Source organism: Pelodiscus sinensis, chromosome 6 (genome assembly GCF_049634645.1).
Source record: "Pelodiscus sinensis isolate JC-2024 chromosome 6, ASM4963464v1, whole genome shotgun sequence".
In the NCBI taxonomy this organism is placed as follows: domain Eukaryota; kingdom Metazoa; phylum Chordata; order Testudines; family Trionychidae; genus Pelodiscus; species Pelodiscus sinensis.
The window spans coordinates 119,056,702-119,128,790 of NC_134716.1; positions in this window are offsets into that span (position 1 = coordinate 119,056,702).

Below are 72,089 nucleotides of genomic sequence, written 5' to 3' on the forward strand. Positions count from 1 at the left end.
ACTAAACCCTTAATAAAGCTAATTCACGTGGAATTTGAACAGTTAACAAATGGACTAAGTGTAAACAATTTGTGGTGTAAACAATTACCAGATCAAAGTGGGGGCTTTTGGGAGACTTTGCAGAGAACAGCAGGCTATTTGGGGAGCCAATGAAAACTGTTTTCCACGTGAAAGTGTTAATAAGCACTGAAAGAAATGAAGTGCGTCCAGTTAAAAATAAACAACGAGGCGCTAAGAAAGAATACAAGGGGAAACAAATGATTTTTCTTTGCAACAAACAATATTGCCAATGTCAGCTTTCAAATACCATGAATCAAGACCCCCCCCCCCCAATCAAGACATTTTACAAAATAATAAAAGCTGTGTTCTTTTTGTTCCCCTTCAGAGGATTTGAGCCTTTACAGATTATGTTTTCAAGCTTTTCCCATAAGGGATAGAGCACTTTACTTATAGCTGGTCATCTGAAGAAGTGGGCTATGCCCACAAAAGCTAATGATACCATCTTCATGTTTTGTTAGTCTTTAAAGTGCTACCAGACTATTTGTTGTTTTTCTAGTTATATTTATGATGAGATTCCGGTGTAATCACCTGACTCCAGGAGATCAGGCTTCAAATATATAATTCATGATAAAATCAAAGGAGTTGGCAACATCAAAAATATGGAGGAGATCACACCAAGACACAAAAGCACAAAGTCTAAGGGAGAGGGTGAATGAAAGTATTTTGTAAAAGTGTGTGACTTTCAGCACAAGTTACAAAGGAATACAAAAACAAACTAAGTTCATGAGTGCACAGCTGGAGGGAAAGGTTCCGGTACAGCAACAGCGTGCTTGGCTGAGTCATAATGAATCTACCAAGCAGGGCTCTACAACAGATTGGTTTGTGACATTGGAAATAAATGAACAAAAAACAACTTTCAAAATAGCTACTGGAGCTGTGTGCAATGCAATTACAGCAAGAGGGTACAAAATGATTAGTGACAGCTCTTAATCTTAAAAAAAAAAAAAAAAAAACAATCCCTAAGCTTGTTTCCTACAAGAGGCATTAAATAAACCCACAGAGCAAAGCTACACTGGCATGTCAGTATGAGGATAAATGCCACCCGTCAGAGTTTGGAATCAGGCCATTTTTAACTTGGGTGGCTAAATATGACTCTCAGGGAAAGTTTGGATGGAAAAGAAGGTTTCTGTTTTGAAAAAAAAATAAGGCAAGGCTTCGACATTTGTTTTGTGTGCACCATTGGCAGAAACTCGAGACCTTTCCAAATGTTTTGGGCAAAAAATAAGAGATGCCCACAAGAGCAAATACCTTGGGGGTAAAGCCCCTAAGCTGTGATGTAGGAGACCAAGGATAGTATCTCTGCTCTGATTCAAGTCCCTGCTCTTCTGGAAAATCAGAGCAAAACCTTGGACTTGGGTTTCCCACAGACCAACAAGTGCCCTGATCACTGGGCCACAGAGGGTACATCTACACTTCAATCGAAGACCAGGGGCTGGCTGGGGTTGACTGATTGATGCTTGCAGGGCTTGGACTGCGGGGCTGTACAACTAGCCATGGCCACACTGCAGGTGTTTTGCTCCAGCTTTGGCATAGACTTTCTGGCCAATGACTATTTAGTTATTTTTGCACTTTGGGGTAGCCACAACAGAACAGCCATGTCCTTAGGGCAATGATCTGCTTGGGAGTAGGAACCCGAGTGTCAGTCTCCTACAGCTGGTGAATGCTCCAACCATCAGTCTTGAATATTCAGGCCAGGGCTAGTAAGTCTGGCCCTTTTTATCCTTTTCTGCACCTGAATTTTCCCAACAAAAGCCTTTCTTAGAGCCTGATTTGCTTCTGCTAAAAGATTTGGTTTTAACACACCCGTTTTCTCGGGTGTGTTGAGAAATCTCTGACTAGCTACGCTTAGGAGCCCACCTTGAGACACTCAGGTTTGAAAATTCTGCCCACAAGTCTTTCTGTGTTCTCATTTCATAAAGACCTACCCCACAGGAACTGTCTTTCTACCTCCCTATTTATCTATGCTGTGGCCCTGCTATTGGAGTGTCATGCACACTCACAGCTGTACATATGAACGGCCATACTGGGGGTCAGACCTAAAGTCCATCTAGCTCAGCATCCTGTCTTCTGACAGAGGCTAATACCAGGTGCCCCAGAGGGAATGAACAGAACAGGGAACTATCAAGTGATCCACTCCCTGTTGCCCATTCCCAGCTTCTAACAAACAAAGTCTAGGGACACCATTTCTACCCATCCTGGGTAATAGCCATTGATGGACCTAACCTCCATGAATTTATCTAGCTCTTTTTTGAACCCTGTTAAACACCAGGGCTGTGTCTAGACTGCATCCCTTTTCCGTAAAAGGGATGCAAATTAGACACATCGCAATTGCAAATGAAGCGGGGATTTAAATCCCCCCCGCTTCATTTGCATAAATATGGCTGCCGCTTTTTTCTGGCTCGGAGCTTTGCCGGAAAAAAGCGCCAGTCTAGATGCGGATCTTTCGGAAAATAAAGCCTTTTTTGAAAGATCCCTTATTCCTTATTTTAAAAGGGATAAGGGATCTTTCAGGAAAGGCTTTATTTTCCGAAAGATCCCTGTCTAGACTGATGCTTTTTTCCAGCAAAGCTCCGAGCCGGAAAAATGCGGCCACCATTTTTATGCAAATGAAGCGGGGGGGATTTAAATCCCTGCTTCATTTGCAATTGTGATGTGTCTAATTTGCATCCCTTTTACGGAAAAGGGATGCAGTCTAGACACAGCCCTGGCCTTCACAACAACCTCTGGCAAAGCGTTCCACTGTGTGCTGTGTGAAGACATATTTCCTTTTGTTTGTTTTAAACATGCTTCTCGTTCATTTCATTTGGTGACCCCAGTTCTTGTGTTATGGAGCAAGTAAATAACTCTTCTTTTTTACTCTCTCCACACTAGCCACAATTTTATAGACCTCTATCATAGCCTCCCCCCCATGTCTCCTCTTTTCTGAGCTGAAAAGTTCCAATCTTATTCATTTCTCCTTATATGGTATCCATTCTGTACCCCTAATAATTGTTGTTGCCCTTTTCTGAACATTCTACAATGTCAAGATTTCTTTTTTGAGATGAGATGACCACATGTATGTGCAGTATTCAAGATGTGGGCGTACCATGGTTTTATATAAGGCAATAAGATATTCTCTATCCCTGAAAAACTGTATCTTCACAGTCTGTAATATTTTTATTCTAGCTTGAGCCCTAGGAGGTGAAGAAGTGTGATTATCCTCATTTACAGATGGGCAACTAAGGCACAGAGAAATGAAGTGTATAGCCTAAAGTATGGACAGGAAGCAGGGAACAGCAGTCTCAAAAGTTATGTCTACACAGAAGCATTATTTCAGAATAACTGATGTTATTCTGAAATAACAAAGAGCGTGTCTACACTGCAAGCCGTTATTTCGATGTAATATCGAGCTGGAGGACTTCTTACTCTGACTCCTGTAACCCTCATTTTATGAGGAGTAAGGGAAGTCAAAGGAAGAGTGTAGACAGCACCAAAAAAGCAAATTAAGCTATTTCGACTTAAGCTATGCAATTGGTGTAGCTCAAGTTGCGTAGCTTAATTTGACTTTTGCCCTGCTGTGTAGATGTGCCCAAACCGAGCTGTGGAGGTACGAAGTGTCTTCTAGCTGCTAGATATTCTTTATTAATAAAGTAGCAGGGCCGAGTGGATATTTGAAGGCACAAAGATTCTGTTTTCTGCATATGGTTTCAGTTATAAAACCAAAGGGAAAACAAATAGAGAAAATATGAAATATAAACAGCATCACTGCTCAATAGAGTGTTTTTCAGCCTTTTCCATGAGGCGTTGACTGCTCTTCAAGGCAGATTGTAAAACAACTTTACAAGCCACATTTATACTAAGAGCTACACTTATTGAAGTCCATTTCAAACACTTGTTCTGCCAGCCAAATTCCATAAATTAAGCACTTGTCCAATATTACATACCTCTCCACTTGGATTCTCTATTTCGTTTTTGGCTTTATAGGCCTCTCCCTCTTTTTTTTATATCCGTTGAGAATACTAACAAGAAAGGCCTGCTTGTCTGAGACATGAACCTCAAGGAACACACCAGCAAAACTAAAATGGAAATAAAAAGAAACAGAGAGGACACAGCACAACCTTTCAGTTGTTCATGCCAACTTACTAAAATAAGACATTTGTTCCATTATTTTACATGGCGATGCCACTGGTAGATGCCATATAATTGAAACAAAGAAGCTTCTTTTAAGGTCCATTTCTGTAGGACAACACGCTGGAACAGCACTACCAATATTAAACAAAATCAATGCCTTTCATAATCAAAGAAGAGATGGTGAAATGACAAGAGGGGAATTAGGTCTGTTAGATCAGTGGGTTCAGATCATAAATAGGTTCTCTCTCCAACTCACAAAGGAAGATTGGGTAAGTTACTTAGCAGTCATACCTCTCTGCCTCAGTTTACCCATCTATCAAATGGGGATAGTACTTTTTACCTGCCCCAGATGAGACTTTTGAGATTTAATCCAGGACCTAAATATGACTTGACCTAAGTGCCTGTGAAAGAGAATGAGAAACTCTTTTAGATTGCTACACTCTGCACTCTTAGTGTAGGGATGCAGAAGTAATTGGGGTCATAAGGTTTTCCGGCTCACCATAGCAAATGAATGGGGAGACCTGGTTTCACTCCTCCACTTGCCAGACAGTGTAGTTGGGCTAATATGAGAGATGTTGCAATTTTATTCTGGTAAAGACCAGCAGTAAATTACTACTCCCTGATGCAAAGAGAAACCAGAAGTAGGTTTGTGTCCAAAGGAGTAACTCTGAGTCCATTTCTGAAGTAGAAGGGGTTTGCTGATATAGCTGTCTTGGCAAACCCACTGAAAGTAGACACATTGGGTTACAGAAATGCAATAGAAAACTGCAAAAGGGCAAATGTAAAGCAAACTCACTGAATCTTTCTGTTTTAAATTCTGGCAGAGACATAATTTCCCACAACTTCATAAACATTTACAAAAAGGAGTTTACATGTAGGAAAGCAGTTGTTTTTATCCCCCAGAATCAAACCATTTATCTTGATGTATTGGGTGCAGGCTCAGCATGCTTTTGAGAACCCAGGTGACAATATTTAAGGAGCGACAGAAGCTTATATTAGAAGCTTTGACGTCTGCAGTATGGCTGCCCTTATAACACAGGCATTGCTTTCCTATGTAACTGAGATTTAAACTTCGAAGATTGCACAAAATGGGTCATTTTCCCCAGCAAAGCCAATTTTTGTAAATGGAGAAAATTACTGTAATGTATACAAGCATTCTGATAGGGTAGTCATGTGTGGGGTTTATAAACTATAAGAATATAAGAATGACCATACAGGGTCAAACCAAAGGTCCATCTAGCCCGTGATACTGTCTTCCCACAGCAGCCAATGCCAGATGCCCCAGAGAGAATGAACAGAACAGTGACCATAAAGTGATAGATCCCCATCCCCATAGAACCAGATAGGTAATTTTGCCATTCACTGGAGGAACAAATGGAATGGAATTTATATACTCACCGTCTGTTCTAAATCCCACCAAATTCAGTGGTGAGATCCCCATTTATTTCAATGGGCTTTACATCAGACTCTAAAAGGAGAAAGGGGGGTCTGAGCAAGAAGAGTCACAAACAGGTGGATGTAAGAAAGAGTAAGCTCTATTTAGCTGACTGCACAGATGCCAATTCCCTGACCAAATCGGCATGATTCTACTGGACCATAACTCAGTTATTCTACCCCTGTAAATCCAGAGGACTCTAATTTTCACCTCTTTTACACCAGGCATTATTCCCTGGCAGTGAATGAGGTTATATTAGTGTGACTGATATTATCCACCAACCTCAACAGAGGTACTCTGGATTTGCACTGATGTACAGGCAGTCCCCGAGTTACGCGGATCCGACTTCCGTCGGATCCGCAGTTACGAACAGGGCTTTTCTCGCCCAGGAGGACGGGAGCGGCGGGACGCCCAGATGCGCCGCGGTCCGCCGCCCCCGTCCTCCAGGGAGAGAAAAGCTGCTCCCCGTCTCCCTGGTCTGCAGGGAGACGGGGAGCAAAGCCTTGGAGCACGCCCGCAGCGGGACAGCCCATGCGCGCTTGGGCTGTCCTGCTGCAGGCGTGCTCCAAGGCTTTGCTCCCCGTCTCCCAGGTCAGTAGACCAGGGAGACGGAGCAAAGCTGTGGAGGACTTGGGTGGTCCCGCCACTCCCGTCTCCCTGGTCTGCTGTGGGGGCGGGGGGGGTGCAGCTAGTGCTCCCCCCCAGCAGACCAGGCTTTTCTTGCCTACCTCTGGGGTAGAGCAGCTGGGGGCTGCCGGGTTGGTCCTGCAGCACTGCTCCGGACCAACCCGCAGCACCCGAGCTGCTCTGCCCCAGGCGTCCTGATTCAGCCGCTGCTGGTCAGTTTCAGCAGCGGCTGAATCAGGACGCCTGGGGCAGAGCAGCTGGGGTGCTGCTGGGTTGCTCCAGTAGCGCCGAGGAGCTGCGCTACTGGAGCAACCAAGAAGCACCCCAGCTGCTCTGCCCCAGGCGTCCCCAAGTCAGCCGCTGCTGAAACTGACCAGCGGCTGACTACAGGAAGCCCGAGGCAGAGTTGCTCTGCCCCAGGCTTCCTGGAATGAGCCGCTGATCAGTTTCAGCAGCAGCTGACTTGGGGACGCCTGGGTTTCTTATGTTGAATCCGTATGTAAGTCAGAACTGGCGTCCAGATTCAGCCACGGTTGAAACTGATCAGTTTCAGCAGCGGCTGACACCAGTTCCGACTTACGTACAGATTCAACTTAAGAACAAACCTACAGTCCCTATCTTGTACGTAACCCGGGGACTGCCTGTACTTGCAAGCTGCATTGGGCCCCTTTGATGGGAAGTTGACCTACTTCCACCAGGTGTGAATTTGGTCTATGCAGAATACCAAATCAGTGCAAGTAACAGTGCATGGCTAGACCACTGACTGGCACTGTAGCGGACAACTAATTACCTGCCCCCACCTTTTGCACCCTCATGGCATTTGACCCATGTAGTGAGGCAGAGCAAAACCCCATCATGTCTAACCCATTGACTTTTCCATTGTCAAGCCTGTTTACACTTTGCTTTCAGAGAACTGCGTGCAGGAGGGATGCGCCATTCCATGAGGGATCCCAAAATACAGCTTGGTTCCGAATTGGAGCAAACCCAGAAAATGCTGAAATTTTCATCAAAGAAAAATGCATTTGTGTGTGTGTGTGTGTGTGTGTGTGTGTGTGCGTGTGTAGGGGGATCATGTCTCTTCACCTGAAAGATTTTGATTTCACTCCAAAAACATTTTGTTTTTATTTAACTTTTTTATTCACATTATAACATATAAACTAACACAAATAGAATTGGAATTAGTGTAGACATAGCCTAAGGGTGCATCTATACAGCGCCATAAACTCAAAATATACAAGAACATATTTTTAAATAAAGTGCTATTTCAAGCCATCACTTACTCCTCGTACAATGAGGTTTACAGGGATGGTGAAATAGCGCCTCTGGAATATTTCAGAATAACTGATGTGTTCAAAAGCCTGGGGTGGCGATTTCAGGACACTTCTGGTATCCTGCAATAACTTTGATGTGTAGACATACCCTAGGGCTGTGTCTACACTGGCATGAATTTCTAGAAATGCTTAAAAGGGAATACTATTCCGTTTTCAGTTTTTCCGGAAAAGGAGCATCTACATTGGCAGGCTGCTTTACCAGAAAAGCCCTTTTTCCGGAAAAGCGTCTGTGGCCAATGTAGATGCGCTTTTCCAGAAAAGAGCCCTGATCGCCATTTTCGCGATCGGGGCTTTTTTTCCGGAAAAGACTACTGGGCTGTCTACACTGGCCCTTTTCCGGAACAGTGTTCTGGAATAAGGACTTATGCTCGAGTGGGAGCAGAATAGTTTTTCCGGAATAGCGGCTGATTTTGTACAGTAGAGCATCGTTGCTTTTCCGGAAATTCAAGGGCCAGTGTAGACAGCTCGCAGCTTATTCCAGAAAAGCGGCTGATTTTCCGGAATAAGTGGCCCAGTGTAGACACAGCCTAGGTGTATGGGTTACACTAACTCTATGGGCTATAGCACAGAACAAGTCAATGCGACTGGGGACAGGTTGCTTAGGTTGGTTCTGTTCCCTCCTCTACCAGTGTTTCACTCTATGACTTGGGGCAAATTTGAGAGCCTCAGTTTGCCCATGTGACCTCAACAAGGAAGGCAATACATCACCTGCTCCAAAGGGTTGTTGTGAGAAATAATTTATGATTGTAAAGCACTTTGAGATCTTTGGATGAAACATGCCATGAGAGTGCGAAGCATCTTTCCCATCTTGTGCAATAGGCATTAGAAAAAAGGTTATGGGATGGTCAGTGATCTTCTTTTGGTCTGTCCCAATGCTCACTGAAGTCAATGGACACACTGGTGTCCATCAGAAAAAACCAGGAAATTATGAGGCAAATAAGAAAAAATGATTTGGGGGAACATTTGAGTAATAAACATCTTGAGGAACATATGTGAGGGCGATGTGTCCTGCATGGCTTGTTCTCATTTAATCCCTTTCGGAGGATGCTCACTGAGGGCCAACACAATTAATGCTCAAGAGGAAAGTCATTTAGAATGTTGTTTGGGCAGCAGACGCTGATTTGGAAGCTGTCAAGTGATTTGTTTCCATTTCCCTAAATCAAATTGCAAAGTCAGGTCAGCTTTACAGCCCCACAATAAACCCAATCAGAGTTTATGTGAGTTCAGGATGGAGTAATCTGTTTGTTTTGGATGAACGAGGGAAAGAAGAAATGTTTGCAGCCAACTTACTAGCATGTTTCTCATTTGACATATCAACAAGTGGATTGAGGTAATGGGACAGATAAGTGTTTTGGCTTAAGCTTATTTAAGAAGCTGAGAATCTGGAAGTGGGAGTTAGTTTTGAAGTTACTGGAAAGGACAGTAACTTACGGCCTGAGCCACACCCAACTGAAGTCAATGGAAAGATTCATTAACATTAATATCCAGCCAGCACAGTACTAAGGAAACTAACATTTATCCAGCTAGATGAAACACCTGGCTTTTTGTTAGTTTTCAAAATCACGTGGAACTATAATTAAAAAGAATAATTACTATTATTAATATTACTGATTGATTGAGTTGTATATATTACCTTCAGCAAGTTTCAAAGCACTTAATAGAATTACAGTTTATTGACACCTACTATATGCAGATGAAGTGGTCTAGCCCAGAAATTGCTATACTTTTCAATCTCCTGTTAGTCATTACAGGTCGTAACCAAAGCTCAGTGAACTCAGTAGGAGTGTATATTAGACTAATTTTACTTCGTTCTCTAAGTATTTCAATTATACTTTCCTCGGTGTACAGTTTCTTTCATCCTAGGATTTTGAATGATAATTTGTGCTCCCGCTGTCCACTGAAGATCTCAAAGTGTTTTACAAATAATAAAATAATAATAATAATAATAATAATAATAATAATAATAATAATAATACATTAATCCTGAAACACCCATCTGAGACTGGTACTGTAAACCAAGAAGGAAATATAGTGTTCATCCACAAAAAGGGAAATAAGGACAATCTGGGGAATGAAAGACAAGTGAGTTTAACTTCTATACCAGGAAAGATAATAGAGCAAATAATTAAGCAATCAATCCGCAAATATCTAGAAGATAAGGTTATAAATAACAGTCATCATGGATTTTTCAAGAACAAATCATGCCAAACCAACCTGATAACTTTCTTTGATGGGGTAACAAGCCTTATGGGTGGGGAGAAGTGGTAGATGTGGTATATCTTGGCTTTAGTAAAGCTTTTAATACTGTCTCACATAACCTTCTCATAATCAAACTAGTGTAGTGAAAAGCAACCTAGATGGAGCTACTATAAGATGGGTGTAAGATAGGAGATGTTTCTTCCAGGGTGGGGGGCAGAGGCTGAGAAACTCTTCAGGGCCTTTGAGTGACAGCGCATTACTGCCATCCAGCTGGCCCATCAGGGGGCTGTGCACATCCGGGAGGCCCTGAGGGAGAGTTTCTGACAAGACCAGCTTTGACACTCTCCCCTGGACCTCCCCACAAGGGGCCTCTGCATTGCCCCTCTGTGCCTTTCTTCCCACACCTCTCCCTTTAATAAAGAGAAATGCAAAGTGCTCCACTTAGGAAGGAACAATTAGTTCCATACATACAAGATGGGAAGCGACTGTCTAGGAAGGAGCATGGCGGAAAGGGATCTAGGGGTCATAGTGGACCACAAGTTGAATATGAGTCAACAGTGTGATGCTGTTGCAAAAAAAGCAAATATGATTCTAGGTTGTATCAACAAGTGTGTTGTAAGCAAAACTCGTGAAGTCATTCTGCCGCTCTACTCTGCACTAGTTAGGCCTCAGCTGGAGTACTGTGTCCAGTTCTGGGTGCCACATTTCAAGAAAGATGTGGAGAAATTGGAATGGGTACAGAGAAGAGCGACAAGAATGATTAAAGGTTTAGAGAACATGACCTATGAAGCCAGGCTTCATGAACTGGGCTTGTTTAGTTTGGAAAAAAGAAGATTAAGGGGGGACATGATAGCGGTTTTCAAATATCTAAAAGGGTGTCACAAAGAGGAAGGAGAAAATTTGTTCCTCTTGGTTTCTGAGGACAGGACAAGGAGTAATGGGCTTAAAGTGCAGCAGGGGAGGTTTAGATTGGACATTAGGAAAAAATTCCTAACTGTCAGGGTGGTCAAATATTGGAATAAATTGCCAAGGGAGGTGGTGGAATCTCCCTCTCTGGAGATATTTAAGAACAGGTTAGATAGACATCTGTCAGGGATGGTGTAGACGGAGCTTGGTCCTGCCTTGAGGGCGGGGGGCTGGACTCGATGACCTCTCGAGGTCCCTTCCAGTCCTATGATTCTATGATTCCCTGCCGTCCCTTCTCCCCTCCCCTCCCCTGCAGACCAAATAAACCAGACTTTTTGTTTTGGGACAATCAACTATCTTTTTTTATTTGGGGTAAATATAACTGGGGAGGGACTGGGGAAAAAACCTGGGAGCGGGGAGGAGGGAGAAAGAAGGAGGGGTTCAGGGATGGGGGTGGGGCTGGCACCTGCCTCAAGTGATCCCACTACCTTGTGTGTGGGGCCCTCAGTGACCACGGGGGAGGGGCTAGGCGAGAAGCAGGAGGGGAAGGAGAGGGGACAGTGGCAGGAGCAGGAGCGGGGGAGACTTGGGAAGGAGTGGGTACAGAGGAGCGGCTGCTGGACCACTCAATCACAGTGAGCAGATGGTTGACAGCAGCGGAATATGCCATGCACATGGTGCGGTTCTGCTGGGACAGCTCCTGCCAGGTGATGCGGCGTAGCTTCCAGTCAGCACAGTGCTTAGCCAAGTCAGCATCCCACCTCTGCTCCTGCCACTCAAGACCCTGCTGCAGGGCACGTGGGCAGGTGAGGTGTTCCTGTACCATGTCTTTGTGGGGTCTGCGGTGGTGGCTCTTGTGGGGTCAGAAGGATAGTGCAGGAGGTGGTGGATGAACTTCACTAACAGCTGGCCCAGCTGTGAAGAAAAACGAGAAGGGCAGTCATCCCAAGAGACACTGTGCATGAAGCTTAGCCCTCATCTCTGAGCAGACACTGAAAGGTCTTGGTTCAGATGATGGTGATCTGCTTCGAGCAAGGCCATCTATGGCCTAGACTGCCTGCACTGTCCTGCAAGGGCACAGATGTCCCAAAGGAGCCTCATTACCCTCCATATCCTGGGGATAAGCAGGCATGAGAAGGTGCTGGCCAGGCTAGGAGTCTGCGAGCAGGATGGGGGCAATGCCTTCCCCAACCTCATCCGAGTCCTGGGAGACATCTTGGGAGCTCCAGTGAGATGACTACCTTCTAGCTGGCGGGCATGGTGGCATTGTTGGCCTCCTCCTCCTCCTTGTCCTTGTCGTCCTGGTCCACAGCCCCGTGCTACTGAAGGCTGATGATGGCCGTGACCAGGCCAGAATCCATGATGAGGAGGAGAGGTGACCAGCCCCTCTCCTAGGATGGCATCCAGCTGCTGGTAATAGTAGCACATCTGGGGTGCTGACCCAGAGCCTGATGCAGTTCCCTCTGTCCTGAGCACACGCCGGGTCTGGCAGTGGCGGTGTCCCACAGAGAGAGAACTTCTATCCCTGTCTGCTGGAGGAGAGAGGGGAGGTTGCTGGGGGAGATGTGAGTGAGCAGCAGACACTGCTTGCTGGGAAGAGTGCTACTGAGATCCTCTCTTCTCCCTCCCTCCTGCAGGCTCCCATGCACAGAATTGTTGTCCTCCACCTTGCTGGGCTTGACCGGGAGCGGATGCTGCCCAAGAGTGCAGGCATGACCATGTGTGGCATTGCTGGGTGTTTCCATAACCCCAGCCTCTTTAGCGGTAGCTTGTCATGGGAAGGTGTCCCAGCATGGAGTCGGTAGTAAGGCAGGCCTGTACAGGAACCTTGTGAGAAGGAGCGATGGGTTCCTGTGTGAGAGCATCATGGGGCTGAGTGCTCTGGACTGGAACTCCATGTGCACCCACGTGCTCAGGCTGTTTTGTGATTTGTAGGCCAAGAAGACCGAGCAAGGAGCACGCAGCCCCCCACAACCCACCCTCCCGATGTGTTGATAGGGAAAGTGATGGTATTCACCTGAATTGCCTTCCCCAACCTCATCCGAGTCCTGGGAGACATCTTGGGAGCTCCAGTGAGATGACTACCTTCTAGCTGGCGGGCATGGTGGCATTGTTGGCCTCCTCCTCCTCCTTGTCCTTGTCGTCCTGGTCCACAGCCCCGTGCTACTGAAGGCTGATGATGGCCGTGACCAGGCCAGAATCCATGATGAGGAGGAGAGGTGACCAGCCCCTCTCCTAGGATGGCATCCAGCTGCTGGTAATAGTAGCACATCTGGGGTGCTGACCCAGAGCCTGATGCAGTTCTTTAATTTTCATGTGCACCTGGTCCAGTGTGCACATGTGACCCTTCTGGGCCAGGCTGGTGGCCATATGGCCATAGACATCTGTATTCCAGTACCTGGTGTGGAGATCCCGGAGGTTAAAGTGCTCACCCCAGATCTCTATAAGAGCCAGGATCTCTGCACCAGTCCAGCCCGGTGCTCTCTTTTACTCATGGCCAGGGGCTCCAAAGGTGGCTGCCATCATGCTTGCAGCCTAGAATGAGGGGCTATTATTTTGCTATAGCAAGCCCGTTATTTTGAAATCATTTCAAAATAACGTTCTTGCAGTGTGGACGCTTGCGTTGTTATTTTGAAATATGTCTGTAGTGCCTTAGGAAACCTAATTTCCCGTCCCATCTCTGCCTGGTTCAGGCCAAGGATTTGAACCTGTCCAGGTCACGCATTCATTAAGGGAGTGCCCCAGCTTCTAGGCTATTGACTTTCTGGGTGTGTTTGTGTTTTGTCTCAAGTTTTGTTCTGCATCAGAATGGGAATAAGTTTCAAACGGCTAGATTTTTTTCACGGAACAGATTTCTCATTTTCTGGACAGCTGTCATCATCAGCGCTGAACAGTCAGATCACTTATTTAGACGTCTATGTGAGGACTATTTGAACTAGTTCACCATAACCTCTCTGAGCTTCGGTTTTTCCATGCAAAATGGAATAGCAATACTTATTAGCCTCGAAGACATATTTTAAGGCTTTATTAATTACAGCCCAGTTCTGACACTCTTACACTGAGCAGTATGTTGGTGAGGGCCAAACAAAAGACTATGCCTTGCTTAAGCCCTTAAATAGCGTTTATATAGAATTAAGTAGTGCATAAAACATGTGTGGAACCCTCTGCACAGGGGTGAATCTCACCTTTACGCTGCAATTTATTCCACTGACATCAGTGGGGCTCCTTGCACAGCAAGGGCTTAAAACAGCAAGGCACTTAAGCATGTGCTTAACTTCGGTGTGAGTAGTCCCATTGACTTGAGTTGCACTGCTCTCATGGTTAATGTAGCTTGCTGAATCCGGGCCTAAGAGTAACCAGTGAAATTTGCCTCTGTGCAGAGGACCCCACACAAGGTCTATAGAGCATGATGTCCCATTAAACTCTATTTAGATGGTGCAAGTGGGATTTAAGTGAGACGTTATTTCAAACAAGAGTGGCTGGGGTTCCCACTGTTGCAACTGGGGGGACTGGGTTTCAGGTCTTTATTATGCACTCAGAACATTTAAATTATATGAACACTTACTGCACAGGTATATAATTGTTTTTACTATCTTTTACTTAATTGGGGTTACGTAAGGTTAGTAGCAGACTTAAATTAATTTTCTTTGAAAGTTGTGCATTGCAAAGTAAGAGGTATAAAAGTTACATTATACATTGCAAATGTCTCCAGGGCTGGTTTTATAGATCTGTTTATATTTCTACTTTAATGTTTATTTTCTTCCTCTGTGTCATTTCCACTTTTGCATCTCAGGACTCATTACAGTTTTATTATCTTTTTTTTAAAATATAAAATCAATGGCGGCAAAGCAGAGAATTACGTTTTTGGACTAAACAAGACTGAAACCCCATCAATATAAATTAAATAGTGTGGCTGTGAAAAGGACTTTTCTGAAGTCACTAAACCTATACTGAAACCAATTAATAGCTGACCTTTCATTTTTATGGACCGTGGCATGCGCAAATCCATCTGACTTGGCAGGTTGGAAAGGATCTGAGTGATAGCTGAGCTGCATTAAAAAAATAAATGAGCAAAATTAGTGTTCATGAAAGGGGAGAGATTGACAGCCCAGGAAATGGAGTTCACATGCGCCTGATCCAAAATCTATTGAAGTTGAGGAAAGTATTTCCTTGACTTCTGTGGGTTTTGGATCAGATCCTTTAGCCATAACACCAGTAGAGTGCAGTTGTGCAGTTTAGGTAATTTATGTCTATAGGTGTGCTTAGAAATTCGCACATGGAAGGGGTGAGAGAAGTGGAGAGGAATATTTAGATTTGGATCATGTTCAAGTGCTTTTCATGCACAGGGGAAATCTAATGCAAGAAGGCAGACAAGTGATAGTGAGCAATTGTGATACATTAAAAGAAGGTGAACATCAGAAGCAGTGGGCAATATGAGGTCAGCAATTTGTGAGAAAGAGAATGTTGTATCACTTAAGATCTCTCCAAGACAAGTCAATAAATCCAGAAAATGGAGGAATTTTGCACCTAGTCATGAATCTACCAGGATTTTTTACTGCTCCTATTAGAATTAGGTTCACTGGCTACTAACAGGTGGAAAGAGAGGAAAAGAGGGGTGCTTAAAAAGATATTTTTGCCTTCTACACACATAACTTATTTTTTTAGAGGAAAGTGACTGTCTATTGCAATTAAAGACCTAGGGGAATTTTTTCAAAACACCTAAGTGACTTAGCAGACTAGACTCTATTTTTCAAAAGTGGATTTCAAGGAGATGTTCCTTTAGGTGCTTTTGAAAATGTTTGTCCCTAGTTAATTATGTAATTTTGTACACGGAGATAAAAGGATTTCTTTTTGACCCCAGTCGGTATCACCAGTTATAAAGAGATTCCCGTATAAGTCGTCTGGCAGGTCTTAAGAGTTTATGAGTCTCGGAGGAGTAGCTGTGTTTGTATCTTCCTAAACAACAAGGAGCCCTGTGGCACTTTAAGTACTAAGAGATTTAATTGGGCATAAGCTTACATGGGTAAAAATCACTTAATCAGATGCTCTCCATCCATTTCAGTGCATCTGACAAAATGGGTTTTACCCACAAAAGCTTATACCCAAATAAATCTCTTAGGGTACGTCTACACTAGCCCCCTAGATCCATCTAGGGAGGCTAATAAGGGTGACCGGAATTGCAAAAGAAGCCTGGGATTTAAATATCTCGCACTTAATTTGCATGTTCCCGGCCGCCTGCCATTTTAGAAATTGACTAGCCTGAAGTAACTACCCGCGTCTACACGCGGCAGTGAAATGGGATTCCTATTTAAACCCCTAACTCGAATTAGCTGGTATTCCTCCTGCAGTGAGGATTACCAGCTAATTTGAATTAGGGGCTTTAAATTGGAATCCCGTTTCATTTTCATGTGTAGAGGGGGGCAGTTACTTCAGGCTAGTCAATTTCTAAAATGGCGACCGGCCGGGAACATGCAAATTAAGCACGGGATATTTAAAGCCCCGGCTTGATTTGCAATTCCATTTGCCCTCATTAGCCTCCCTAGATCGATCTAGGGGGGCTAGTGTAGACGTACCCTTAGTACTTAAGGTGCCACAGGACTCCTTGTTGTTTTTATCAGTTTATGTCACCACGTCTGAGCTCTGTGTACACTCATCACCAGTAGGTCCCAATCCTGCAAACCCTTAAACTCGTCCTTTCATTTTAAACATGTGAGTCCTTGTTGACTTCATTGGGATGATGAGTATGTAAAGTGAACATGCTTACGCATTTTCAGAATTGATGTTTGACTTGCATTACTAAAGAACAAATGCAATTAATGGTCATAAAGAATCCAGTGCTTTACAGCCACAGGTGGCCTTCATTCTCTGCAAAGAAATATTTTTACTGCCTTTTAATTTCTTTGTATCCATTTGTTCTTTTATCACGGGAAATAGGCACTAAGGAAGAACTGACAATAGGCGTTCAGCCACTTGTCACTACTGTTTTATTATTCTTGTTTTTCATTTCATTTAATGCCTAAATTCCCCACTCAAGAACCAGGAGCCCAGGTTCCAAGGCTGTCTGCAAATAAGACAGCCCCAGCCCCCCACTCCAGAGGACATACATTTAATACATTTATGGAGAGACCCAACAGGTAAGTGAAACAGACAACAAGAGGCTGAGAAGGAATTCATAAAACTGCATGTTTCGAAATCTCAGTTTGCCATGTGGCTATGGCTAGTCATATGGCAATCTACTATCGGCACCACAGCACAGTTGTGACTCAATACCTCATCAAGTCTTAGGTAACTCTTCCACATCCTCTTTCACCTTCCTGCTGGGGCTAACTGGTCTCTAGGCTCAATAGGTAAATGTATCTTGGGTGACAGCATGCTATTGCGCCAAGTGGACACAAGCAAGGGATAAATTTAGCTATAAAGATGTAAAACTAGACAATGGTTAGGTCACTGGTGTGCTGTGACGACTACCTAGTATGCGGATCAGTAGCATCCAATTATTTCCTTGTATTCCACTGTTTGGATCCATCTGCTGCCTTCTGTCTCGTAAGCTCTTTGGGGCAGGGGCTGTCTGTTTGTTCCGTGTTTGTACGGGGCTTATCACAATGGGCTCCTGGTGCACGACAAAGACTCCCAGGCATTCTGATAACACAAATCCTCCTTCTTGCAATTGAGTGTATAAAGCTATTCTTGCTCCTGCCAACGGAGCTTTCAGAACAATACAGACATTCTAATTCATTCCAGATGAATCATTATCATTGTCATTACGTTTTTGTCGCTGGGATTTGCTGTAGAGAGGGGGAACTTCACTCGACCTGACTACTGATTTTATGGAAAAAAATTATTCCAAATGGGATTTTTTTGAAACCACTAGCAATGTGCACATGCATCTCTGCCACCCTGTGGCAGCACCCTCACACAGACTGAGTAGATTCCGAATAGGCAGTCATGGAGTTACATACTTTTAGATCCCTAAATATCTAGGAGAGCTAAAGCTGAGAGAATTTGGGCTTTGGCCCATGGTGCCTACACTGCTCTGAGTCGAACTGCTGAGCACTATGTCCCATTTTGATATGTCACTCTCATTGGGGAAGAAAGGAGAAGGCATGAAAAAGTCAGTCAATGAGAGCTGTGATTAAAAAAATATCACTGTTACAGCATTAGCATGTGCATGGGTGTTGGGCGGAGGAAATAAATAACTCAGGATACTGGTAGCGAGGAGTTCTGGAGCCTTTCACTACTTGCTCAAATAAATGTGAAATCAGTAGAGGCCAGAAATCACCATCTTTCATATAGCTTGTACTATCATCATGTCTAGGAGTCTTGCTTTACTAAGTGCAGTACAAACACAGAACAAAAAGAAGTTTCAAGCTCTCTTGAGCTTTAATATTATTATTATTTTTATTATTATTATTATTATTTTGAATAAGCTCTTACAATAGCACTTAAAAAAGGCCAGCATTTTTACCGCCCATTTTACAGATAGGGAAACTGAGGCACAGAGAGGTGAAGGGACATCTGCAAGGTTACCCCACAAGCTGGTGGCAGAGCCAGGAACAGAAACCTGATCATCTACATCCCAGCATAGTGCTCTTTCTAGGTGCATCAACATCGTACCCGTAGATTGAAATAAGCTATGCAATTTGAACTATGCAAATTGCATAGCTTGTTTCAAGTGTATTTCAAATAGTTTATTTCAAAATTTGGTGCTGTCTACAAAATGCCAAATTTTGAAATAGAGCACTACTCTGAAATATACCTTAATCCACATGGATTGAGGTTTACAAGGACATCGGAACAGCGCGTCCGTTATTTTGAAAGCTATTTGTTTGTTTAAAAGATGGGGAGGTATCCTGAAATAGCGCTGCTGTCTAGGCTCACTCTTAGCTTTCACGCTGTCTCTCCAACAAGAGACAACAGGTGGATACAGATAGACGGGGAAGACCAATGAATCAGTCTGGTGGCCATTCAGTGGCCTGCATGAAGGGAAATGTTAGACTGGCTCTAAGCAGACACATTTGCACAGCAGAAAACTATTAGCCCCAGAACTGGCATTCAGTAAGCCCTGCATTTGACTGGAAAGAAAGAAAAGCAAAAAGATAAGGAGGAACAAGGCTGGGCGCTGTTTTTGATGCAAAGAAAATTAGCTTACATCGGATATGAGGAATAATCGAGAGTCAGTGAATGGATTTGAAGAGAGGCTAATCATGGTCAGAATGGCGGGCAAGGTGGTTGACTGCAGCTACTTTTTGGACACACTGAATAAATGGAGAGAGAGGAAGGAGAATTGTGAACCCGGGCGGCCAGAACCATACGAAGAAAAGTGGAGAATGGTAGTAGCATGGGTTGAGGAAGACAAAAAACGTTATTTGCACAAGACATATGAATCATCCCCAGAGCTCTCCTGAAAGTTTTCTTTGGAGCACAAACCTCTGCCACACAGTAGGAAGCAATAAATTGGAATAACCATGTGCATACTGTAGTTGTCACTCCGTATATCAAATTAGTAAAGCCTAATAAGTCCCCCATTATTTTGTTGCACCATGGAGAATACAGGTGCCTTTCTGTGTAACATTTTCACACAACCCAGCAGGAGTTACACTTTAAGCCTAAGTGGCATGCACTTCGTTATCTAATTTTTGCATGTTAATCCTCTCAAGATGTCTGTTCATGTAAACCTCATTAATTAACGTTCCTTTGGCATCTGGCAGCGTATGATGCAATGTTTTAAGAAAATCAAGACAGCAGCATAGTCTTATTACCATGAATCATAACATCAGTGTATCTGACAAAGTGTTTTTTACCCACAAAAGGTTATGCAACTACCCCAACACCAGTGATGCACACACTTTCCAGGGAGGTGGGAGAGCTGGGTGCAAGTTCTAATCCCATATCAAGCAGTGTAGTGGATTTGAACCTTGGTTGCCCCCAGTCTAGGTGAGTTCTCTGGCTACAGGATATGACAGCATCACCCTCTCCCTCCCCTTCACTTTGCATTTAGAGGGAAAAGACTGATGTAGCTTAGGTGCAAGTTACAAGACATGCTTCATGCTGGACAGATACTCAGACCCATTAAGGGACAACTATACGCAACCATGGCAAGACCAGCTCTTCTGGACATATCAGGGACATGGGCAACCAAGGAAAGGTACTTCAGAAGTTGTTTGCAAGGGAACATGACTGGACCACATGTGGAAAGATATGATCAAGAGTGAGACAAAGGTCTGGCATGTCAGAGAGAAGCAACAAGAGAGAAGACAGGGTTGGAATGAGCATGTATGACAGATGGAAGAAGGACGTCCTTCTTAGGGAGGCACTTGAGACTACAGCTCACAGGAGAAGAATAAGGAGACAGCCAAGCAAATGGTAGATAGACTGAGTAGGGAAAGTCAGAGTAGATATGGAATGAGCATTGGATTGACAAGCCTGGAAAAAAACCCAAAACAAACCAACCTGATTCTGCAATCAGACCCCAGTTACTAGGTAAAGGGGAAAAAGCTTAGAAGTACAACATGTTTTTATAGGAGGGCTCTGTCTGGCTCATGCAGAGGTAAAGAAAACCTCACACAAAGACCGCAGTGGCATATTGAGTATAAGCCCGTGCACGTTTTATTGACCTGGTTACAACTTGCACTCAATTGGGTGCCCAGACACATGGATAAACAAGGCCAGGCTAGTCTTACTGAAACACATACTTATCTTGCCCTGCCATGCATTATACATTGTGGTCTGTGCACAGGAGAGGCTGTAATTGCCTATGTCTCAGGGACAATTTTAACAACAAAATGATTCACCTCAGGGGACTTCTCTCACTTTTCCATTAAGAAAAAAAACCAACAACCCAAATCTGAACAAGTGATGTTTTTATTATGTGAATTATAGCCCAATGGGAAATGAACTCCAAATACCAATCTGCTTTCAGTTGGGTAGTTTCCTAGGAAAGGGATTTCTCCACCCCTCCTCCCTTTGGAAGGAGGTCGTTACCTATTCTACAGTCAAAGGCAGGCAGCCAGAATGCCACACTCCCAAAGGTCAAAGGGTAACTTTCATTCATGGAAACATCAGGGACCCTTTTCAGATTTTAGTTGCAGTGAGCTCATTTGTATGGCCAACGGACACAAAGGGTACAATGGACACAGGCAGATCGATGCCCGGCAAACTCAGCTCAAGGATGACACAAGTCTAAAAGCGGTGAAAAATAGTGCTGTCCTCAACTCCTGACTTGCCTCTTGGTTTGTTGTTTAGAGACACCCTCATTAGATATATAAGCGAGCCAGATAAATTTCATCCTTATGGACAGGTCAATGGAAAAGTTAGCTTGAAAATACAGTGTATCGCATTTCATGAATTTAATAGGGTTTTCATGATTTTACAAAGTGCTTCAACCAGACACTCACAGCTGGAGGCTGCACAGCAGGAGACCTAAAACACTGCATCTGTGTTTTTCAACTCTTGCCAGAATCCATTGAATTTGATCTGGGATGACTATGCATCTTTGGAATGTACATTCACTTTTCTCTTGCCTTATCCAAATAAAAAACGGGGCGGGGGGCGGGGAGGGAGCAAAGAGTCCTATGAGAATTCCATATGGAAACACTAAACTAGCATTATAAGGGATTTCCTATAAACAAAATTATGGTCACAAATTTTGGACTCCAACCACATTTAAAACAAAGGGCCCTTTTGTGTCTTTTTTTAAAATATATAAACACACACACACACACATTTATAATATAATCATTTGAGGTTCATTTGCCGTCTCCCTCTCTCTTTTAAAGATTGCAGAATTCCTAACAAGAGCAAACTTCTGCACACTAAATCCCCCCGAAAATAAATAACCAGGGCAACTTCAAAAGCCCATAATTAGAAGCACATGTGTGGTGTTACAAATTTCTGGCTGAGGCGGCTGGGTTGTAATTTAATGTTATGATCTGCCATAAATATTATCCATAATGAGCAGACTTCATGTTACACTTCTGTACGTCAGATAACTGCAATATTTTTTGTCTGCTTTTGTTCAATCATCAAACTTTAGGGGACGTTAAAAAATAATAATAACCAGGTCTCCAATCAAAGAGATGACTGTTCTTTTGGTCTCCTTGCTCTAAAAAGAAGTATTGATTTGATTTGATTTTTATAATTTAAAATGTGATAAATAGAGAATAGGAAGCGATGGGAGTGGGGAAAGGAGTAACTGAACTTGGGAAAACGGTTGTTTGAATGGATTTCCTGTACCAGCTTCCTGGGAAGAATTCTCTGTTTTCTAGACTATCCTTACAGCTTGCACCCATCAGGGAAGCTGGATCTTTTTATTCCTGTGTTAGTGTCTATGGACAGTTGTCAATTACACCAGTGAAATTTACATTGAGAGGGGGAATTGGGCATGGTACTCCAGGAAGCTGTGTTTGGAGGTCTCAGCAGGGCGTAGTGCCAGGTGGTAAATTTACAAATGGATAGCTGTAAAGATTATGCTTTGACTTTCTAGATGTGAGTGACAAGATTCAGAAATAGCTCGGGGCCATGGAATGAAGCCACAGTCTTGTGATTCATGCAAAAGAAGCGGTGTTGTTTTGGACTTTAACCACATGGAAAGGTTACATGGATTTTCCCAATTTGTGCCACGCGGTCCCAAAAACCTCTTTTTTTGGTGACAATACTAACTATAATCCAATCTATTTGTCCCCTGAATCACAGTGCTAGTCTCACATCTTTGGAACAGTTTCTTGGCAGATACAGTACTGCCTTCAATCTCAGAGGAACAGGGAGGTGTCTTGCTGTCTTGTGTGAGATTTGTGTCCCAGACAGAAGACAATGAATGCTCTCAGTCAATATCTGCAGATGTATAACAGTGAGGCCTTCTATATTTTTCATACTTTAAAGAACAGCTGTTTTGTCCAAACACTTTTATGTTAGATCCAGGAAAATAATGTCTGCAGCAACTCAACTACAACAAAACATGGCACCATATTGGTAGAGCTGTTTGGATTTAAAGGCATTAAAGAGAGGCGTAACAATTCTGAGCTACATTCAGCACAAGATGCAACTTACATTAAATCAAACTAATTGTGGGCAAAATTCATCCCTTGTGCTAACTTCACTCACTCCAGCAGGGTTATACCTAGGGATGAATTTGACCCTGTTTTTCTTGTAAGGAACAGCAGAGGAAAGAGAAAATGTGGGACCATAAACATTGCAAGCCAGCTAGATTATCTCTGGAAAGGCTCTGACAAGGTTCACTAAACCTTGAAGACCTTGGAAAGAAGAGAAAGGTGCCCATCAGTTCCCATGATGGATAAACGGTCCCTCTCTTGTTATACTTCCAGCAGAATTTTGCAGCCCCTCTCACCCCCGTCTCTTCTCTGAGAGATATTTTGGTTACATTTCTCTAACACTTCTTTTAACCAGCAGTTATTCTGTACTGCAAATGCAGAGCAAGAACCCAGATTTGGTGCACCAGAAGCATCCTTATCACATACACGCCTCATCTGAAGCATGTGGCTTCATTAGGCTAGGAAGCTAAGTGGGGCATATGGAATGTTGTTATATGTACTGTAACAATTCTGCAGCCATCTAGGTTCTGCAGGTGTCAATAGTCACATACCATGACAACTCAGAGGCCAGGCTACACTAGACCTAGAAGGTCGGCTTAAGGTACGCAGATCCAGCTAAGTAGATTATGGAGGACGTTACTGACAGAGATCCCAGAAGTGAGTTAGGCATTTTACACATATGTAATTAGATAAGTCAACTATGCATACCAGAAAAAAAAAAAAAAAAGGTCAGAGAAAGAAAGCAACTATTGAGATAATATGACCAATGCTAATAATACTAGTTGCTTGTCTTGCAGGGTCCTCACTGTATGTAGCCTTTTTTCTTATTTTCTTTTCCTGGTGATTCTGTCACATATTTCATCCAGCCTTCAATCACTTCTGTCAATTCAGTGTAGTGGTTTTCAATCCACATGCTTTACATACCTATCAAGTCTGTCTTATCTCTCACGTCAGCCTATACAATCAAATTCCCAGTTGCTTCCACTGACATCAGTAAACCTTGGATCAGTCCCCCCGCCTGGAATTGTTAACTTCTATGGGAGTAATGGAGTGCCCCCTGCATAGCTTCCTGGCAGCCAGTAGGCCAAATATAATTTACAACCTCCTGCAACAAAAGCATAAGCCACTTCATCTAAAGAAGACTCTCCATTAGAAGCTAGCAAAAGAGGGCCAGTGACAAAAAGATCAGAAGTTCTGATCCCATCTGGTAGAGGTTAGACATAAATATTAGCCAGTTACAATCACAATATTGTAAGGGAAATGGATTATTGACTTACTGACAATTTGTTAAGGCCTTAAATTTGTTAAGCGTTTATGTGTCTGTTTGACAGAGGATGAAGGCACTCCCTGTCCAGAAAAGTTGGTAATCTAAGACAGAAAAGCCAGGGTGCAGTGGAAATACTACAGAAAGAATTTAACTTGTCAACGGGATACATTTTTATATATCACAAGATATGTATGTCCTCTTGTTGTGGATATCGGGGTCAAGTGACAAGGACAAAAATGAAGAGTCGGTGTTGGGGCTTTCAGGAGCTAGGCGCGACTGTGGAAAAAGGTTGGACAAGACAGGGTGAGAGCAGAAATGAAAGGTGCTCTTTCTTTTTTTTGGGGGGGGGCACCAAATTCTAACCTCATGCCCTGTATGGTTCTGTCCAGGATATTCTGCATTAATTCCCCACTTGTGGGAATTTTACTTATGTCAAAGGAAGTTCCAGACCCAGAACATTAACAAAAATTCTTTGTTTATCTCATTAAATCACCCACAGAACAGAGCTGAGCAGAAAGTCTGGACTTCCTTGTAAAGAACAGGCAACCATTCAAAGGCATGGTGCCCAGCAATGTCTACCCTGAGCAGATCTAGATGTCAACTGTGGCAGGTTGGATAAGTTTAAAGCATCCCCCTGCTGAACTAAATCTCATTGTGCAAAGAAGCCTCAGTAGTCTATGTAAAAAAGATGCTCGTGTCATGGTTTGCTTAGTCTGCTAATCAAAACATGTAGCTCTGAGCACTTCCCATTTGCCACAGCTTATGAAAATCAAGCTTCATTATTGCTGCCTGATACATTATCACCAGCAGCTATCTAATGGGCAAAATGTTCCCGGTTTGGAACGAGTGCAATTTATGAGTCTAAATTATTGTGTATAAAGAAGGAAAAGTGCAGCTGGATGTTCATTAGCTGCATTCAATTTAATGTATTGAAAAGAGTAAAGAATATGTTTTAATTAATAAGCCGAATGCACATGGCACGGAATCCATAAAGAGAGTGCATGGTGCACTGTCGAGTATTTATTCGTATGCAACGTAGCAAGGGAGCGCCTATCACTCGAGGGAGTTTAGTTTGCATTCAGGCATAGTACAACAGTTGCTCGGTTCAAATAGCTGTGCTTCATAGGGAGCGTTCAACTGAGCCCACTGATTTTAGACACTTTGGGTAAAAGGCGATTCTGAGTTTTTGGGGCCTTGGGGTATGTTTACATTACAAGAGTATTTTTAAATAAGTTACTTCGGAATAATAACTCCCGAAATAACTATTTTGAAATAGCACGTCCACACTATAGGGACATGAAATTAGTCTGCGGCAGGCTCCCTGATATGGACATACTACCTCGATTTAGAGCCCCAGGAAGCACTGGGGAGTAAATACTTTGAATGGCCTTGGGGAGGAGCTATTTTGAAATAGAAGCAGTGGAGTGTCCACACTACTGCTATTTCGAAATAGCTATTTCGAAATAAGCGTTATTCCACATGAAATGAGGGTTTATTATTCCAGAATAGGAAGTCTGTTATTTCCAAATAATTTTGAAGTAACGGGCTTGCCGTGTGGATGCTCACCTTGTTATTTCGAAATAATGCTATAGTGTAGATGTGCCCTTTTAGTGTTTTTTTGGGGAAACTTGAGCCTTATCAAAGGGCCTAATCTTCAGGAGGCTGTTGTTCAGCTTTTTCTGAAAACCAGACCTCTTTAACATGGTTTCTAGTTGGACAATCAAAAATGACTAGTCCCTTGTGACAGCCACACTAAGGAGATGTTTGTCTGCTAACATGCTGCATGATTGGAAGGAATGCCAAGGAAAAGGCATAGAGGGGTAGCCATGTAAGTCTGTAACTTTAAAAACAACATGTGTGGCACCTTAGAGACTAACAATATATATATAGAGAGAGCATCATGAGCTTTTGTGGGCAAAACCCACCTGCACAGATGAGCAGAATGGAGAGAAAAGGGAGGATCCTCACACTTTATAACAAAAAAAGAAAGGAGAAGGGGGTGGAGATGGGTGAGAGTACCTGTCAGTGGCAGTGCCAGTGTGAATGAGGCTAATTGAGTGGGCTGGAAGTGTCCCATATTTAGCTTTGGATGTCAGTTGGGTGTTGAATGTAAGGAAAGCAGGTTTTACAATGAGCCATCCAATTCAGGTCTTTGTTCAGGAAAAAGTCGTGTATGAATAGCCTGAGAGCGGTTTGAGACAACCTTAAAGATTAAGGAGAAAATACTGGAAGTGCCTCAGTGAGTTTTAAAAGACACACAAAGGATGCCTCTGGAGCAGTGATCCCCAACCTTTTGGGGCTGCCGGGCACCCGGGGGTGGGGCCGTGCACGGATCAGGGGGTGGGACCGCCCATACGCCGCGTGCCTGGTGCCTGCGCCACCCATTCACCGCAGTCCTGGGGCTGGCACCACTCCTGTGTCACGTGCCCAGAGGCGGGGACGCTCATATGCCACGCGCCCGGGGCCAGCCCAGCCCATGTACCTCACACCCGGGGGTAGGGCCACCCATGTGCCGCATGCCCACCCATACGCTGTGCGCCCAGGGGCTGGCACTGTTCATGCACCATGTGCCCAGAGGTAGGGCTGGCCCTGATCACTCAGTGGGAGCACAGAAATGGCCCGGCGGGCGCCATGGTGCCCACAGGTACCGCGTTGGGGACCACTGCTCTGGAGTGATGGAAGGTTTGTGTACTCTACAGAGCCTATGCCCGCCTTGCTGTGCTGGCAGAACCCACAGCGGTGACACAGCATAAACCATCAGAAAGGGTCCTGCAAGCAGAGAACTACCTTCGCTAAACCACCAGAAGCTCTATCTACAATGGGAGTTTGGCTGGTGTAGCTATGTTGAGGGTAGAGTATGATTTTTTTCACCCTCCTAGCTGATATAGCTATAAAGGGACTCCGTCTATGTCTACACTGCACCGGAGTGTGGATCAGAGGAGTGTGAACAGCCGAGCACACCAAAGAAATGCCCTCTGACTGCTCCATGTGGACACTCCTGGCTCACACTGAAAAGTCTCTCATTTAGGGTATGTTAATGTAGTCCAGTTTGAAAGAAGACTCTGTTAACAAGCTTGCACCAGCAGTGTCCACATGGAGCAGTAGGAGCGTAATACTTTGGTGCGCTCTACAGTTCAGATCCTTGTAATCCACACTGCAAGGCAGTGTAGACTAGCCCAACATGAGATGCTGTTGGAAACACATTATAACAAAAATCTGGTCACGTGCACTATGGTTAAATTCGCCCCTAGTAATGTTACTTTCATTGCAACGCTTGGGGGTTAAAATTTGTCACAACTGGTCTCAGCCAGGAGAGGAATCATTCCAGAAAGTTTGAACAAAATCTCTCCAGATGTTTTTGCATTACGGAAGGGTGAATAAAATTACTTTCCCAGTGTTAGGCAGTTTTAATGCATTTTTTTAAAACTCACAAAAATGGCTACATTTACACTTTGAGGATATGTCTATACTACTGGACGAAGTCAAATTAAGATACGAAACTTCAGCTATGTTAACAGCGTAGCTGAAGTTGAACTAGCTTAACTCAACTATTGGCCCTGTCCACACTGCAGGAAGTCGAAGGGAGAACACTCTCCCTTCGACTTCCCTTACTCCTTGTGGAGGCATCGACTGGAGTGCCCCTCTCAGTTCAAATTAGCCATCTTAACTAGACCTGCGAATTCAAACTCTGGAAGATTGACAGCGTCAGCTTCAATCTTCCTCTGTAGTGTAGATGTACCCTGAAATAATCAGGCTGGTTACTTTTCCCTTTTGTCATTTACAGCAAGAGAAAGTTAAAAACAGATTCACAGTATCCATAGGGTATGTCTAGACCACCAGGCTTTTGATAACAGATACCGGCGATAGATACCGTCAACAAGGCCTCTGTCGAAAAAGAGTGTCTAGACTACAGCCAGTTCTGTTGACAAAACAAGCTGCTTTTTCGACAGAGAGTCTAGAAGCTCTCTTCTGAAAAAGCACAGTGTGGATGCAATAGCACCTTTATTCGACATAACTCTTTCGAAAAAAGGCATTATTCCTCGTAGAATGAGGTTTACCGCAATCGACAAAACTGCCATATTCTGTCGACTTACTGTCTACAGAACTCGGCAGTAGTGTAGAAGCAGGTATAGTTTTGTCGACAAAAATCCACTTTTGTCAACAAAACCCTGTAGTCTAGACACACCCTCATAGTGTTTACACTTTCCTAGTGCAGTCTCCATCACAGCACTATTGTATTATGCACTGTACAGAAGTGGTCCTGTCCTAGAGCGCACACAATCTAGGAGTGAAATGTAGGGGTATACCTTAATAAATACTGTATCTGGCTCTGTCATTATTGTGGAGTGCTTACTGTAATGGGTAGATATTTCACCTAAGAGATTGAATGGATAGCAGAGCCTATCCTCAGCAAAGAAGGGAGAAGAGCCCCTTTCTAATAGTCATATCTCGCACTTAAACATCATTAAAGACAGTTTCAGAGCGAGTTGCTCTAATGACACTAGCCCACTTTCCTTGGGAAGCACACAAACCAGTGTTTAATTTGTAATGAAAGAGGTGCTGGGGTTCAAACAATACGTTTACTTTCATAATTGATGAAGCAAACCCAGACGTGCTGAGGCTACAAACTGCCAAGCCTAGATTATACACTGACAGAAATCAATCTGGGTCAGGCTGAGAGAACTTGGCTGCAAGAGCCGCCGGGTCTGTCTTCATGGAAGAATTAAGATGGCTGACTGGCACCCTGGTTAGCCTACCCCAGATATGAGTGGCCATCCTACAAGGACACATTTAAGTTACTTTGCCCGCACTGTTGCTGCGCTCAGTCCATCAGTGTCTCTACAATGTCTGGGACCCATCCCATGTTCTTTGTGCTGCAGTAAACTGAGCTGCTCTATGAATTGTGGGGGAACTTGTCTTTCCTGCTGAGCACATGGGAGCTATTGTGGGAAAGCACTGGAGGACTATCAGCACTCCAGTGGTATGGCTGGCAGTGGATGGATGCACACAGAGAGACCAGAAAGGGGGGACAGGGGCATTTCTTTGCTGGTATAAAGACCAGGTGCAACAGCAGCACTTGTATAAGTGACACTGAAGATAGATTCGGAAGGGGTAGCTGGCTAGTCTGTAACTGGAAAAACTTAAAAAAACAACTAATAGTCTTGCAGCACCGTAGTGACTATCAAAACATGTAGATTAGTGTTTCTCAACCTTTTTTTAGAAAGTACCCCTTTAAAAAAATATATATAAGTACTCCCAGTACCTACAGTTTTCAGACACACAACATTTTTTCCTATCATTGCAACACATTTGTTTAAACAACTTAATCATAGCCAGGTGGGCGATTAAATCTTTGGGTGTTAAAAGTACAAAAATAATAAAGTGCTGTAAAACTTAAAACAAAAATTCAGTTTTCTCCAAATTCACTTTTCAACAAATTTAAGTTGTGTTGACATACCCTCCAGTCTTCTCTCGAGTACCCCTAAAGGTATTTGTACCACTGGTTGCAAAACACTGATGTAGACAGTATCATGAACTTTCATGGGCACAACCCACTTCTTCAGGTGAATGGAGTTATTAAAGGTCCAGTTTCTAAATAAATAGGGGATTGGGGGTGCGGGTGGGGGTGAGAGTAGGGGGGAAAAAAAGAAAAGAAAAAAGGGGAAAGAGTCAGATTGTCCATGCTACATGAAGCTGACAGAGAATGTACTAATTGTTCTTAAGTACCCATTGTTTGTTTTTTTATATCATTAGGGTGTGGAATGTAGCCAGCCTTCCAGCCAATGTCTGTTATAAAACAGCCATGTTGATCCCAAAATATGAGAGAGGCAAGGTGGGGGAGGGAATATCTTTTATTCAACCAATTTCTGCTGATGAGAGAGAAAAGCGTTCCAGTTACACAGAGCTCTTCTTTAGGATTGATCATGTTCTCCAGATCTAAAGAAGCGCTCTGTCAGCTCAAAAGTTTCTCTCTCTCACCAAGAAAAGTCAGTCCAATATACGATACTGCCTCACCCACTTTGTCTCCGTGAAGATAGATACATTTGTATATGTAAGTAGTTTCCAGTAGCATTTAAACACTTGATTTCTGACACGCAGAACAATCATTTGTACTAATGTTGGGAGCATTGTGCAGGGGGTCAGACTAGATGATCATAATGGTCCTTTCTGACCTTAAAGTCTATGAGTCTATGAGCTACCATACTAATTGCATCATTAAACTGGTATCATCGCTCACATCCAGACAGAGAGTGGTTAACATACAAAATACAATCTTCAGATAGACTTCAGTGATGCAGAAAGAGCTTGTTCATGGAAATACTTGGGATCCTACTCAGCTTATGACCCCTACAGCAGAGAATCTCGTGTGTGCCTCTTCTACCCTTCACTGCAGGGCCACTTTTAAAGGTGACCTGCAAAAGATTAAAAAAGAAAATTGCCCTCTTTCCCCCTTTTATAATGTACAAAGGCTGCCTGAAAGGGGTTTTGTTTATTTAGTTATTTTTAAGTATTTTGCTGCCTGTTCTTTCTTGGTTTTGCTGGAGAACCAATGGGAGGCCTTTGGAATGTTTTGTGTGTCCACTGAAGGTGAGTGAGTGCTGAGAGTTTATCAGAAGCTTTCTGTATCCAAAAGATTAACTAGACATTGCAATTAAACAAACAACAAATGAAACCAGGATGCTAAACTCAGAAGCCCTTCCCTGCTTTCACTTGTTCAGCTTTTACTCCTTTGGCTCCTATGATGTTTCAATTTTAATAGCACTTCATTCGCCCCAGTATTCCGGAAGACACACAATCTAAATGTCTAATGTGAAACACAAACAGAATTTTGAAAAAGAAAGAAAAAGATCCCTCTTTTATGTGAAGCCACCTTCCCTCTCCCTGGCAGATTAACTTTAAAGCCTTTCTTTCTTGAAGTGCTGGTAAACAGTCTGGATGAGAGGTTCAAAACTGCTTTGGGGACTGGGCCTTTAAGTCATTTAGGTTGTTCTGAACATCTCAGCCACAATGCTGAATGGTTCTGGTTCAGTGATGCTAAAGGCTTAATAGGGCTGTGTTTTCCCTGTTTTTTGGGGAGAACAGCTTAGGAAAATTACACATACAGGAGAACCTCAGACTTATGAACACCTTTGGAATAGAGGTTGTTTGTAGCTCTGAAATGTTTGAACAAAGCATTACAGGGGGTCTTTCAAAAGTTTACAGATGAACATTGATGTGATACAGCTTTGATACTTTACTATTCACCAAAAAATGCTGCTTTTAACCATCTTAATTGTGGAGTGGTAGAAACAGCACAGCGGTACGTCAGTGGGCAAATAATCTAATTAACTAATTCATCTAATAAATCAATTAATTTTAACATGGAGCTTGAGAAATTTATAATCAGGCTCCTATAACAGGGTTGCCTACACTCGATGACCAACGGCATTCCTTCCAGGGGAATGTGTATTATTGATTTCCCACACACCCGAACAGGGTGATCTGTCAGAAGTCTTACTGGTTGGACCTCCCTGGTCCAGCACCTTTGTGGACAAGGGAGTTTGCTGGGCCAAGGGAGGTCAGAGCTCTCACAGGGGTGCTAGCTTCCAACCAGCTCCCCTTCTAGCCACTGGCCCTGCTTCTGGTCCCCTACAGCTGCCAGCCAGGCTGTACTCCAGTCTCTGAGGAAGATGGGCTATATTGCTGGTCCCCGGTGTCTGCTGAGCTGGCCACGCTGCGCTCCTGGTCTGCTGCTAGCCCCCAGCGGTTGCCAGCTGGGCTCTGCTGTTGGTGCCTGGGCTTCCATACTCCCAGTTGACAGTCACTGGGGCTCTCTGGTCCAGCAGCAGGACCATGGAAGTTGACAGACCAGAATGTCTCAAACCAGAGAGCTTCAACCTGTATTTGCTATTTGCCCTACAGATAGAGATTCCATCGTCATTTTGTTGAGTACTTTACAGACATATACCCAAGACAGGGTACATCTAGACTACAGACTTTTGTCGACAGAAGTTTTGTCGACTGATACTGTCAACAAAGCTTCTGTCGACAAAGAGCGTCTAGACTACATCCAGTTCTGTTGACATGAGAGTGTAGATGCAAAGGACAGCGTAGATGCAATAACGCCTTCTGTCGACAGAACTCTGTCGACAGAAGGCGTTATTCCTCATAGAATGAGGTTTACAGCCATCGACAAAACTGCCGAGTTCTGTCGACGTTATGTCGACAGAACTCAGCGGCAGTGTAGATGCAGGTATAGTTTTGTCGACAAAAGTGGACTTTTGTCGACAAAACTATGTAGTCTAGACACACTCACAGAGCCCCTCCCTCAAAGCAGGTGGAAAGCAGACGGAAACAGCAAGATGACCTTGGTTAGACAGATAAGCAGTGGTCCTGACATACTAGCTGCCTAGATATTGTTGAGTGAGCCATAATTTCCCTCTAGAAACCCTCTAGTGGACCATCAGAATGGGCACTGTGCCCAGACAGGATAGGCATGCTCCAACCTCAAAATGCAACATATAATGGCAAACACAGAGCCCATATCATTTTGATTCCAGCTCATCTCAGAGCAGATACACATCTTGGTGATTTAACAGTGTCCAAGCAGACTAGGTTTCGATTTCCCCCAGCAGCTGTGACAGTGAATTTGGGAAAAGGGGCTGTAAGACATCTTGTGTATGTTTGGAATGATTACATGTGGAAAATTCTGTGCCTGGACTTTTCAATTTCATTAACAAAGGAATGTTTATAAAATAAAACCCTGCTTGGTGCACTGGCATTTCAGCACTGAGAGTCTCTCATGTAACAGTTTAAATCAAGTTCACCCACCAGTCTGAAAGTGCATATTACACCAGGTTGGAACAAGGGCCCGCTTGTTGCAGGCACTGAGAGGAATTTGTTTTCTCTGCGTCCCCAGGCATACATTGGCAGTGCATCCCTGGGAAAGGCTGGGCAGTGCATCCCCAAGCAGCCTGGTGTGGCCCTGTCCACGCCTCTCCACAAAGTTCCTCCTGCTTGCCCTTCCCCCTTGGCTCCAGGTGAGGCAGACTGCTCCTCTACAGGGAAGCATGCTGGGGTTGGGGCTGAGGTGGCCGGGACATGGGTTGCTGGGACCATCCAGCACTGGGCAGGTTGGAGCCTCCCAGGCACTTGGGCCATGCAGCCCAGTGTTTCAGGGAGAAGGGCCTGAAGGCACTAGGGCTGTCTGCCCTGTGCTTGTGGGGAATCCACGTGCCACCCACCTCCCCTGCCCTTGGGACCAGGGGAGCTATGTGCTCAGGGGCCAGGGTGTCAGCCCTTGGGTGTCAGAGGCTGCATGTCACCTGCCCAGTGCTCCAGGACTGGGTGGAGAACTGGCCACCATAGGAAAGATGGTACCAGGCTCTGGTGGGGAAAGAAGAATGGGTCCTCAGGCAGGGGCCTCAGGGCAGAAGTTAACCCACCACCCATGAAGGCAAGCATTTAGAACATGAGTGAAGGCATCCCAGAAATCAGGGAGAAAACACAATGTTGCTATGTGTAGGACATTGAAACAGTCAATTTCACAGAATCATAGAATACTAAAACTGGAAGGGACCTCGAGAGATCAAGTCCAGTCCCCAGCCCTCATGGCAGGACCAAGCACCATCTAAGACCATCCCTGGTAGAGGTCTATCCAACCTGCTCTTAAATATCTCCAAAGATGGAGATTCCACAACCTCCCCAGGCAATTTATTTCCGTGTTTAACTACCCTGACAGTAAGGAAGTTTTTCTTAATGTCCCACCTAAACCCCTGCTGCTGCAGTTTAAGCTCGTTGCTTCTTATTCTATCATGAGAGGCCAAGGAGAACAATTTTTCTCCTTTCTCCTTGTAACACCCATTTAGTTACTTAAAAACTGCCAGCATGTCCCCTCTCACTCTTCTCTTTTCCAAACTAACCCAGTTCTTTCAGTCTTCTCTCATAAGTCATGTTTTCTAGATCTTGAATCATTTTTGTTGCTCGTCTCTGGACGTCTCCAATTTCTGTCTACAATTCTTTTTTTTCGGTGTAAGCATCGACTAATCTTATATTGGGTAAACATATGGACTGAGTCTAGACTGACAAGTTTTTCCACAAAAGCAGCTGCTTTTGCGGAAAAACATGCCAGCTGTCTACACTGGCCGCTTGAATTTGCGCAAGAACACGGATGATCTAAACTAAGATTGTCAGTGTTCTTGCGCAAATACTATGTTGCTCCCATTCGGGAAAAAGCCCTCTTGCGCAAATGTATTTGTGCAAGAGGGCCAGTGTAGACAGCTGAAAACTGTTTTGCGCAAAAAAGCCCCGATGGCAAAAATGGCGATCGGGGCTTTCTTGCACAAAACCGTGTCTAGATTGGCGCAAAGGTGCTTTTGCGCAAAAGCATCCGTGCCAATCTAGACACTCTTTTCCACAAATGCTTTTAACAGAAAAACTTTTCCGTTAAAAGCATTTGTAGAAAATCATGCCAGTCTAGACGTAGGCTTACAGTTCCTATCAGTTAACCCCCCTTCAAAGTCTATAATCTATTTGGAGTCCATCAGGCTATGATATAAAATGCATCCGTTTACTTTTGATTTCCCCTGATTTAGACCTATTGCTTGGGCATGTGTGTAAAGGATATATTGTCTGCAGCATTGCAGCATTGTTGGTCTCAGGATATTAGAGAGAGAAGATAGGTGCGGTATTAACTTTTATGGACCAATTTCTGTTCACGTTTTTGAGCTTACACAGAGTTCTTCTTCATCTCCAGAAAACGTACTCAGCATATCACTGCTAAACACAAGATGGAACAGATTATTTAGCATATGTAGTTAATACATGTTTCAAGGGACCATTTAAGCAAAATGGCCTGTTAACAGTTCGCGAGTCCTAGAGAGATAAGGGGAGGGGAGCACGTGAGGGAGGATTGTTAGTGGGTTATAGATTGTGGTAACAACCCATAAATCCAGTGTTTCCATTGGCAGAATAGACAAGCGTTGGAGTTACACAGAGCACTTCTTCAAACGTTGGAAAGATACTCAGAATGTCACAGAAAAATACAAAGTAGGACAGATTGCATGGGATAAATAACTAAAATATATTGCAAGGGAGCATTCAGAGTGAAAAGGCCTGTTAACACCTCTGCAGTCATAGGACAAACAAAGGGGAAGTTAAAAAGTCTCAGAGGGAGAGTGGTGTTAGTCTGTAGCTTTACAAACAATGAGCAGTCATCAGGCACCTTAGAGACTAATATATTGTATCATGAGCTATTGTGAGTAAATCCCACCCCATTGGATGAGTTGAAATGGAAATTTCAGAATCCAGAGCATATATAACAGCACAACCAGTTACCTGTCAATTGTAAGACCAGTGTTAATGAAGCTCAATAATTGACTCAATTAACTTCATTTCACACTGGTCCTCGTTAATATGTTACAGGCTCTTGCAAACCAGTGTCTTTATTAAAACCATTTTTTAATTTATTTAGCAGGTGAGTTGTTATCTAGCCAAGCAACAGCATCGCCAGTGGTACAATGTAGTTTTTCTAGACCGCCACTGAATCAAGTCAGTGGGCATTAATCGACAATGTGTGTCATTGTCTACGTTGTGCCGTAGCTGTCCAAAGGGCTTTCACAAAGGCCCCAGAGATATTGGTTGGCTACACAGAGACCTTGCCTGGTCTGGAACCTTTTCAATAGGGTCCATAGTATCTAGGTAAGTTGTGAATTTAACCCAGGCTTGTCTTTTTAAGATGTTGCACCGGTTTCTTTTGAGGAGCTGCACTGAGAAGCCAGCTATGGAACCATCACTTTGTGAAAAGCCTTCACCTACAGGTGATAGGGCATTTTTTTTTGCCATTTTTGTGTTTCTCTGCAAGTTCCTTTTGAAAGCATTGTGATTGGTTTCACCCACACAGTTTCATACTTATCGGGCATTACATGCACTGAATGAGGTACACCAGATGTGGTGATAGGCATGTTATTAGGAACCATGAGTCCTGAAAGGTATGTTTTAGGGGGTAGCAATACAGATATTGTCCTGGCACATAGTACTGTTTTGAGTTGGCTGACTCTTTTCTGTGGGGAACTTGCTTCTGATGGTGAGCTTGATGGGGCCAGAAGGTTGCTTGAAGGCCAGAAGAGGGGTTTTGGAAAAGATTTCTTTCAGGATGTAGTCCCCATTGAGTATCAGATGGAATGCCAGCAGTGTAGGTGGTAGGTGACAGGAGGGGAGGAACTGTCAAGGTATTTTTTTTTCTGTATTGAAAAAGGTTCTCTCAGGGTATTTGGGTAGCCCATTTCACGATGCAATTTCTCTAGTGGAAGGCCCTTCTTTGGTAAAAGTGGTTTTAAGTCTGCTAAGGTTTATATCCCAGGGCATGTCTACACTACAAAGTTAAGTCGAACTAATGGACGTTAGTTCGAATTAACTTTGATAGGCACTACACTAGTGCTCCGCTAGTTCGAACTTAATTCGAACTAGTGGAGCGCTTAGTTCGAACTAGGTAAACCTCATTCTATGAGGACTAAGCCTAGTTCGAACTTACTAGTTCGAATTAAGGGGTGTGTAGCCCCTTAATTCGAACTAGTGGGAGGCTAGCCCTCCCCAGCTTTCCCTGGTGGCCACTCTGGCCATCACCAGGGAAACTCTATTGCCCCCCTCCCGGCCCCGGACCCCTTAGAGGGGCACAGGCTGCCTACAGTGCCTGTGCCAGGTGCAAGCCTGCCAGCACCCAGCTAGCAGACCCTGCACCTGGCACGGCTCGAGCCAGCCACCCGATGCCCCCCAGCCCTCCCCCTCTTCCCAGGACCAGGCTGGCGGCTCCCGGGAGCTTGCCCGGGACGGCAAGAGGCGGGCACCCGCCTGGTCTAGTGCGGGGTTAAACTTGGGAGGGCGTGCTACTGCCCTCTAGCTCCCTGTAAATGATGCCCTTGATATTTTGCGCACTGCAAAATGTACATCATTTATGATAGCAAGTGTAGGATCTTGGAAGGTGCATTGTGAGGAGTATTGATCATCAGAGCAATGGAGATGTTGTCCACAGTTTTTGCATCTGTTGTTATAGCAGGATCTGGTGCTGCTTTGAGTTGCTGAGTACTGCTCTGTGGAGAACTTGGTTGATGAAGGTGGTAACCATCTCACATGCACCAGGAAATTTGTTATGAATATCTAGGCACTTGAGTAGCATAGAATATTATCTGGGGGTATGTCTACACTACAGCGTTAATTCAAACTAAGCTAATTCGAACTAACAGATCCAGACTAAAAAACTAGTTCGAATTAGCGTTTTGCTAATTCGAGCTAGCATGTCCACATTAAGTGGACCATGAACCAGGGTTAAGGATGGCCGGAAGCAGTGCCGGCAGGGCATCAGAGGAGGACTTAGAGCGTGGAGCTGCTGCCTCAGGCTAGCCAAGGGCTGTGTTTAAAGGGACCCAACCCCCACCCCGGACAGACAGTTCTCAGGGTGCCCCGCTTGCAAAGCAGTCCTGGCTTGGAGTGCCCGGAATACCCACACTGGGCACATCACACCACTCGGCCATCAGACCGGCTGCACTTGCCGCCGGCTGCCATCTGGAGAGAGGGGGAACTGGGGGGCTGCAAGAGAGCTTCCACCCCCAGAAGCCCACAGAGCCAGCCCAGTCCTCCCCATCGGGGGCTTGTACCCCGTTCCTCCCTCACCTCCTTCCACTTACCCTTTCCTAGCCCCCTTCCTGATGTACAAAATAAAGAAAACGTGTGGTCAAAAATAGAATCTCTCTTTATTGAACAAAACTCGGGGAGACTGGGAAAAGGAGGTGGGAGAGGGGAAGAGAGAGGGTGGAAGAGGGGAGGGCAACTAAAATGATCAGAGGTTTGGAAGAGGTTCCATATGAAGAGAGGCTAAAGAGACTGGGACTTTTCAGTTTAGAAAAGAGGAGACTGAGGGGGGATAGGATAGAGGTCTATAAAAGCATGAGTGGGGTGGAGAGGGTGCATCAAGAAAAGTTCTTCATTAGTTCCCATAATAAAAGGACTAGAGGACACCAAAGGAAAGGAATGGGTAGCAGGCTTCAAACTAGTAACAGAAAGTTGTTCTTCACAAAGCAAAGAGTCAACCTGTGGAACTCCTTGCTGCAGGAGGCTGTGAAGGCTAGAACTAGAACAGAGTTTAAAGAGAAGTGAGATAAAGTGATGGAGATTGGGTCCATGGAGTGGTATTAGCTAGGGGGTAGGAGTGGTGTCCCTGCCCAAAGTTTGTGGAAGGCTGGAAAGGGATGGCATGAGACAAATGGCTTGGTCACTGTCTTCGGTCCATCCCCTCCAGGGTCCCTAGGGTTGGCCACTGTCGGCAGACAGGCTACTGGGCTAGATGGACCTTTGGTCTGACCCAGTACGGCCATTGTAAGCTCAGGGCTCAGGGTCGGGGGTCTCAGTGGACCACCTTGATTTTCATGCACACCTGCTCCTGGGTGGCCAGGCTGGCAGCTCTCCTGCCCTAGATGGCCACTTTCCTGTGCCTAGTGCGGAGGTTGTGGACGAGGTCCACAATGTCCGCACTAGACCAGGCAGGTGCCCGCCTCTTGCGGTCCCGGGCAAGCTGGTCCCGGGAAGAATGGGAGGGCTGGGGGGCATCGGGAGGCTGGCTCGAGCTGTGCCAGGTGCAGGGTTTGCTAGCTGGGTGCTGGCAGGCTTGCACCTGGCACGGGCACCGTAGCCAGCCCGTGCCCCTTTAAGGGGTCCAGGCCCGGGAGGGGGGCAATAGAGTTTCCCTGGTGATGGCCAGAGTGGCCACCAGGGAAAGCTGGGGAGGGCTAGCCTCTCACTAGTTCCAATTAAGGGGCTACATACTCCTTAATTCGAACTAGTAAGTTCGAACTAGGCTTAGTCCTCGTAGAATGAGGTTTACCTAGTTCGAACTAAGCGCTCTGCTAGTTCGAATTAAGTTCGAACTAGCGGAGCGCTAGTGTACCGCCTATCAAAGTTAAGTCGAACGAACGTCTGTTAGTTCAAATTAACTTTGTAGTGTAGACATACCCAAAGGGATCTCACAAAACTGGGTGACTGGGCAACACAAGGGCAGATGGAAATCAGTGTTGCTAAGTGCAAAGTAATGCACATGGAAAAATAAAATCCGAACTATAGATATAAAAATGATGGGGTCTAAAATAGCTGTTACCACTCAAGAAAGAGATCTTGGAATCATTGTGGATAGTTCCCTGAAAACATCTGTATGTTGTGCAGTGGCAGTCTAAAAACTGAAAAGCTAACAGAACATTGGGAATCATTAGGAAAGGAATAGATAATAAGACAAAATAACATATTGCCGCTATATAAAGTCATTGTATGCCCACATCTTAAATATGACTAAATGGTGGGAGAATATGTTGGAGGTCTAGAAAATCTTGAATGATGTGGAAAAATAGAATAAGGAATGGTTATTTATTTGTTCACTAACATCAGAAGACGGTGACCCAATTAAATGTATAGGCAGCAGATTTAAAACAAACAAAATAAATTATTTTGTTTACTGTCAACTCGTGGAATTCTTTGCCAGGAGATGGTGGACAGGCACAATCCATAACAGGGTTCCAATAGGAATGAAGGAAGTTCATGGAGGATATGGCTACTAGCCAGAATGGGGAGGGATAGTGTCCCTAGCTTCCGTTTGCCAGAAGCTGGGAACAGGTGACAGAGGATGGATCATGATGATTGCCTCTTTTGGTTATTTCTTCTAAAGCACTTGGCATTGGCCATTGTCGGAAGACAGGATACAGGGCTAGAAGGACCATTGGTCTGACCCAGTATGGCCATTCTGATGTTCTCATATAGCACTGAAATGTATTTGCTCCCCTGCTGTAACTCACTAGACCCCACTCCTCTTCCAGAGCTGAGAGGGTATGTCTACACTACCCCGCTAGTTCGAACTAGCGGGGTAATGTAGGCATACCGCACTTGCAAATGAAGCCTGGGATTTGAATTTCCACGAGGAGTAACGGTCGTTCGGACGCCTAGTCTGAACTACCTAGTTCGTGCCGCGTTTAGCCGCGCGGCACGGGGTTCGAACGAGCAGGGATTTAAAAATGGCGGCGCCCAGTTTATGCAAATGAAATCTCGGGCTTCATTTGCAAGTGCGGTATGCCTACATTACCCTCCTAATTCGAACTAGGAGGGTAGTGTAGACATACCCAGATAGAGCCCAAGAGTCCTGACAGGGTCTGTCTCTATCTCTTTGTTTCTGTCTCTCTGTCACTTGGTCGCTGTCTGTCTGTCTGTCTCTCCACAGAGTTAGTAATAAAGTAAAAATATACATTAAAATTTTAAGGCTAACTGCTAAGTTGTCCACCAAAAAAGTAGTTTTCCAGTGCCTTACTGGCCTCAGGATAGAGGTGGTGTGTGTATGTTGTGAGTGTGTGTGAGTGTGTTAGAGAGAGAATGGATGGGGTTGATTTCCCCCTCATGTTTGGTGCTTGGCTTGTGCTGCGCATGCTCAGTAACACTGCTGAAGCCTCTGTTCTCAGTCCATCCCCCCATGCTCTCACTCTCTTCCCCCTCCATCACGGCACAGGTTGCCCCCCCCAACAATCTGAAATGGTGCCCCTGCGAATTACCCCAACAGCCGCCATGTAGGTGAAACCAGACAATCACTACACTCTTGAACAGATGCACGCAGAAAATGATAAAAGACAAAAACATTGTGTCATCCCTGGCTGAACACCTTCCATAGAGCAATCTCTCCATATCATAGAATCACAGAATTTATGGGACTGGGAAAGATCTTGATAGGTCATCTAGTTCCATACTCTGCACTGAGGCAGGACCAAGTATTATTTGATTTGTCAGTCCTTATCCTGCAAGGAAACCTGCACGACACTTTCAAAGACAAGCCTGAGAGCTCAAAATCCTAACTTTGCTAAACATAAAAAATCATTGTCTTAATAAAGGCACTGGATTTTTGGCTTATTATTACAACAATCTGTAATCCACTAATCCCCTCTGTTTTTATCCTATGACTGTGGAGATGCGAACAGGCCGCTTTGCCTTGACTAGTCTTGCACAATAATGTTTAGTTACTTATGCTAAGTAAGTAATGTTTAATTACTTATGCTAAACATTCTATTTCAGAATATTTAGCTGTGATGCTCTGACGACTTGCCTACATTTAAACAGCTTTAGCAGTGCAGTTGTAATGCTTCAATGAAGATGCTAGCTATGCCAATGGGAAGGGTTCTCGGTTGGTGTATGTAATCCATCCCCCTCCCCAAGAGGTGGTAGCTACATCAATGGAATAATTCTGTAGGCCTGTGGGTATAGGTTGGTTTAACTGCATTGTTTGGGAGTGTGGATCATTCATACTCCTTAGCCCGGTCATTGTATTGACCTAATTTTCTAGTGCAGACCAGGCCTAAGTACTTTTCCCTGACCTGAAGATGAGCTCTGTGGAGCTTGAAAACTTGTCTCAATCACCAACACAGCTCGGACGAATAAAAATATTACCTTACCCACCTTGTGTGAAAGATTGTTATTTTGGGTGGACTATGGTGGAGCTGGGTTGAATTGGTTGTGAGTTATTGACATTCGTTATTGTTACTTCCAAACGGTAAATGAGCTGAGATGTGTTTGTAGATGGGCACAAGGTGCATTTTAAAGTAAATAGAAGCACAATCTGGATACAAAATATCTGGTGGGGTTTCCTTTTTACATGCTATGGAGAGAAGGTAGGGGTGGCCCCCTCAAAAAACAAATGGATCCTGAACAAAGTCTTGTAAGTTCCCCTGGTTCTCTAACTCCTCAAAACACACTATACACAGCACATGTTGTCAGTACACAGGGCATCCCCAAGTCTGAGCTAAAAAATCATTGAAAAATTGACCTCTACACCTGTGGTTGTTTAACAACCCGAGGACCCACATTTTGTTTTAATTTTTTTCAGGGGAGCGTTGCCCCACCCTTTCTCTGATGTCCCTCCTTCCCCCACACTTACTTACTTTCACTGGGCTGGGGCAGGGAGTTGGGGTGCCAGAGTGGGTGAGAGATCCAGCTGGAGGAGAACGTGCTGGGGTGAGATAAGGGGTGAGAGATTTGGGGTGTAGGTGTGGACTCCAAGGTAAGGCAAAAGGGTGGTGTGGAGGTGGCAGGGCGGGAGGAAATTTCATGTGCTCCTTTGCCCCCAAACTCTGATTGGCCTGGTAGTAGAAGGGGGAGTGCACAAAATCTCCTCCCACAGCCAGGGGCATAGGCACCTAGGAGGAACCTCTGGGGAGGAGCAAAGACTTCCTGCACCCCCCCCACCGTCAGACCAATCATGGTCTGTGAGTGGGGAAGCAGGGAAGTAACCTGGCCTTGCCCCTTCCACCAGAGGCCCCGCCCCTTCCGCCTGAACATTTTGAAGTGGCCCCTTCCAATGCAGCCCTGGGGCCACTTCAAAAATTTCTGAAGTGGCCCCCAGTAAAAAATTATTGCCCGCCCCTGATCTAGACCAATTCTAACAGGTGTCTGTCTAACCTGCTCTTAAAATTCTCTAATGATGGAGATTCCACAACCTCCCTAGCTAATTTGTTCCAGCGCTTAATCACCATGACAGTTAGAAAGCCTTTCTTAGGCTAAGTCTAGACTACAAGCCTAGACTTGTAAGAGAGCGTGCAGACTGCAACCCCTTCTTTCAAAAAAGTGAGCCGCTTTTTCGAAAGAGAGCACCCTGGCAGTCTGGATGCTCTCTTTCAAAACAGCCCTGTTTGCTTTCAAGAATGCCTTTTTTTGAAAGAGCAGTTTCAAAAAAATAATTCTTCCTTGTAAAATGAGGTTTACCGTGATTGAAAAAACCGCTGTGTTCTTTCGAAAGAATGTGGCAGCAGTCTAGACACAGGGGAAGTTTTTCCAAAAAAATCCTGTAGTCTAGACACACCTTTAATGTCCAACCTAAATCTTCCTTGCTGCAGTTTAAGACAGCAATAGTCTAATAGATCTAATTAGTGCAGAAAGAGAAGAAGAATTACTTCTTGTGTCTTGCTTAAGACACCCTTATTAATATACCCTAGACTGATGTTCACTTTTTTTGCAACAGTATTGACTCATTTAACTGGTCCATTATGATCCTCAGATTACTTTTTCCAGTAATGACTTCCTAGGCAGTCATTTTCCATTTTGCATGTGTGCAATGGATTGCTCCTTTCTAAATGGAGTACTATATCCTTACAGCATTACATCCTATTTACTTTAGACCATTTCTTCAGTTTGTCCAGACCATTTTGAATTTTTATCCTATTCTCCAAAGCACTAGGGAGCCCTCCCAGCTTGGTATCATCTGCAAACTTTATGGCTGTGTCTAGACTGGCCAGTTTTTCCGGAAAATCAGCTGCTTTTCCGGAAAAACTTGCCAGCTGTCTACACTGGCCGCTTGAATTTCTGCAAAAGCACTGATGATCTCATGTAAGATTGTTAGTGCTTTTGCGGAAATAGGATGCTGCTCCCGTTCGGGCAAAAGTCTTTTTCTGAAAAACTTTTGTGCAAAAGGGCCAGTGTAGACAGCAGATATATGTTTTCCGCAAAAAAAGCCCCGATCACGAAAATGGCGATCGGGGCTTTTTTGCGGAAAAGCGCGTCTAGATTGGCCATGGACGCTTTTCCGCAAAAGGTGCTTTTGCGGAAAAGCGTCCTGCCAATCTAGACGCGCTTTTCCGAAAATGCTTTTAACGGAAAACTTTTCCGTTAAAAGCATTTCTGGAAAATCATGCCAGTGTAGATGTAGCCTATAAGTGTACTCTCTATGCCATTATCTAAATCACCGATCAAAATATTGAAGAGAACCAGACCTACAACTCATCTCTGAAGGCCCCCACTCATTATGCCTTTCCAGCCTGACTGAGTCATTGATAGTGTCCAGTTCTGGGCCCCACATTTCAGGAAAGATGCGGACATAAGAACATAAGAACGGCCATACTAGGTCGGACCAAAAGTCCATCTAGCCCAGTATCCTGTCTGCTGATAAGTATCAGAGGGGTAGCCGTGTTAGTCTGAATCTGCAAAAGCAACGAGGAGTCCTGTGGCACCTTATAGACTAACTGAAGTGTAGGAGCATAAGCTTTCGTGGGCAAAGACCCACTTCGTCAGATGCATGTAGTGGAAATTTCCAGAGGCAGGAATAAATATGCAGGCCAGGATCAGGCTGGAGATGACCAGGTGGATCCAATCAAGGAGGATGAGGCCCACTTCTAGTAGCTGATCTGGAGGTGTGAATTCCAAGAGAATAGAAGCTGCTTTTGTAGTTAGCAAGCCATTCACAGTCTTTGTTTAATCCAGAGTTGATTGTGTCAAACTTAAAGATGAACTGTAGCTCAGCAGTTTCTCTTTGAAGTCTGGTCCTGAAGTTTTTTTGCTGCAGGATGGCTACTTTTAGATCTGCAATTGTGTGTCCTGTAGGGGAACACTTCAATCTTCCTGGACACACAATACCAGATGCTCCAGAGAGAGGGAACACAAAAGGAAATACTCACGTGATCCCTCTCCTGTCACACATATCCAGACAAACAGAGGCTAGGGACACTATTCCTACCCATCCTGGCTAATAGCCATTGGTAGATCTAACCTCCATGAATCTATCTAGCTCTCTGTTAAACCCTGTTTTGAACCCTTGCTTCTTGTCGTATCACCAGAGGTTAAAGAGAATAATTTTTCTCCCTCCTCCTTGTAAAACCCTTTTAGGTACTTAAAAGCTGTTATGGTTCCTTTCAGTCTTCTCTTTTCCAAATTAAACAAACCCAGTTCTTTCAGTCTTCCCTCATAGATCATGGTTTCTAGACCTTGAATCATTTTTGTTGCTCTTCTCTGGACCTTCCCCAATTTCTCCACATCTTTTCTGAAAACAGGCTAACTTGCACTGCAGCAGACCAGAACACAAACAGGGTTTCATCTTCATACCCATCCTGTTGTAGTATTAGCAGCCCTGTCAGAAGTCAGCAACCTGTCTAGACGGGCACATACACGTACAAGCATTGTCAGAACTAAATGCACACAGCCTCCTTGTTAGCTTTTATTATCCTCCAGAGGGGATGAGATAGCACTTTGCCACTGAGACCAGTTAATCAAATTGTGCCCTTGTGCTGGGCAAACAGCGTTGCTGCTGGACTGTGCTTAAGCCTCCATGGGCTGCAGGAAATGGACCCATTAAACAATGATTGAAGTCTGACTCAAACTGGAAAAAATCCAGAGAAGAGCAAGAAAGAAACTCAGCCCCCCTGTTTCCCTCTATACTTGCTCCCTTTAGAGTGGCCCCTGACTGATTTTTCTGTAGGTTAGTGGCCCCTGACTGATTTAGACACAGTGCAAACTGAAATGACATAAATGTGACAACAAAACGCTATGGATCAGCTGTTAATATATTGTGCTGAAGTAGGACACAGGCCTTATGAAATGCTCTGGAAGGTTGTGTATGGCCCATGGGTTGGGCACCCTTGGGGTTTGTTATGGAGAGGCAAGCTGCCGCTTTGCCACCGTAGGTGCTCAGCATTTATGGGGTAAGTTTTTAGAGGCAGTGTGGAGAACTAGCTGAGTCATTCCACTGATGAGACGTTTCTTCACTTGCTTTCTCCAAGCAGACTCTATGCTGAACACTCATCCTTTCACGTTAATGACAATAATTACATGAAAATCCATTTGGGCTTCTTAAGATGCTGTGTTTGCAAGCTGGCAGTACAAATGCCGTAATACTCATCTACACGCACTACAATAGCACTTGATTTTAAGTAGTGGGGTTTTAAAAATCATGACATTTATAAACACTACCCCCCCCCCCCTCCTTTAACAATGGTCCTTAGCAAGGCACAGAGTATCTAGTTGGTGTCAGCCTTGATAAATGATCCTATTGCAATAGCCAGCTATCCAGGATAACTTTTCCCATTAAAAATTAATATATTCCAGATACCATAGGTCGTGGTGTAAGGGCTGATGAATACAATGCCCTGTATTGTCTACCCTGTCAGAGGTTCTGTGCATGGGTTATAGTTTGCCAGGGTTCCGCAAAGCTATAAGAAGATCATAGTGTTGATACCTGCCCTTGATTAGTGAGTATTTACTTAGCCATTTCTTCACATTTTGGTAGCACACTGCAGTGTGGCTGGCTGGCTGCCTTCCAGGCTAACGTGGTGGGGAAGGGCCAGAAGCGGCTTTTCCACACATTCCTTCAGCACTAACTTTCCCAAAGTGGATTCTAACGTCACCCTACAGCTGTTGGTTCAGGAAGAGCAGCGCACGCTAGCTGAGCAGCTGATGCTGTTCTTTTTTTGAACCAGCAGCAAGGTGTCTCCTCCTCACCTAAACAACTCCTGCCCTGACTGAAAGCCACCGGGAGTCGGAGACAGCAACTGCCTCCTAAAAGTGCTGTCATAGGCTCCAACTTTTAATATTTCCTGAGGGTGTTCCACCCCAACTCCAGACTGAGGCCCTGTCCCCATCTCACTCCTTCCCACAAGGTCTTGGCCTTGCTCCACCTCTTTCTGCCCCTGTTTCTGAGGCAACTGCCTGCTTGCTGCTCTCCTCCCTCCTCCGCAATTCTCCACAGGTCACCAAACAGCTGTCTAGTACCTTTAAAGAACAGCTTTTTGGCAGTGCCCCCAATTAATTGATCGAGGGTGCCCCCATGCAGCTGACCAGAGGATGCAGAGCACCCACCATTTTTCCCCCCGGGGTACATATGCAAATTGCACTCACGTTTGCATATCTTATTCCAATTCTTTTTGTGGAAGAGGTTTTGTCGATAAAAAGTCCCATGTAGAGGGGGCCGTTTGTCGGAAAAAAACCCTCTTTCACAAGATCCTTTAAACCTCAATTTTAGAGGAATAAGGGATCTTGCAAAAGAGGTTTTTTTTCCAACAAATGGCCTCATCTTCCCGGGGCTTTTTATCGGCAAAATCTCTTCTGCAAAAAGAACCAGAAGAAGATATGCAAATGTGAGCATGATTTGCAAATCCTCTTCTGCAAAAAAATGGCAGTGTAGCCATAGCCTGAGAGTTGACCCGCTGTGCTATTTATGGCAGGATAGGAACCCAAGAGATCTTACTGGAGAGGTTGAGGGATTTGGGTTTGTTTAGTCTTCAGAAGAGAAGAGTGAGGGGGGATTTGATAGCAGCCTTCAATTTCCTGAAGGGAGGTTCCAAAGAGGATGGAGAGAGGCTGTTCTCAGTAGTGACAGATGGCAGAACAAGGAACAATGGTCTCAAGCTACAGTGGGAGAGGTCTAGGTTGGATATTAGGAAAAACTATTGCACTAGGGCTACGTCTAGACTTGCATGATTTTCCACAAATGCTTTTAACGGAAAACTTTTCCGTTAAAAGCATTTGTGGAAAAGAGTGTCTAGATTGGCACGGATGCTTTTCTGCAAACGTACTTTTTGCGGAAAAGTGTCCGTGCCAATCTAGACGCACTTTTGCGCAAAAAAGCCCCGATCGCCATTTTAGCCACCGGGGCTTTTTAGTCACCGGGGCTTTTTTGCGCAAAACAGTACTGTGCTGTCTACACTGGCCCTCTTGCGCAAATGATTTGCGCAAGAGGGCTTTTGCCTGAACGGGAACAGCATAGTATTTCCGCAAGAAGCACTGATTTCTTATAGTAGGAAGTCAGTGTTCTTGCGGAAATTCAAGCGGCCAGCGTAGACAGCTGGCAAATTTTTCCACAAAAGCAGCTGATTTTGCGGAAAAACTTGCCAGTCTAGACACAGCCTAGGAGTATGGTGAAGCACTGGAATAGGTTCTCTAGGGAGATGGTGCAATCTCCATCCCTAGAGGTGTTTAAGTCCCGGCTTGACAAAGCCCTGGCTGGGATGATTTAATTGGGGTTGGTCCTGCTTTGGGCAGGGGCACTGGACTCAATGACCCCCTGAGGTCTCTTCCAGCCCTAGGATTCTATGATTCTACTAAAGAACCTGGAAACCAGCTCAGAATTTGGTTGTTTACCTCAGTCGCAGCATTTGCTAAATCATGGATGTTTTGTATCATAGAATCATAGAATCATAGGACTGGAAGGGACCTCAAGAGGTCATCGAGTCCAGCCCCCCGCCCTCAAGGCAGGACCAAGCTCCATCTACACCATCCCTGACAGATGTCTGTCTAACCTGTTCTTAAATATCTCCAGAGAGGGAGATTCCACCACCTCCCTTGGCAATTTATTCCAATATTTGACCACCCTGACAGTTAGGAATTTTTTCCTAATGTCCAATCTAAACCTCCCCTGCTGCACTTTAAGCCCATTACTCCTTGTCCTGTCCTCAGAAACCAAGAGGAACAAATTTTCGCTTTCCTCCTTGTGACACCCTTTTAGATATTTGAAAACCGCTATCATGTCCCCCCTTAATCTTCTTTTTTCCAAACTAAACAAGCCCAGTTCACGAAGCCTGGCTTCACAGGTCATGTTCTCTAGACCTTTAATCATTCTTGTCGCTCTTCTCTGTACCCTTTCCAATTTCTCCACATCTTTCTTGAAATGTGGCACCCAGAACTGGACACAGTACTCCAGCTGAGGCCTAACTAGTGCAGAGTAGAGCGGCAGAATGACTTCATGAGTTTTGCTTACAACACACCTGTTGATACAACCTAGAATCATATTTGCTTTTTTTGCAACAGCATCATTTTCCACTGTGTCTATCCACTCCACTCTGAAAGATCTCTTGGGAAAAGCCAACCCAGTAATTCAAGAACCCACTTCTTTTGAAATACATGTAACAATGCCAACATATCATACAGTGACATACATCCTTGTTGTCATCCCTGTTGTTAATCACCACAACCATCTGCTCCAAAATGGCTCTACGTACTCAGCAACTTCTCAGGACAGCAATCAAAAGAGTTTCATTCTTCCCTCTCTCAGCCATGTATGTCAGAGTAGCTCCACTGACTTTGACGGAATTACTTCTTATTTGCACCAGAGTGAAAGCAAAGTCAGATGGCTCCCCTCACCTCCCTATGTGCTATTCTCAAACCATTTTGGAGGAAATAAGGAAAAGGTAAAGAACCTCCCCATTCCCTTGATGCATAGGCCAAAGCTGAAATCCCACACATCCATGGGAAAATGCCTCTCTTCATATAGGTGACACGTGTTGAGTAGTTCCGTGATAAATCAACCATGCTAATACCTCTGAGTCAGTATTACCTCTAATCTTTTCCATCCATGTATGGATTTTTCTATCCCTTTGCAAGAATCAGTTTTCCTATGCACACTGAGTCATTTGTGAATGTGAGCCACCAGCAGAAACAAAAATCTAACTGTGGACATTCTGCTAATCAGTTGGGTGGCATTTGAATCTCTCCTGAGAAGTCTCCCACGCACTCAGCTTACAGGAAACACTGCCTGTTGTGTTTTCTGTGAGGCTCCCCTCCTCAAAGTCCATCACTAGCTTCTCTCTAGAGGAGAGTCAAAACATTTGTTTCCTTTTTCTCTTCTAGGGTTTGATTATTGCAGTGGGTGGTGGAGTGGCTAGGATTTCAATGCCAGTTTTATTTCTTGTTGCAATTCAGAAGCGGCATTTATTTATTGAGAAGCGGCCTGTATTTCAAGGTGCATTTGTTGTCTCTGTGGCTACGTCTACACTGTAGCCTTCTTGCGGAAAAGCTTATGCAAATGAAGCTCGGTGTGGAATATCGCTGTGCTTCATTTGCCTAATTGATGAGCAGTCGTTTTTGCGCAAGAGGCTTTTGCGCAAAAAGGAGCTGTGTAGACAGCTCCTTTTTGCGCAAAAACCCCCTCTTGCACAAGAGCCGTTCTTCCTCTCCACTGCTCTTTTTTGCGCATAAGCCTCTTGCGTAAAAATGGCTGCTCATCAATTATGCAAATGAAGCACAGTGAGCTTTTCCGCAAGAAGGCTACAATGTAGATGTAGCCTGTGTGTGCATGCACTTCTCAGTTATCATTGGATCTGAGCACTTTACAACACATTATGTTATTATTTTGTGTGCTCACTAGAGCTTGTTGGGAAAACTCTGAGGGAACCATCTGTCTTTGGAAAAAGCAGCTTCATCAGAGTCAAAATGCTTTGCAAGAGTGTGCCAATTTTAACAAATTTGTTTGGGAGTGTTACAGACCTGCTATGGCTCCCCCTACAGGACATGTGTTTGGTCTCTCTGGCACACTCCCTGGGCACCAGGGGAGTCAAAAGGATTGCCAAGGCCTTGGCCAACGTGGCGGTGGGATACGGTCTCAGGTGGAAAGGGGCGGGGCTGGTTCAGCTAGCTCTTAATGGTGTTTCCTCTCCACCAGCCCTCTGCCAGTTCTCAGAATTGGCTGGAGCACACAGCATGGCACTTCAGCAGAGATTCTAAAGGCTCCAGCTACCACTACAATAACAGGGGGAACAGATAGCTCAGTGGTTTGACCATAAGCCTGCTAAACCCCAAGTTGTGAGCTCAATCCTTGAGAGGGCCATTTAGGGATCTGGGGCAAATTTGTCAGGGATGGTACTTAGTCCTGTCATGAGGGCAGGGGACTGGACTTGATGACCTCTCAAGGTCCCTTCCAGCTCTTTGAGATCTGTATAGCTCCACTTATTATTTTAAAAAAATGGTGGAGGCAACCGGGACCCGGGGCAACTGCCCCCTTGGGCCCCTCCTCCCTCATGGAAAAAGGACGTAGTTGCCCAGCTGCCCTAGCCCCCCACATCCAGCGCTAGCCACCTCCCTCCCAGTAACTGAAACACACCTTTTCCCAGAGCTCGAATCTTGTTTACTACTTACCTCCCTAGGAGCAGTGACAGTTGAAGCATCTAACTTGGGTGCAGGTGAGCCGACCACCGTGCTGAGCCCCTGGGCAAGATGGAGGGGGAGGGTAGCACCACACTTCGGGACGGAGTGGGACTATGGTCAACAAAGGTAGGACTAGAGCAGGTGGGCCTTGGCACTGTCCAGACCAAGCCCCTAGTGTCCTCCAGAGCCTGTCATTGGAGCTCTGCAGTGTGGTGTACTGGGCTCTGGTGGAAATTTAAAGGGTCTGCAGCTCCAGCTGCCGCTGCTTCCACAGTAATAGAATAGGAGGAGGGAGGCCTTGGGGCTGATCCAGAGGTGGGGAGCAGAAGGAATTGGATGGAGGCCAGTAGCCAGGCCATACCTGGCTGTGTGGAGAGGAGCAAGCTCCCCAAGCCTTCTCTACCCAGCCCTCCATACAATTTCAGAACCCAATGTGACCCTCAGGCCAAAAAGTTTTCCCGCCCCTACCTTAGCCTAATGTTAATGTCCAGTTTCTACATTTTAAGTTAAATTTTAAGCTAACTTAACCTCTACTATAACTTGACTGGCTTCAACAAAGTTGCACCAGGGATGAATCTGGCCTATTAACCTTCCCTGGTAAAATAATTGCTGATTTAATTTATATACAATATGCTATTATTTTAACATCTTGATTTACAGAAGTCTATGCAGTGATTAGCTGTGAAAAGTCATGGACAATGGGAGAGATTCCAGAAGACTGGAAAAAAGGCCCAACACGGTGCCCATCTATAAAAATGGAAATCAGGACAGTCCAGGGAATTACAGACTAGCCATCTCTACTTCTGTACCAGGAAAGATAATGGAGAAAATAATTAAGCAATCAATTTGCAAACATTAAGAAGATAATAAGGTGATAATAGTCAGCATAGATTTGTCAAGAACAAATCATGTGAAGCCAATCTGAGAGCTTTCTTTGACAGGGTATTAATCCCTGTGGTTTGGGAGGATTGATGTTGATGGGTAGATGTGATATATCTTGATTTTAGTTAAGTACAAATCTTGCATGACTTTCTCATAAACAAATTAGTGAAATGCCACAAAGATGGACTTATTTTAAGGTTAGTGCAAAACTCGTTGGAAAACTGTTCCCAGGGAGTAGTTATCAGTTGTTCACAGTCATGCTAGAAGAGCAAAACAAGTGGGGTTCCGCAGGGATCGGTTTTGCATTCAATTCTGTTCAATATTTTCTTCAATGATTTAGATAATAGTATAACCCTAGTCTACACTTATTTCAAAATAACAAGCGGAGCATTCAGACTACCTAGCCCGTTATTTTGACATAAGGGGCTGGTTATTTTGAAATAACAACGCCTGCTTACCCTGGGGAATAAATTTATTTTGAAATAGTTATTTCGGGAGTTATTATTTCAAATTTAGTTATTTTGAAATAATTTCCTAGTGTAGACGTGGCCATAGTGAGTACACTTATTGAATTTCCAGATGATACCAAGCTAGGAAGGGTTGCAAGTGCATTGGAGGATAGGATTACAATTCAACAAACTGGAGAAATGGTCTGAGATAGATAGGATGAAATTGAATAAGGACAAATGCAAAGTACTCTGCTTAGGAAGGAACAATCAGTTGTACAGATAGAAAATGGGAAATGACTGCGTAGGAAGGAACACTGAAGAAAAAGGATCTAGAAGTCATTATGGACCACAAGCTAAATATGAAACACCATTGCAGAAAAAGCAAACATGATTCTGGGATATATTAACTGGAGAGTTGTTATTAGTAAGAAACAAGACATAATTCTCCCTCCCTACTCCATGCTGATTAGGCCTTAATTGGAGTATTGGGCCCATTTCTGGGCATTCACATTTCAGGAAAGAGGAGAATAAATTGGATAAACTCCAGAGAAGAACAAGAAAAATGATTAAAGATCTAGAAAACCTGACCTATGAGGGAAGATTGCTTAGTCTGGAAAAGAGAAGATGGAGGGGGGAACATGATAACCGTTTTCAAATACATAAAGGGCTCGTCTACACTGGCCCCTTTTCCGGAAGGGGCATGTAAATTTCACCAGTCGTCGTAGGGAAATCCGCGGGGGATTTAAATATCCCCCGCGGCATTTAAATAAAAATGTCCGCTGCTTTTTTCCGGCTTTTAAAAAAGCCGGAAAAGAGCGTCTACACTGGCCCCGATCCTCCGGAAAAAGTGCCCTTTTCCGGAGGGTCTTATTCCTACTTTGAAGGAAGGAATAAGACCCTCCGGAAAAGGGCACTTTTTCCGGAGGATCGGGGCCAATGTAGACGCTCTTTTCCGGCTTTTTTAAAAGCCGGAAAAAAGCGGCGGACATTTTTATTTAAATGCCGCGGGGGATATTTAAATCCCCCGCGGATTTCCCTACGACGACTGGTGAAATTTACATGCCCCTTCCGGAAAAGGGGCCAGTGTAGACGTAGCCATAGGGTGTTACACGGAAGAGGAGAAGAATTATTCTCCTTAACTTCTGATGAAAGGACAAGAACCAAAGGGGTTAAATTGCAGCAAATGAGGTTTAGGCTGGACATTAGGAAAAAACTGTCAGGGTGGGTAAGCATGGGAATACATTTTCTAGAAAGGTTGTGGAATCTGCATCACTGGAGATTTTTAAGAGCAGTTTAGACAAACACCTGTCAGACATGGTCTAGAGATGGTGCTTGGTCCTGCTATGAGTGCAGGGAATTGGACTTGATGATCTCTTGAGGTCCCTTCCAGTCTTATGATTCTATGCACAAATAAATTAAATACAAATGGAATGTACATCCCCTGTTAATATATATGCACTATGTGAGCATATGTTAGCTATGTGTGCGCACACACAGTAAATTTCATTTTTCAAGCAGTGAAGATTTATGGCAAGCTTGGTGTTCTATATCTATACTAGAGACCTTACAGCAGCACAGTAGTTCCAATGCAGCTGCAATGAGCTCTCTTGCTGGTATAATTATATCAACCCCAACGAGTGGTTATGCAAGTTATGTCCATCAGAGGATGTTTCTTTCACACCCCCAACTAACATACGTTTTGCCAACAAAAGTGCTAGGGTAGAGATAGCCTTAGAGAAACTAATTTCCCAGTTTCATGCACTAACAGAACATGTATTGGGAAGAATGCAAGCCCAAAGTTTTCGATCAAAGCTCAGTTACTGTAATGACTATATTCAAGGATAAAAATAACTTTCATTAGTTGCTTTTTTCCCCTGTTTGCAGTAACTACACAGGAAAAGAAAAAAGACAGAAAGAGTAAGAAATAAGCTTATGTTCTTAACTTTCCTAACCCATATTGCATTCCTGAACTATAAAATGCGATAAAGACAGGTAAGCAGATTTAATTTAGCAGACTTCCAGATTTCTGAAGCAAAAAGTGGAGGAAAGAGTGCATTATCATTTCTGACACACAAAGCATGTAGCAGTGACTGCAGTATGGAATGGATGATCAAAGTCATGTTTTTAATAGAATCTAGTAATATTTTTAGCCTTAAAGTCATTAGTAGACTTCAGTTTAGGAGCTAAATCTAAAACCTTAATTTGGACAAAGGGTTCCTGCTTGGAAGCAATAACAATGCACCTGCAGGTCAAAATTTAATATCTTTCTTGAACTGCTCAGATATGATGTCTTGGAGAAATGGCTAAAATATACTTAGAAAAATACCTTCAGGGCTGAGGATGAAACTGAGAGCTAAGCATGGAAAAAGAAGAACTAGCACTTTCAAAGAAAATTGAAGCTTTGGAGAGCCTTCAACTATTTTGATTTATATTTAAACATTGTAGAGATTTGAGCTTTGATTAGCTAAGACCATTCCACATCCTCCCTTCAGCTCTGATTTGTGGGTAGGCTGAATCTAAGTAAAATGAAAGCTAAATGAGGTGCTCTTTCAAATTACCTTTGAACACTTAAAGAAGATAAGGAAGAGGGCAACTTGACTGACACTGACATGAAAGGGAATTGGAAACTAGGGCGTGCGCTTTTAGCGACCAGAGCTTTTTGAAAACTGAGACATGTCGAGGGGAATAATATGTTCAGAGGGTTTGAATTTCTGTATACAAAATCACTATTCTATTTAATTTGAATGCATTGTTCTTTGTGCTCATTGCCCACAAACAGGCAAGGCAAGGCCAAAAATCTTCCTTAACATATTTAACGAATATGGCTCATAAGTGATTGGCTTGGCTCACAAGTGATGGAAATCTGACACCATTTTCCAGATGAATATGTATTGAGATGGTCCTAATGAAGAATGGGCCAAACTGGTTCATTTCAGTGTAGTGTTCTCTAGAAGGAAAGGCTACAAATGATACCAGCTCAACCACTTGACCATGCCCTCCCCAGACTCTACTCCTCACACGACCTTGCAATTCAGAAAGGATACCTCAATAATGAATACATCTTATTGGTTGTTGATTTCCCATGGGAAATGACAAAATATGGTGGACATTATCAGATAGAAGTGCCCATGTACAAAACTGAGATTTAAGGCCATGGATGGCTACTATCCTAAGATTCAACCTTCTCTGTTACTTTCATTGTCTACCGCTCCCATTGTTACATGGTTGAAGTAGTGGAAGTGGGCATTCCACACACACATTTACATGCTCAGGTTAGGTTACCTGGATCTTAGCTTGGGGTACTGTGGGTAGTGCAGGGGTTATGTGCCTGATGTTTGCTACAGGGAACAAATGGGATGGGAGAGAAATATTGATTGCATTGGCTCTGTCTTTTCCCTGCTCTGACCAGCATAGGTGACTGAAGATGTGAGGGGAACGGACCAAAAATATGCTTCAGATTATAACCCCTAATCTCCCTTAAGGAGTCCTGGGAAGAACTGTGACTTTGAGGTGGTGTTTTGACCCATAGTGTTGCTCCTGTTGTCTATCTTTGGGGTGGGTTGACGAAGGTGGTATCAAAAAGCTGGTGGGATAAATGATATGACTTGAATATCTTGGAGCTTGTTCAGGAAGGACAAGCAGAGAAGAAACAGAGGAATTGTTGCTTTATACTTCAAGAATATACACACCTGTTCTGAGATTCAGAGAGAGGTGAGAGGCAGACCAAATGAAACTCTCTGGGTAAAGATAAAAGGAAAAAATATAGCAGTGATATCATAGTAAGGGTCTATTACAGACCACCAAATAAGGTAAAAGGGTCAATGACACATTTCTTGAATAAATATGAGAAATATCCAAAACACAAGATCTGCTACCAAAGAGGGACTTTAGCTAGACAGACATCTGTTGGAAAAGTACTATGACAAAACACAAAAGGTCCAATAAATTCGTGCACTATATTGGGGGCAACTTTTTGTTTGAGAAGGTGGAGGAATTAACTCTGGGGACAGACACTTAGACTTAGACTTTACACTGACTTGCAACGAACTAGTTGCAAGTCTGAAGGCGGAAGGAAATTTGTGTGAAAGTGATCATATAATGATAGATTTCATGATTCCATGGAAAGAATGAGAGCAGCACATTAAGGATTTAAAAACCAGACTTCAATAGACTTAGAGAATTGGTAAGTTTGATTTTCCTTCCATGGGACATAACACATAAAAGAGATCAGAAAAGCTGGCAATCCCTCAACTATTACTGCCAACTATCCTAGTGAGAAGAAAAGATAGGAAGAATAGTAAGTGGTGAACATGGCTGTATCAGAAGCTTTTTAATGACCTAAAATAAAAAACAAATTGTTTAAAAAATGGAAACATGGACAAATTGCTAAGGAGGCTTGCAATAAATAAATAAATAAATAAATAAATAATTGAGGAACAAAATCAGAAAATGAGTTAGACTTGACAAGGACAATAAGAGTAGGGTCTTATAAATATATTAGGGGCAAGAGAAAGGTGAAACAGTGTACGGTCACTACTTAGCAAGGAAAGCAAGCTAATAACCAGTAACATCAAGAAGGCAGAGGTGTTTATTTTGCTTCTTCCATCACTAAAAAGGCAAATAGTGACCAGATACTTAGCACAAGGACTATTAATTACAAGGGTGAAGGAATCAAAACAAATATAGGGAAAGAATATGCTAAAGATTAGATAAGTTAGATGTATTCAAATCATCAGGACCTGATGAAATTCATCATAGAATACTTAAGGAACTAGCTAAAGCACTCTCAGAATCATTAACAGTAATCTTCAAGAACTCATGGAGGACTTGAGAAGTCCCAGAGAATTGAAGGGCAAACATGGTTCTTATCTTTACAAAGGGAAACGCAGAAGACTCAGGGAGTTATAGACCAACCAACCAACCTAACCTCGATACCTGGAAAGATGAACAAATTATTAAACAATGAGTTCATAAGCACCTGCAAGATAATACGGTTATAAGTAATAGCAAGCATGGATTTGTCAATAACAAATTATGGCAAGCCAATCTAATCTCCTTTGACAGGATTACTGTCCTAGTTGCAAGGCGAAAGCATTAGATGTGATAGATCTTGATTTTAATAAGGCTTTTGACACAGTCCCACATGATAGTCTCATTAGCAAACTAGGGAAAACGGGTCTAGATGAAATTAGTATGGGTGATGGTGTTGAAAAACTGGTTAGAAGACTTACTAAAGAGTTTGCTGTTAAACTGAGAGCATTTTGCTATTGTAGTCTTACTGGACTGACTCTAGAGTCCAGTATTATTCAATGTTTTAAATAATGATTTGGATAATAGAATGGAAAATGTGCCTACAAAATTTATGAATGACACCGAGCTGGGAAGGAGGGGCTGCAAGCACTTTGGAGGACAGGTTTAAAGTTCAAAGTGACTGTAGAAAACTGGTATGAAATCAAGATGAAATTTAATAATGAGAAGTGTAAAGTACTTCGTTTAGGAAAGAAAAACAAAGCTATAAAATGAGGAATAAACTAACTAGGTGACACTATGGATGAAAAGGATCTGCGGGTTAGAATGCAACACAAATGGACTAGGAGTTAAAAATGAGATACAGTTGCAAAAAGTCCAATATCATTCTGGGGTATCTTAACAGGAATGTTGAATAAAAGACCCAGAGGCAATTTTCTTGTTCTGCTCAGAACTAGTGAGGTATCAGGTGGAGTGCTCTGTCCAGTTCTGGGTGTCACACTTTAGGAAGGATGTGGTCACACTGGAGAATATCAATAGAGAAATATCAATAGAGGAGTGCAACACAATGGTGAAAGATCCCCCTCCCCTCCTCCAAAAAAAGACATGTGAGAAAAGGTTAAAAAAATGCATGTTTAGTGTTGAGAAAAGAAAAATGAGGGCAGACCTGATAACAGTCTTCAAATACGTTAAGCTCTGTTATAAACAGGAAAGTGAATAATTGTTCTCCAAGTCTAGTGAAAGTAGGACAAGAAATAATGGGGTTAACTATAGCAAGGGGTATTTAAGTTACACATCTACTAGGTAAAGCTCCAACTATTAGGATAGTTAAGTATTGAAATAGGTTAACCAGGGAAGTTGACAATCACCATCACGGGAGGTTTTTAGAACAGATTTGACAATCACCTGCTAGGGATGATCTAGGTTTACTTGGCCCGGACTCACTGCAGGGGGCTGGATGTAATGACTTCTCAAATTCCCTTCCAGTGCTATGAGTCTATGATTCTATGATAAAGACACAATCTAACTTTTAGTATTAAAAACCGTTGCGCTCCATTGTCTCCTGGATTGTATAAATCCACATTTCACCAATACTAATTTCCTACATTTGAGGATATTAATCTCTAGGTATTAGCCTAATGCACAGTTCAGTTCTTCTAAAAGGACATGGTTAGAGCTCATCTACATGATGATTAATTAATTGAAAGATTCACATTTCCACTGTAGCTAACTTGTAATCACAGCGTTCAGCTCTGAGTCCTAGACAGCTACATGGTTATTTTCAGGATCAGGCCCTTTCTCCTCACGGACCACACCCCCTTCTTCAAATTTCATGATCAATAAAACTAGCTGTGTCAGTTGCTTTTCTAGTAAGAACTAACTAGATTGCCATGGAAGCCAAAGGGCTTTTCACCTTTGACTTCAATGGGAGCAGGCAGGCCAACCCTGAGCATTTTTTAATATCCTCCTTTTGTAACCTTTCTGCCGGGTAGGCCTGGCAGTAACCAGGTCTGGGTTCAATATCTTGGGGTCCATCTCACACAGAACTGGCTCCAGCCCCCACTCAATAACCTGGGAAATTCACACACCCGTGGGCGCCTCTGAGAGGCAATGCTTCCCCACTTGCAAGCACTGATTCTGAGTGTAGGAAAGAAACATTTAATGAGACAGAGAGAGAAGTCATACGGCATTAACTTGGGGAAAACACCACAAACAGAGTTCATAACCCAAACATGAGCTAAGCCCCCCACCTCAGCAAAGAATCACCTGAAGTCCAAAGAGTCCGACACCCCAAAGTCTCTGTCCCTGGTCCGTTCCACTCAGAGTCCCAAAGTTCACCCACAGGGTTTCACCTCTCAACCTGGGTAGAAAGGGAGGTGGGGGTATAAATAGGGGCACCTTACAACACTTCGCCACGCTCCACCAACTGTCTCATCCCATGCCACCGGACGCTCCGCTGGTCGCCTGCCTCCACTCTGCGCCACGCCTCTGGTCGCTGCTCCTTGCCTGCCACACCACTGGTCACCACACCACACCGCTGGTCACCACTCCTCGCCTGCCGCTGCTCCATGCCACACCATGGGTCGCTGCTTCTCGCCTGCCTCCGCTCCTACCGGCCATGTTACATCACCAGCCAGCGATTCCCACCAGCCACTCTGCTGGCTGCTGCTGCTTCACTGGCTGCAAAGGGTCTGGTTCTCAGCCAAACCAGTGATTTCAGCTCTCTGTGATTTCAACACTTTAGCCACCAGCTGGACTGGCAAATGAATCCAGCTTCCACTAGACTAGCAAAAGAAAAGCCTCTGGGAGTCTTCTTTAGGTCTGTCCTTAAAACAAAGGGGGGGGGGGGGAAAGGGCAGATTGGGCCAGTCTTACAGCTCACACCTAGCAGGTGCAAAACAGGCTGACTCAAGCCCTTTAACCCTTCCCCCCAGCTCTGTTTACTCAACTCTGGAAGGGGGGAGGCTTGTTCCTCTCTTACCATGATGGTGGTGTCTCTCCTGCAAGCACTGGTGGCATGTGTTACAGTTCCCACATTTAGGGGTAGCATGATTAGTGACCCCCACAACAGTCCCAAATTATATACAATTCTCCACATTCCATTCCAACACTGACCCTGCATCAGCCCTGGCTGAATGGGATTTACATAGCTACACCTCGTATTCTCTCCTGAGCTGTATTTACATATCAACAGTTAACAGTTAATTACCTTGCAAAGCTAAACAATTGTAGCGAGCACACCCACCCCTCCTTTTAGCTGGCTGATAGCAAGCAGCAGTTCAGCCACTACTTACATTTAGATTCAAGTTATCTGAACTGAAACTACAAAATCAAGATGGCGTCTCCTCTAAGCTCCATGGAGAACTGAACTCTGATGCCATGGTCAGCCAATGAGGTACCAGACAGAAACATTACAGTCACCAGAACAGCTCTCATTAATTAATACATAGCAAAGTGTGACATTTGACTTGTTCCTTGGTATATCTCCTCAGTCAGAACTGGGGATGCTCAGGATTTCTCTGGTTGACCTACAGGTACCAAGTATATGCATTTAGCTTTATACCTCATTTGACAGACAGCATACCATTGCCTCCTAGCATGCTGCTCTAACACTCGCCTGGATGAGTATCAATCATGCACATCACATCTACCAGCGCCTCTATGTTCCTGAATAGTACAAACTACATCTAGCGCTGCTTAGCTTCACAGATGTGACATGCCCATAGCCTGATGTGACACTGTACCAAGTGCAGGCTTCTATGTCATTATTACCCGCCAATTATAATAAGAACAATAATGAAATACTATTTAATTACTGTACTGAGAATAAGTTGACTGAAATGTAACAGCTATGTATCATCATTAGAGAGCTGTTGAGTCTCAACGAACATGTTTTAATAAACAGTTGGAATTTAACTAGCAAACAATGACTTATGCAACTAAATGACTCTCCAAGATTTAATGAGATTGCTACCACTCAATTATTAAGATCTTACTTATTGAGATGCAGCAATTTAAAATAGATTTATATTCCTTACTGCAGAGAGGGACATATGCTAGAATAAAAATGTTGCAAATAATCATTTGGTAATTTACCATAATCTTATTTACATGAATAATAAAGTCTATTTAGAGCAATTGCCTTTTTTTGTTGGTGGTGAGAATTTCTTTATAAAATTACAGTGCTTTGCAAGGCTCTCTGGACAAACTAAACTCTCCAGTGACAACCAATGTCCTAAAAACCAGACAGGTCTCAATTTATCAGAGCTTTCAGGCTCAGACTTTTACATGCATGTAGCTGTTGCTATGCTCAGTATTGCAACACCCAACTGATTTAGGAACCAAAAGGAATTTTGGCTTTTACATGCCAAAATCCCTTTTGAAAATGAGATTTTTTTTTAGGCTCCTGATTCAGTTAGGTACTGCTGCATTGAGGGCCATAAACAAACGTGAAAGTGTGCTAAATAAGGCTGCTTTGCTGAATCAGGGACATAATGATCAATTCCTCAGAATCTTGGTTTGAAAACAGCACTGACTTTGGCTCTCCAACAGAACACTTTATTACTCTTTGTTGCTGAGAGGATGTATGGACTTGGAAGGTCTCTAAACATGATTATGGGAATCAGTATAGGAAAGACGACTGAGTGGGTACAAGCCATATAGCAAAGATTCAGCTGAAATCAATTAGTAAAGCTTGCCTGGCATACCAGACTTTAAGTAGTAAATTTTCTTGACTCTACAAGTGTATTTAATATCCTGTATCAAAAAGAAATCCATCTGGAACATACCTCCCAAAGTATAGGCTTGTCTCAGTAAAACAAAATGTTAAATTAATGAAGTATTTCTTTTAGCTGGCTTGAGTTTCAGATGCAGTGAAGTCACAGTGTATTTTCTAAATATTTCTGACAATTCTGAAAAGTGACACTGTAAAAACTACTTCATAAACAACTGTCCTGCTCTGTGTGTTTTTGTGTGCATGTGTGCGTGCACACATATGTTTGTTTGTTTGTTTTCTGGCACATTGTCTTCTTCTCCAAACTAAAATAAAGGTTACACTATGTTGTACTTTTTAATTTTTCCTTCTGTAGATTTCAGAACCACGCTTTTCTGAGTGAGTAAAGCAGATTCTGCTGGGGCTAATGAATCAATATGTAAGCAACATTTTTATTGCAAAATCTTGATTTGTGGAGTTGAATAAGCTAGGAACAACAGTGTTTGACTTTCAGTTCATAAGGCTGGCAGCTAGGATAAGAAATATTCTTCTTGTAAACTGAGAATATTTGAGGTCATGTAGACCTAATAAACAGGGAATCCAATGATTTTTTTTTCAAAACCACTTTTCAGACAAGAACCTTGCTTTAAGAGCATAAGCAGAAATGTATTAAGTAAGCATAGTTATTCTAGGATTTGCATGTTTAGAGCCAGATGCAGCACTTTACTTTATTTAAATATGTGCAACTACCAATGACAGCAATGAAAGTTATAGCTATGAACAGAGGACCTTACAGAAAATTAGTGTTCTGATTGTTCTTTTGATATCACACATTTGGGGTATGGACGAGGTTTTCTTTTATTCATTGGCAAAAGGGGTCTGACAGAATCCTGGAAATTGACATTTTTGTAAAGTCAGAAAACATGTAGTACTATGAGACTAATGCTTGCAACTCTTGATGCCCTGTTATAGTGTCTGAAACTTTAACCAGGAGGAAACATCCCTTTGGAAGACAGTTAAGTTTCTAGGCTTGTTCATTCCGTGACCTATTCACTCAGTGGTCAGGAGAATTACAATCAGAGTAAAATATGGTGTTTTCTGTGTTATGGATACTGTCTTCCCAGAACTGGACTGTGTCCACAAAACTGATTTTAGCATAGGTCACTGGATGGCCTTCAATTGAAAACAACTTGGGGAAGTTGTAAACCTCAAGCATTTTTTTTAAAGCACATGGGTGTTATCTACAAAAAGGAAGGTCCAGTGGTATGGACATTAGCTTAGGCCACATGGCGTCAATTTTCTTCTCTGCCACATATTTCCCATATGATCTTGGGCAAATCACTTAACATCTTTGTACCTCAGCTGTAAAATGGGGATAATAGTGCGGCCCTACCTTACAGGGATGTGATGAAGATAAATAGCTTAAACAATGAGAAGTCCTGTGGCACCTTATAGACTAACATTTATTGGAGCATAAGCTTTCATGGGCAAAGACCCACTTCATCAGATGCATGTAGTGGAAATTCCAGAGGCAGGTATAAATATACAGGCCTGTAAGGTGCCACAGGACTTCTAGTTGTTTTTGCAGATTCAGACTAACATGGCTAGTCTTTGATAAATAGCTTAATGACTATGAAATTCTTTGAGATCTGCTGATGAAAAGTGCTATAATTTTTCAAGCGGGTTTAGGCACAATTTCTGCTATGGACCAAAAGCATGCAGTGCAGCTCAGCTTCGGAGCAGACACAAAAGAATCTCTAAGTTTGCTTCATCCTGGGTCAGCTTTTCAGTAGGCAAGTCCCCACGGTAATATGGGGCAACCTGAAGACTGCTCTAACTTTCGCTGGCTGCTAATAGCTCTTGAAGCCACAGGGAACTGCTGGCACACAAGGAGGCCTTGTTCATGACTGTATGATGGTGAGGGGTGACTAAGCTGTTACCTCAGCTCTGCATCACCGAAGGTTCTCCCTATAATGGGGTTATCCCTCTTGGGCTGCTGATGCTGAGTTTAGGGGAATTCTGCATTGGCGAGGCGGTACAAAGCACTTGCAGTACAGCCCAAGATCTGGGCTGTTTTCTGTCTACCACCTGGAAAACACCTGATTTGAAAGATAATCAAAGAGTGAAAAATGGTGATTTGACTTAGAGAAGATTTAAAAAAAAGGCCTGAAATGATGGCAAATTGTACAATGTAAAGGACAGGTCTAGATCAGGGGGGTTCAAACTTCTTTTGTCTCATGGCCCAGATGAAGAAAATTGTTGATGCTGGTGACCAAACATAATTTGACTAGAGTGTGGGCTTCGGGGTGGGGCTAAGGGTGAGAGCTGAGGGGTGTAGGAGGAAGCTACAGCTTTCAGGGTGTCAGGACTGGGGCAAGAGGGGCTTAACTTGAGCAGCTCCCAGTCAGCAGTGAAGTAGGAGTGCTAAGGCAGCTTCCTGCCTCTCCTGGCACCGCAGACCATGCTGTACCCCAGAAGCAGCCAATATCAGGTTCCCAGCCAATGGGAGTGCGGTGCTAGTGCTTAGGGCAGGGACAGTGTGTGGAGGCCTGTGTGCTCTGCCCCATCCCACCTAGGAGCTGGGCCAGCTGCCAGCCGCGTTTAGGGCACAGTGCAGTCTGGTTACCTGATCACCCTGTAGCAGTCTGGTCACCTGATCACCCTGTTGCAATGAGACCCAGAGCCTGACATTCCAGGACCCAGTCCTGGATCACAACCCATAGTTTGCAAACCACTGAACTAAATCATATGCAATAATAGTAGCTTTCCAAAAGTACCCTATGAATAAGGAACAAGTATGTTTTTTTAACAAGCCCAAGTGGCTGAGGACAAAGATATTTAACATTTAGATCTTACTTAAAAACGACAAAACCCAAAGCTGCAGAAAAATGATCTTCCTTTTTTTCCAAGAAGGAGTCTTTTTTCTGTCTTTCCCCTCTCCAATAATCCCCTCTTTTAAAATGGCTTCATGACTATGTTTTCCCTCATGAGTGGGATACCAGGAAAGCAACTGAGAAAGGGAAAACAAAAGGTTTTAATCAAACAATAAAAGACATGGGCTCAACACCATTGAAATATGAAAGATGCAAGGGTCTGGGCTAATCTATTTTTATGTTCTGTGATTTGAGACTTGATTTAAGACTGTGAGGCTTGGAGAGTCAAGGTCAACTAAAGGGCAGTGGAATTTTCATGTGTGTGTGTGCGTGTGGCATTTGTGTTTGTGTGCATGTGTATGTGTTTGTGTGTGTGTGAGAGAGAGCAGTCAGTACAGTAGTGGCTGAAATATCCAGAGATTCTGTTACTAAAATAGCTACCAACCAACCAACCAACTAACCAAAGGCAGCAAGTCTTAGGACCCAAGTCTACAGACTTGAGATTACAGGTGCTAAAAATTGCAGTGTAGACGTTCCTACTCTGTCTACATCTCAGGCTCTAGAACCCATGCTCCTTGCTGAATCTTAGTGACTGAGCTCCCGTGTGAGCATCTACAATGTTATTTTTTGTGCTGTAGCAGAGACCGGGCTCTGAGACTTGTGGTCACAGGTGGTTTTTTGCAGTACAGACACACATTAAGGGCATACCTACACTAGGAAATTGTTTCGAAGTACAGGCAGTCCCCGAGTTACGTGGATCCGACTTATGTCGGATCCGCACTTATGAATGGGGCTTTCTCGCCCCAGAGCTCACAGGCAGCGGGATCGCCCAGAGTGCAGCGGTCCCGCCACCTCGACCTTCGGGGCGAGAAACGCTGCTCTGGGTGCCCCTGGTCTGCTGGGGACCGTCTCCAGCAGACCAGGGACACCTGGAGCAAAGCCGGGGAGGCAGAGGGGTCCTGCGCCTCTGAGGCTTTGCTCTGGCAAAGCTGGGGAGGCGCGGGACTCCACCGCGCTGCAGCTTTGCTCCCGGTATCCCTGGTCTGCTGGAGACGGTCCCCAGCAGACCAGAGGCACCGGGAGCAAAGCGGCAGCGGCGGTGGAGTCCCGCGTCTCTGAGGCTTTGCCAGAGCAAAGCCTCAGAGGCGCGGCACCCCGCCACCGCTGCCGCTTTGCTCCCGGTGCCTCTGGTCTGCTGGGGACCGTCTCCAGCAGACCAGGGACACCCGGAGCAAAGCCGGGAGGCGGAGGGGTCCCGCGCCTCTGAGGCTTTGCTCTGGCAAAGCCTCAGAGGTGGGGCACCCCACCGCCGCTGCGGCTTTGCTCCCCGTGTCCCTGGTCTGCTGGGGGAGTGGGGTGGCGCAGCTAGTGGTCCCCCTCCCCCCCCCAGCAGACCAGGGAGATGTGGAGCAAAGCCCCGGGCCTGTGGTAGAGCAGGTGGGGCACTGCCGGTTGGTCCCGCAGCACCGCTCCTTGGCGCTACTGGATCAACCCGGCAGCACCCCAGCTGCTCTGCCCCAGGAGTCCTGATTCAGCTGCTGCTGATCAGTTTCAGCAGCAGCCGAATCAGGACACCTGGGGCAGAGCAGCTGGGGTGCTGCTGGGTTGCTCCAGTAGCGCCGAGGAGCGGCGGCGCTACTGGACCAACCCAGCAGCACCCCAGCTGCTCTGCCCCAGGCGTCCCCAAGTCAGCCGCTGCTGAAACTGACCAGTGGCTGACTACAGGAAGCCCCTGCCCCGGGCTTCCTGGAATCAGCCGCTGATCAGTTCCAGCAGCAGCTGACTTGGGGATGCCTGGGGTTCTTAAGTTGAATCTGTATGTAAGTCAGAACTGGCGTCCAGATTCAGCCGCTGTTGAAACTGATCAGTCCCTATCTTGTACGTAACCCGGGGACTGCCTGTAACAACTCCTAAAATAACTATTTTGAAATAGCGTGTCCAAACTACAGGGAAGCCTTTAAGTTAGTCTGAGGCAGCCTCCCTTAATGTGGAGTTGCTATCTTGACTTAAGAGTCCCAGGAATCACTGGGGAGCAATTACTTCAAATGGCTTTGAGGAGTAGTTATTTCAAAATAGCTGCAGCAGAGTTTCCACACTACCACTATTTCATAATAACTTTTTTGAAATAAACATTATTCCTCGTGGAAAGCAGGAGCCATTATTTCAAAATAACTATTCCTTTATTTCGAAATAAGGGGGTTGGTAGTGTGAACCCTCTGCTTGTTATTTCAAAATAAGGGAAGTTATTTTGAAATAACTCCCTACAGTAAACCACGGCTATAAGGCCTGCTCAAGCTCATAGTCAGGAGTTACAAAGAACTGGGAAAACAAAGAGGAATCCCGTGACACCTTAGGGTACGTCTAGACTACATGCCTCTGTCGCCAGAGGCATGTAGATTAGGCTACCAGACATAGAAAAATGAAGCGGCGATTTAAATAATTGCCGCTTCATTTAAATTTACATGGCTGCTGCACTGAGCCGACAAACAGCTGATCAGCTGTTTGTCAGCTCAGCGCAATAGTCTGGACGCGCGGGTGGCGACATCAAAGGTATTTGTCGACCACCCAGGTAAACCTCATCCCAGGAGGCATACCTGGGTGGCCGACAAATACCTTTGATGTCGCCACCCGCACATCCAGACTATCGCGCTGAGCCGACAAACAGCTGATCAGCTGTTTGTCGGCTCAGCGCGGCAGCCATGTAAATTTAAATGAAGCGGTGATTATTTAAATCGCCGCTTCATTTTCCTATGTCTGGTAGCCTAATCTACATGCCTCTGGCGACAGAGGCATGTAGTCTAGACTTACCCTTAGAGACTAACAGATTTATTAGGGCATAAGCTTTTGTGGATAAAACCACTTCATCAAATGAATTGGAGTGGAAGTTACAGAAGCTAGGAGTATACATATAAAGAAAAAGTTGCTTGTGTTAATGAAACTAATCAAGTCATGGTGGAAGTGGCTCATTCACAGCAGTTAATGTGAATATTCAGAGAGGGGAAATTGCCTTTGTAATGAATTTTTGGCCTTGGAAAGGGTTCAGAAAAGGGCAACTAAAATGATTAGGGGTTTGGAACGGGTCCCATATGAGGAGAGGTTAAAGCGACTGGGACTTTTCAGTTTAGAAAAGAGGAGACTGAGGGGGGATATAATAGAGGTCTATAAAATCATGAGTGGTGTGGAGAGGGCTGATAAAGAAAAGTTATTTATTAGTTCCCATAATAGAAGAACTAGAGGACACCAAATGAAATTAATGGGTAGCAGGTTTAAAACTAATAAAAGAAAGTTCTTCTTCACACAGCGTGTAGTCAACCTGTGGAACTCCTTGCCAGAGGAGGCTGTGAAGGCTAGGACTATAATAGAGTTTAAAGAAAAGCTGGATAAATTCATGGAGGTTAGGTCCATAAAAGGCTATTAGCCAGGGGATAAAATGGTGTCCTTGGCCTCTGTTTGTCAGAGGCTGGAGAGGGATGGCAGGAGACAAATCGCTTGATCATTGTCTTTGGTCCACCCTCTCTGGGGCACCTGGTGCTGGCCATGGTCGGTAGACAGGATACTGGGCTAGATGGACCTTTGGTCTGACCCAGTACGGCCGTTCTTATGTTCTTATGAATTATCCAGTTGAGAACCTTATTCTCAAATTGATAGTGTTAAATTTGCAAATGAATTCCAATTCAGCTATCTCCCGTTGTAATCTGGTTTTGAAATTCTTTTGTAGAAGAATGGGTACATTCAAACCCATTAATGAATGTTCAGGGAGGTTAAAGTGTCTCCCTTACAGATTTGTGTGTGTGATCATTCCTGATGTCTGATTTGTGTCCATTTGTCACTAAATGCAGAAGGACAGTCATTGTGACTTGGGTTCTAGCCCTCTCTCTGTATTCTTGGGTATGTAACTTGTCAGTTGCCTCACTTTACTCATCTGTAAAATGTGGGTAACAACACTAAGGACTTGTTGCTATGGCAGTGAAGTGCACAGTAGGGCTACGTCTAGACCGCAAGCCTCTTTCGAAAGAGGCTTTTTCGAAAGTATCTTTCGAAAAAGCCTCTTTCGAAAAAGAGTGTCTAGACTGCAACCGGAACTTTCGAAAAAACAGGCCGCTTTTTCGAAAGAAAGCACCCAGGCAGTCTGGATGCTCTCTTTTGAAAATACCCTGTTTGCATTCAAGAACACCTTTTTTCAAAAGAGCACTTTCGAAAAAAGGCATTCTTCCTCGTGAAATTAGGTTTACCGCCGTCGAAAGAAAAGCCGCGTTTCGATTTAATTTCGAAAGAACGCGGCTGTAGTCTAGACGCAGGTGAAGTTTTTTCGAAAAAAGGCTACTTTTTTCGGAAAAACCCTCGAGTCTGGACACAGCCTAGGAGGGGCCACATGTCAACATAGCAAGAAAGGCTGTATATTTACACCCCAGCTTGCCACTCATTCACTTCTTCGCTATGTAGACTAGCCTTTATCTCGCTCCACACTTCACAAGCATGTTCAGGGAATCTTTGTAAAGGGCTCTGAATGTGTAAAATACTAAGTATTGTTATAATTACTGTAGGATTATACCTCACACTGCTTTCTGTGGCGTTCCATCCGGTTTGCTTGTAAAAACCACATTATGGGGTTTTAACATGGCCCTCGAGTGACTAATATATAATGAAATAGATTGCTTGCTCAGGATTCATAATGAAGGCAATCACTACGTTGCTTCTTGTTTTTGAATACTGGTATTATTTTACCCCACCCCCAGTGCTGCGGACTCTCAGCATTTCTTTATGATTTATCATAATTTATACTGATTCAATAACTTCATTAGTTATAATTAATGAATGTTAGTAATTCTCTCATTAGTCAACAATACATATCATTTCTACCAATTGATTTTTCATATTTTCCAAGTATTCTCTTACATGCTTTATTTCAATAGCAATTTTTATAAGGTCTTAATTATTTTCTAATTATCCAAATGGTTTTTCCTGGTATGCATAATTCAGGGCAGATTTTAAAAGGAGTTAAGTATCTCAGTAATTTTACAATCATTAATTTCATGCTAACCTTCATTTATTAAATATTTGTACCTCTTCTCTAGAAAAATAAAGAGATGGCTACACAGATATAATTTTTTTCAGATAATTTCATACAGTAACTATTTTTTCCCTCAATGTCACTGCAAAGTTATGTTTCCAGCATAATATTGTTTCACAAACATATTAGACTTTGGAACTCATTGCTACATGATATCCTAGAGATAAACAATAACATGATTCATGCAGGTGTTGAATACTTATACAGGTAACAGGAATAACAGTTACAGCAGTTAACACTAACAAGTCTTGGAAGGGATATAAAACCTTATTCTTCAGGATTTATGGTAATCTCTATTAAGATTAGAATGGTACTGGAGCTGGCCAGGAATTTTTCCTTGAAATATTTTTTTTTGATGAACAATGCCATTTACCCAAATCTTTTTTTTTCTTCAGAAAAAATTCCATTTTCCCACCCACAATGTTAGATTTTCCATTGGCAACATCAAAATGTTATATTTAGTTTTGGGTAAGTTTGAACCAAATCAAAATATTTTAGTTTGTTGGGATGAACCAAAACATTTTGTTTAGAGAGTCAGTTCTACATTTACTTAAGGTGTCATTGTCCTTTAGGGGAGTTATAGTTCTGGTGCTTCACGCCCCCTTTTCTTCAGGCCAGACTTTTCCTCTGGGTTCTATCTCTCTTGTGGCATGTCTACACTAGGGAGTTATTTTAAAATATATATTATTTTAAAATATTAAAATAACTCCCCTTATTTTGAAATAACAAGGTGAGTGTCCACACAGCAAGTCTGTTATTTCAAAATTATTTTGAAATAATGGGCTTGTTATTTTGAAATAACACCTGAATTCGTGAGAAATAACTCCCATTTTGAAATTGCTATTTTGATAATTGGGAAATTGGAAAGCAGGACCTGAGTTGTGGAGGATGCATGTCTATTGTGGTTTGTGCTTATAACATAGCATCCTGCCCTCTGACCTACTCAGCCCATTCCTGCGTAAGTGTATGAATAACTGTAGTTCAAGATATCAGAACTCTGACTTGCCAAACCCAACTACAGGCAGTCCCCGGGTTACATGGATCCGACTTACATCGGATCCCTACTTACAAACGGGGTGAGGCAACCCCGCACTAGCTGCTTCCCCCCAGCAGACCAGGGAGACGCGAAGCTAGGGCCCCGCCCCCCCCCCCAGCAGACCAGGGAGACGCGGAGCGGCTTTTCTCAGCTGACACCTCAGCTTGAGAATAAAGGACTGAGGGAAGTGAGGTGTGGAGAATAAAACTGAGCTCTGGAGAAATGTTTGGCTAGAGTTTCCCCTACAATATGTACCAGTTCCGACTTACATACAAATTCAACTTAAGAACAAACCTACAGTCCCTATCTTGTACGTAACCCGGGGACTGCCTGTACTCTGGGTTCACTACTCCCATCTATCAAAATCTTCCTTGCTTTAATTATCATCCATTTCCGCCACACCCCTCAAAAGAAAAGACCTCTCAGAATGGTTCCCAGCCTGTTGCTGTTATCTTGTGTATTTGTGCAGAATTGTTTGCTTGTATTTATGTTTTATATGTGCACTGTTTTGTTTAAGACTATTAACATAATTAACATTAATTCAAAGTTAGAAGTGCTCACGTAGGATTTGAAACAACTCTTTTTTAAATCAGTGAAAAGCTCATTGCTTATATGGGCTCTTTGAGGAGTGAGGGAAATAATAGCGAAGAATTAATTGATGCAAAATGTTTCATCCAGACTCATTCCAAAGCATTTTACAAAGCACACACAGAGATCATTTACCTAATCAAAGAAATGCAGCCACCTTTGAGGTGGAATGCGTGGATGTTTAATAGAATTTATGACAATACATAGGACAGGGAGAGAAGCATAAATCCATAGGAAACTACACACTGAATTTAGGTCAACAGAACGTATTTCCTCAAGTGGGAATGGCGGCCAGAAATTGTTCTTCCAAAAAGTGCCATGGAATATTTAATGATCTTGTGTGGTCAAAACTGCGGTTTTATGTCTCATCCCAGAGAGGAGTAAATGCCACTGTATTACATACGCAAACCAAATACGGGTCATATACCAAAGCCAGGAAAACTGGGAGGAAAACTTACAGCTCATTTTGGGAACTGTATGAGAAAATATTCATCTTAGTAGGTAATTGCATGCATTTAAAATAAAAATTGAAGCTAGTTTTCCTAAAAATATCTAAAATTAACAGCATTTTTTTCACATTGTGCTGCTGATTTTTGTGTTATGCTGCAGACATTTGTACCTATCTTCAAAAGTATTGGGGTACGTCTACACAGCAGCGTTATTTTGGAAAAAAGTCCGTTATTCCAAAATAACTATACAAGTGTCTACATAGCTAGCCTGTTATTTCAAAATAATTTCAAAATAACGGATGGCTTATTTTGGCATTTGTAAACCTCATTCCACAAGGAATAATGCCCCTTCCAAAAGAGCTATTTCAGAATAGCAGTATTGTGGACTACTATTTTGAAATAGCTCCTCCTCCAGGTCATTCAAAGTAATTACTCCCCAGTGCTTCCTGGGTCTCTAAATCAAGGTAACACATTCACATTAGGGGAGCCTGCCTCGGACTAATTTCCAAGCTTCCCTGTAGTGTAGATGCGCTATTTCAAAATAAGCTACTTTGGAGTATTTCTTCTGGAATAGTTTATGTCAAAATAATCGTGAAGTGTAGTTATAGCTTTGGTGACCAACATCTCCC